This window comes from Numida meleagris, chromosome 1, assembly GCF_002078875.1.
Source record: "Numida meleagris isolate 19003 breed g44 Domestic line chromosome 1, NumMel1.0, whole genome shotgun sequence".
In the NCBI taxonomy this organism is placed as follows: domain Eukaryota; kingdom Metazoa; phylum Chordata; class Aves; order Galliformes; family Numididae; genus Numida; species Numida meleagris.
This window is the reverse complement of record NC_034409.1, coordinates 38,692,808-38,755,899: the sequence shown is the minus strand read 5'-3', so window position 1 is coordinate 38,755,899 and position 63,092 is coordinate 38,692,808. Positions and strand designations below refer to the sequence as shown.

Sequence of the window (63,092 nt, the reverse complement as noted above, 5' to 3'; positions counted from 1 at the left end):
CGGGGCGCGGCGCGCACCTGCCCGAGGCGCTGTCAGCGGGCGCGGGCGGCACTGCGGCTCTGCCCCTCGGGAGACGGCTCCGGGTTCTGCCTCGATGCGGAGTTCAGCGCTCGTCGGGGGCTTCGGCCCCGCTGCCGGCCCCGGGGTGCCGAGCGTCTGCGGGTGTGCCGAGGCAGCGGATCGCGCCGTGCCGCTCGACGTGAGCGGGACCGCCGTTCTCCTCGAGGGCCCCCGGGACGGAGCGCTCAGCGCAGCGGTGCGTCCCTCGGCGCCTCCCGAGCCGGGCCTGGGCCGCTGGCCCCTGCCCGGCCGGCCGGCGCTCCGATGACCGCGTAACGCTCCTTCGCAGACGTGCTTGCTGCTGCGTGCATCCCGGGTTAAACGGGGCGGCCCCTGCGGCCCTCCTGTGCTTTGAACCATCTCTGCTTGGGTCAAGGTGAAGCTCGGCTTTCACCAGCCTGGTTCCTCACCTCAGCGGGCAGTTGTGGCGTTCCAGATGTCAGGGTCTGGGAGGCTGATAGCGGAACGGATGCGTGCATCTCATTTGCGATATCTGCACGAGGACGGACGTTTGAGGTAGGGGAGCCACGGGTTCTCCAGCGGCCTTCACTGCAGTCCCGTTGTCACCAGCCGTGGTGAGCAGAAACATGAGGGGAAAGGGACTTCCTCTGCTGCAGATTAAGTGTTGATTCGCTGCCAGATGGGAACTTGCAAGTTGCCAGCTCTTCCAAGTGCCAGCTCTGTGTGAATATGTATTCCAAGAAGCACTGTCGCCTCTAAATTGACCCCTATTTGTCACAGTTACAGCTGGCTGCTGTTAATTGGAAAAGGAGATACTTATTACCTCGTTTTGGGTTATTCATAGATAGATGTGTGCAGAAATGTTCCATATCAGTGCTCAGGACTCAGCGCATTTGATGGGACAGATTGATCCCCCCAGTGAATGCTGTAGAGCTGCTCCTGGTAAAAACCAGCTGCAGTTGTGCTTTGTGTCTGGACTGGACTTGATGAAATGGTATTTGGAATCACCTGCTTAAATACCTATATTGGCTAGTGATAGCTGAGTTGTTCCTGATAAACAGCGAAACTTGAAAACGTTCTTGGAACCATAGAATCCTTTGAGTTGGAAGAGACATTTAAAGGCCATATAGTTCAATTCCCCTGCAGCGAACAGGGACACCTACAGCAGCATCACATTGCTCAGAGCCCCATTCAGCCTGGCCTTGAGTGTCTCCTCCACGGATGGGATTTCCAGCACCTCTCTGTGCAACCTGTTCAGTGCCTTGCCACCCTTATAGTAAAAATAAAATAAAATAAAAATTATCATATCCAATCTAATTGAGTTTTTGAAACTCAACTCATTTTGATAAAAATTAAATGGTAATGTAGATCTGAAGAAGGCAAATTGCTCTGGCTGTGGCTTTTTTGGAGCTCACAAACACAGCAAACAGCAAGCAGCTGCCATTCTGATTTGTTGTCTAAGAGCAGTTTGCTGTGGTTCCAAGGGCTTTCTTGGAACCACAGCATTTCTCTCCATTCCAGCAAGCTGTCTGGAATCTTTTGGTGATAAGCCATCTGCTTTGCTTTCTTGTGTTCCATTCAAGGTGCGTGCAGTCATTTTAAAGGACTAAATGTAGAAACCAGTGAGCAATATTAGCAACAGCCAAAAAACCCCCACAGTGCCCTGTTTGTAGGAGGCTAAGTAGAATTAAGTGGTAACTGGACTGTCTGAGAGCAGACTGTTGTTCTCTCAGGGCAAAAAGAAGTGCTGTTTCTGGAAGGCCTTCTCTATGCCACCTGATGCATCCCACAAGGACAACAGCGTGTCCTTCTGTCTTCCTCGTTCCTTCAGCCTTCGTGACCTGCTTGCACCCACAGGCTGCAGCGAAACAGTGTCTCCTGTAGCTCAGAAGCTGATCTCTCAGGGCCACTGATGGTTTCTGGAATGAGTTCCTTTAAGCTAGTTGTTGGTCGGCAGTGAGGGTTCTCACAGTAAGGGCAGAGGTAAGAAGTCCAGCCCTCCTATGAGACCTGAAGATGAGAGAAGGTTGGGCTGCAGCTGGGGACTGGAGGGAATTGAGCTTCACTTCATTCAAGGAACGACAAAAATTGGCTTACAGATTAGACTTTTCCTTCTGGCAGCTCCCAGCTGTGGTTGAGGAATGCCGTTGTGGAGTTCTTTGTTGTTCTGAGCAGCGGATAGGGTGGCTGCAAAGCTTGCTCCCCTTGCACGTGAAGTTCATTTCAGTGTGATGTTCCTGACAGCCCAAGCTGCATTCCCAGCATGGCTTTTCATTGGAGACTTCTCAAGCAGGACCCTACATTTTCTTGCCAAGTATAATGTGACCAATGCATTCTTTCAGTCCAGTTTGGTGATTTATGTTCATGGGCAATGCTGTCTTGTAATAACGCTCAGAACTTAAAAGCACAGTAGGCCAAGTTTGATTGTTTGACCTCAGCTTCGGTAGTTTGGGGTACTGTCTCGTACACTGCCTCCGGTACGCTATCACATAGAATATTTCACTGCTTCCAGTGAACGCAGGAGAACTGCACTAAATACAGTGATGAGTGCCAAGGCATGACTCGCTAAGATTACCTTTGTAAGAACAAATGAAATTGATTGTCAAACTGTTTTCTTTCTTGTTTTTCATAGGAAAACATACTTGATCGATCCAGAATGGCCCCAAAGACTCCCATTAAGAATGATCCGGTTGACTTATCAAAGCAGAAGGGCTGCACCCCGGACAGAAACCCAATGACACCTGTTAAACTCATTGACAGACCTCAGGCTGACCCTTGGACCCCCACTGCTAACCTGAAGATGCTCATTAGTGCTGCTAGCCCCGACATGAGGGACAGGGAAAAGAAGAAAGAGCTCTTCAGGCCTATAGAAAACAGTGAGCAGAACGACATACCTGATTCGCTGCAGGTGAGACTTAGAACAGGTTACCTTACGTTCAGTCACAACTCAGACCTTCTTTTAACGGAGCATTAGTTTTCTTCCACCTGGTCCTTGGCTCTCCTATAGGAAACTGCGGTATTTCAAAACATTCCCAAGGTTGTTTGCCAGTGCAGCTCTACTTGACCAGTGTGAATGTCAAAGACTGAAGGTAGTTGTCTCAGCAGTGTCTGACTTGGTACCACTCAAGAGCCTGAAGACGAGTTGATCTGAGAGGACAGTGAAAGAAGTAGAGCTTATGGTGGTGAAACCAGCACATTTAAGTTCTCCTGAAGCTATTTTCCAAACTGTATTAGAAAGAAAGCTGCCAGATCATTTTTAAACAGACGCCCTGCTTGGCCACTGTGCTGCCATTTTCAAAAGCAGATGGACTACGGTGTGTGCATATTTTTTCCCCATGCTTTTGCAGTCTTCTACCTTGTATACCACACCCCCTCAGAGTGATCAGTTAAAACAATTTCCGACCTTGTTACCCCAGCCCCTAACTAACAGATGGTATGGCCAAGTGTCCCGATTTTTACTTGCGGGGACTCAGGCAATGGTGGAGTTGATGCTTTGCTTCAGGAAGTCCATCCATGGACATGGTGGTGTCAGGTCATAATAAGTGGCGTAAGTTTTCTTCCTTCAGACTTGTTTTTTCTCTCCACCCCCACACTGCTTTCCCTCTCCTGCATGATTTGTCACAGAATATCCTTCCGTGGTGATTTCAGAGAGGAAGATAGTTATGGAGGCCTCCTACTGAGAAACGTCATTTGATAGGTACAGGTCATGCTACAAGCGTAGCTTTTACAGCATCTATGGTGACTGGAGAATTCTCCAGTTTAGACAAGTCATAGAGGAGCAAACAGTTCTCTAAAGATATTTCCTAACACAATTTCCAATAAGTAAAGATAGTTGAACCTGCTTTAGCAGAGGGGTTGGACTAGATGACCTCCAGAGGTCCCTTCCAACCCTTATGATCCTGTGTGATTCTGTGATTAATAGTTCATTGTTACCACTCCAAGCCAGTTAGAACTGAAGAGCATGTTGAGGTCATACAGCATTTTTAGAGTGGCTACTTTAAAGAGTTCCCAAATTAGGTAATAGAACCTACAATTAATACATTTATCCACACAAAGTGTTAGCTTAGAAAATATGTGAAATTGTTACTGTGAGAGCGTATAAAGAATATTGCTATTTCCTTACCATATAAAACTCTGCTCTTTTCACTTAGTCATAGTCAGCAAAGGACAACTAAGACCACACAAAAAGGAAATGTTGGCTTCAACAGCTTTCAAATTCTTTTTACTGGAGAGAGATTTTCCATTTTTTTTTTTTTTAAACAGAAGTAAACCTCCAGTATTACCAGTGCAAAAACATCCTCCATCATTCTCATTTTCTGCAACTTGTGTAATAAACATACCTCTTCATACCTTTTTGCCATCACAGTGGTGTTTTTATTTTTCTCCTGCAGGGACTGAAAGACCAAGTTCAGACCAGCATACAAAGTTCCCTTACACTAACAGCTTGACTATTTTTAAGGCTCAGAGCCTGGGTAGTGCCTTTCATAGCCTCTTTGTATCATACTTTGCCTTTCCCCACACCAGCCAGCCCAGTTCCTTAAAGCTGGCCACTGTGAAGGGCAGTAAAATCTCTTGAAAGTGGTTTTGCAGGAGCTCTTTGATGGTTTGTTCATCTTCTGGCTTATTATATCCAGAGGTGTTAGAGGAAATATTCCTCTTCCTCTCTCAAACAGAAGTATTCCTTCCAAGTGAGTTCTTATCCGCTTGTTTAGCGTTTCTTATGTTTTGTTTGTTTGTGCACAACCATTATTCCATGAACTTGCAGATAGGAGTTTTTCATTACAGGTCTTGTGTGTTGGACACTGGATTACAGAGCATCCAAGCAGAAGTGTGTCACACAAGTGCTCTGCTCTTGCAAGAAGCCCATGTTAGAAAGCGTGAATATTGCTGTCATCTGAAATATACCTTTTTTGACTATGCCTTATTTCTAAACACCTTCACTAAAGGCTTAACATTTATGTTTTAACAGTATGATATGGTAGACGACGGCACGGTTGATGAATTTGAAAAGCAAAGGCCCAGCAGAAAACAGAAAAGCTTAGGACTCTTGTGCCAAAAGTTTCTAGCTCGCTATCCAAGTTATCCATTATCAACAGAAAAAACTACCATTTCTTTGGATGAAGTGGCTTCAATTCTTGGTATGTATGCCTGCAAAAATGGGGTAAATGATCACCTGGGGTAACCTTACAGAATGGCCTTGAGAAGGCCATTCTTGGTACTGAATATTCAAAGTCTGCCTTTCCTTGCATCCAGGTACTCTTCTAAACATACTAATCAAGAGCTAGAAATGCCTAATATTTCAAAGAGTCTGTTTTGAAATCTGCTTTCTGGCAGTTCTTCTTACTAAACAGATCAGTCCTCCAGCTGTCTACCAATGCTGTTGCTTTCTTAAATTTTCAATGTGCTGAACATTGAAGCAATTGTGAAAGTCACGAGCCCTTCGTAGGAAGACTAATAAACAACAGTTTATGTCAAAATGGAAACTTTAGGGAAACAATTGCAAACAAGTAGGTGTAGGAAATCAATTGGGAAATCAATACTTCTTCTTGACTAAGTAACGTACCTGACATACCGTCCATTGTTCATCAGAGTTTTCTTAGCTTTAAATATTGTCTTGTGAAGACAGGTTACCAGGAGACCTGCAAAAGTAGAATGAGAAAATGTGTTGTATTGAGATAGTGAGACTGCAGCAAAAGGTCTGTTTTCTGGGTCTTATTTTCAGGTTTGGTATTAGTTAAAAATTAATGAAATTTCTGAGAAAAGCAATAGGACTTGGGAGAGAGGACTCAAGGCACATCAGTAACAAAAGGATCCGGGTCTGTCGGAGAAGTTGTCTCTTAAATAGAAAGGGCTGTAAAAAGTCATCTTTAAATAGATACCTTATCTACATTTAGAGTGTGGCTGTTTAACAGAAAAGAAGTAGCAAGAATGAAATGCGTGTAGCACTCTGCTTATCTGGAGTATCTTTCACTCCAAGACGTCCACACACTTGGAAATACTCATGAATTGCTTAATATCCATTTGAGGCTGAAAGTGTTATCTATATTATGCAGAAGGGTAAACAGGTGCATCAAGGCCTTGCCTTCTGCAGAGAAGTCTTTCAAAACCTTTGCCTTTGGCTAGCACATGTTGTGTTCAGCTGATGGTAACAGTTACGGGATTTCAGGTGCAGCTGCTGCCACTAGCATATTGTGCACTGTGTGGGATGTAACAGCCACGCTTCAAACAGCACTGGAGAGCAGTACCTGGGAGAGCAAGTAGAGCCAGCAGCTGCTTCATATACATTCCCCAGTTTTGCTCGCATCAGTCAGGCTGAACCCTAATTGGTATAACCTGGCCTTCACTGAAGACTTCAGTTTCTGCTGAGGATGTAAGATTTTTATCTTTTATCTACCCTGTGTCAGTGCTGGGCTCAGACCCTTTCCTGCCCTTTCTGACACACGTGCTTTTAGGCAGGTCTATGCCTGAGCTCCAGCGCTCTGCAAAGAAGGGCCAGAGTGCTCTGCAAACCTTAGGACAGTGTCGGTAAGTCTGAGTGAAGCAGAACAATCTGCAGCAAGTTCATCTAAACAGTGCCAATGTTTCAAGATGAAGCTATGGCTGATGCTCAGCTGTATCTGCTGAGCAGACAGAAGGCATCATACCACAGTCATGCATCGGTTTTAATCCTGCAGATTTGGGTGGGTCTAATGTAATATGTTCAGGAGAACAAGTGAAAGATGCTTTGTGAATACTCAGCGTAGAGAACAGCCTGTTCTTTGTTCAGCTTCTGCTGAAGAGCATGTTAAAACTAGGCAAGCGTCAATGTCCCTTTTATTTTCCCCTCTTAAAACAGGAGTCGGCCGGAGACGAATTTATGATATAGTGAATGTGCTGGAGTCGTTGCACTTGGTTAGCCGCGTGGCCAAGAACCAGTACTGTTGGCACGGGCGGCACAACCTAAGTCAGACTCTGAAAACGCTTCAGGAAGCAGGAGAGCTGCAATATGGAGAGCTGGTGACCTCCCAGTACAAGGAACAAGACACGGAGTACAAATCTGGAGAGCAGAAAAAGGAAACAGTGCCAGACTCACAGGACAGACCGTTACTTGACTTTGTAGAACCCGATTGCACATCGGGTAAGATAACTAAGGCGTGTGATGTGAGATACAGATACATGTCTCTTTCTCCTTTTTACTGTGTGGCTTTTTCCTTTGCTATGCTTCTAAATTAAGTGGCAAAAAATTACTCTTTGCAAAAAGGTGGCGAATTCACTGTGTAGGTGACGGAATTCATCCTCCTGTCCTGCCCCTAGCACTGGTGTCAGGACAGATTTCTCTTTTTTCCTCTGGACTGGCAGGAACTTCTACAAGATGTTCCATTCCTTCTTTCGCCACCCATACCTGACAATAAATGCATTGTTTTGACAGAAGGTGCCATATTCCATTTGCCCATCATTTACACGTTCTCCATATAATGCATAGTGTTTAAGTTCTAAAGTCCCTTAAAATGATAATTGCACAAAACTGTGTAACACAGTGGAGAATCGGCTTTGGAATCTGTCTTTCTAAGGGCTATTTCTGTAAGCTTCAATTTTTATTGCCTTTTGAAGAGAGGCTTCTGTCTGCATTACTCGGTTATTTTCTGCCTTTCAAAAGATTTCTGCTTCCCGACAAGAAAATACTTTACTCCTTTTATGTGTGAGAAACCTACTTATTAGTTTTCTGGCTGTGATGGATGACATATGCTAAGAGGCTTGGGTGTTGTTTGTAACACAGCATCTGCAAACAGCAGAAAGGACAAGTCCTTGCGGATTATGAGCCAAAAGTTTGTCATGCTGTTCCTTGTCTCCAAGACCAAGATAGTCACTCTGGACATCGCAGCGAAGATATTGATAGAAGAAAACCAGGATACAGTGGACTACAGCAAGTTTAAAAGTAAGCTGGCTATTGAGAGACAAATCAGGCAGTGAGTAGGGAGAAGAGGGGCACGTTTGGGCTGACACTTGTAGGTAATAGCAAGAGCAGGTCAGGTATCTTATGCCGAAATATGGTTTGGATTTTTTTTTTGCTTGGCAACAGTAGTTTCTCTAAATAGAAAAAAAAAAATTTTTTTTTTTTTTTTTTGATTGGAAACAGTAGTTTCTCTAAATAGACCTTGGGGTGAGAAGCATCAATTTAACAATCATCTTTAAGTTTTAGCTTCAGAATGTAGGAATATTGGGTTTCTGGATTTAATTGTTTATACATTATTTCTTCTTGCTTTCTGAATGACTGAATGTGTTTCAGGACTTACTGAAATGTTTTGTTGAATTTAATAGCATTGGTGTTTTCTCTGCAGAAGTTTGTTACTTCTCCTTTTCACCCTAGAAGTCTTTCACAGCTGGGTAGCATAGTTTCGTTCTCAGTTAGTGGGGTTTGGTTCTTAGATCTGTTGGACCACGTGACAAAAACAGCATTAGCAAATCATTTTGCACTTTTAAAATGAAGTACCACTACTTCAGTCTTAAAATGTTATTCCAGATGCTAGGAGAGATGTAAGAATTTTAGCTGAGCAATGGATATGTGTACCATATCCAGCTCAAAAACGTTGTTTATTGGAGTCACAGGTTTTCTCGGAGCATTTCATTTTTGAGATTGTAAATATGTGATCAACTGTGCACATTGACAAGCTTCTTGCTTCTGTGTGCTTGCTTTTTCCCTTTATGGAGGTTGCCGCCTTTTCTGGTCATCCGATGATGTAGTCACTCCCTAACTCATTTCCATCAAAATGAGGTAGGCGGGATGCTCAGCTAAAATGAAATGAGTGATGACAAGCAGGTGGAAGTGGGAGCTGGCATGGCAGCCCTTATGGGAGGCTGCTAGAGTCCATCCCAATTTGATTTTAACTTGTCTCATCTGTGAAATCTATGATGATGCTCTGGAATGGAACTACTACACAAATATGTACTGTATTCATTGTACATGTGACTGTCTTGACTATTTTTGTTCTTTCCTGTTAGCAAAGGTACGAAGGCTGTATGATATCGCCAATGTTCTTACCAGCCTATGCTTGATAAAGAAAGTTCATGTCACAGAGGAACGAGGCCGCAAGCCAGCTTTCAAATGGATTGGGCCTGTGGAATTCCGTGGAAAGACCGGTAAATTGTGTAGCTCTCTCCTCTTTTCTTTGATGTTTGTTTCCAGATTACATAAGGTTGTTTTCTGCGTGTGAAGAATGTCGTGACATTCACTGTCTATCCTGTGATTATCAACCACTTACCAGCTCAAAATTTGCCCTCACCAAACTTAACTAACGATGATTAATTAGATAAATTGTAGAACAATGGAAGATTACACCTACATCTCCAAATGTGGTTCCGTGGGTCTTTGGGATTACAACACCTCAGTATTTCTGTCATAACTAGACAATGAGTTATTTTCTTGGTAAGGGAACTTATCATGTGCTTCCTCATGGAGAGGTTTGTAAAGGAGAGGATTGACCAGAGCTCTTGTAAGCTGCTGATTCTTGTCTAGAAGCAAATGTGAGGGAAAGTCTTGTGCTACTGTATTTTCTCTGAGTCAGGCCAGTGCTACAACCAAGTAAAAGCAAAGCATACTTGGCTATAAATGTTAATGATATCTTAGTCCCCTTTCTCTTGCTGGGCATACACGCTGGAGTGTAGCTGCTTTCTGCAGCTACCATGAAACTGAAAAGAGGGCAGCCTTTGTCTTGTTGATCCATGCTTACCCAACTACAATCTACTTACTGCTGTGGGGCTTGGGATGGCATAGGGGTTAGCTCTTCTCCTGTGGCCAAGTTTGGTAACATGGCAGAAGTCTAAATAACGAGCTGTGTTCTTTGAATGACTTGTACAAAACTGTATTCCTTCAGATGAGCCGAGAGTGCTCTGCCCAACATCTGGTCCTCCAGCAGAGGCACAAAGAGGAGCCTGTCCCCCATATCAGATCTGTGCTACTGGAAAGCAGAGGTTCACGCGTCATGCTTCATTTAATGGTGCACAGCCCTGCGAAGGTACCAAAAGGAAGGTCAGCTCTGAGCCCAACAGCCCACGTCGAGAGGGACAAGGTAACTACTAAGGAAGTGTGTTTGTTTGTACACCACAGAATCTGCCCAAATGTGCGCCCACTCCTTAAGGCAGTTGACCAAGTGAAACAACCTAATAAAATATATGTGAGTTGCCTTAGGGAGGTGCCAATACTTCCACTGTCCAGATGATGAGACTTGGATTTTGGGTCTTCCAGGCAAGTGACAAAAGTTAAATGAGCTGAATTGGGGCAACGCTGCTTTGAATCAGCAGCTTGTTTTCTGGTAAATGTTTATGTTCTTTGCCAACTGCAACTATAGTATGGTTTCTTCTGTTAAAGTTTGGCATAGATAAAGAAAGATTATTTGGACACAAAAGCTTGCTTTAATTTATGGCTCTTAATATAGTGGAATTTACTGTAACAATCTAACGGATAGCTCTTAAAAATGAGCAAGCAATTACAGGGCCTTTCACAGGTCCCTGGTATAGGAAATGATGATGTCAAACACCTCTCCAGTGGGACTGAGAATTCTGAGTATCTTGCAGGTTCTGGCTCTAGGTGATTAGTGGACATTATAAAAATGTGCCAGGGGAGAAATACTATAGCCATTATTTCATATGTTCAGTATCAAAATATGCTTGGTAAACCTGCCTCTTACTAACTGAATGCTCCTTTGTTCTTTCAGCTTGCATTGTGAATTCAGATGAATATTGCTCAAAAATGATAAATCTAGCAACTGTCTGCAGGCAGAAAATAGAGGAAGATACTAGGTGAGTTGGTCTTAAAAACTCCTGTCTAGTTTCAGCGTGGTGTTTGCCATGTGTAGTTAAAGTCTGGATTCCATTCACAGGACCAGGATAGAAAGTACTGAGTCTCCTTATTACTATTTCAATTCTGGTAGATCTCAGTATTGCTTGTTTGTTTGGTGGTTTTTTTGTTTGTTTCTCGGGAGATTCACTCTAACATGCAGAAAGCTTTAATGTAGAGCCAGTCAAGGATGTAAGCTGATGCACCTCAAACTCCTTTGTTTATTTGTTCCCCCTACTATGCTATCACAATCTAACTTTACTGCTATGTTAATAAAAAGCTTTCTTCTGTTTAACTACTCGAGCTTATTCACAGCAAGTATATATGCACCTATGTTTGTACCACTGTTGTCCTTTTGCTTCAGTAGTTGGTCTTTTTCTCAGGTGTGTTCATACAGGGCTTTACTGCCCCTTTTGCCATTTTATTTAGGCTGAGCAAATCACAATTCCATGGAAAACCTCTCTTGCCATATTAGCGGATCTTCTCTATATCTATCCCAATTTGAATTCATGTCTGGGTGCCAGGCGTAGCTCCCTCGTGGCCTTTTCTACTCCAGTCAAGTGCAGCTGAAAGCACTATTGTTCTGCCAAGCAATTGATAAGCCTGCTTCAGTATAATTTGATATAATAAATAGTGACCCTCATGGTAAACTGTGTAAAATAAGTGGGGCTTTTTGGTGAATTTTCCATGTTTATGCCCAAGAATGGTAGATAATAGCTTGTAAGGATAAAACATGGGTTTGCTTTTGTACTAAATGTTTTTGTGTTTTTTTTTTTCTTTAGGAGCAAAGCTTGTGCCACAGAAACGATACTCAATGCAGCAAGGAACCCAAGTGTAACCTCACCTTTCTCCCTTCTTCCAGTTCTTGGGGACTCTGATTTTTGTGTTAACCCTTTATCTCAGGCAGCTCTCCCTGTGGTCCAGGCAGATGTGCCAAGCCTTTTGCTGCCAAAAGGGGCCAGCAGCCAAGCTCTGCATCCTTCCAGTGCAGCAGCCTCCACGACAGAAAAAGGAAAACCTCCCTTACTCCCCAGCCAGCCCTTCCTGTGTTTCCCCTCATCATCCTTTTTTATGTTGTGCGGTGGCCTTCAGGAGAGCAGGAGCACAGAGGAGAAGGCCTTGCCCCTAGAAGCTCAGGGTGCTGTACCTCCAGCTCATTGCCAGAAACGCAGCTGCCATCAGTGCGCATCGCCCTCTGCTCCCACCGACGATGAAGAACCAGCTGCTAAAAAGCAGACCGTTGAACAGAGTGATGTCCCTATCTCCCTTGTAGTACCCAAGGTAAAGAAATGGATTTCATTATCAGTTAGGCTTCCTGTTGTTGGGGAAAACTTTTTCCCAGTATAGCGTTTTTAGAAACAAAAAAATCACTCTTGTCATGGATACAAATGCTACCTCGAGCATGTTGATATAATTATGTGAGTGCTGTGTCAGGAAGTATAGGCATTAACTAGGAGATGTTTTTGCAGTACCAGTAGAAAATGGACTGTGATTGCTTTGCATAGTGAAGTGATGATCAGCTGTCCTTTGGAATTGGTGTCCTGATCATTGTCTTCAACAGAACAGGCTGCCAGAGGGGAAGAAATCAGTATGACTCCTTATCTTCCACTCCTTGCTTAGGCTTTCTCAGACAGCAGCGGCATTACTTATTCCACTGAGCCACAGAAAATGTGATTTGTACTTTCTCCCTACTCTCCAGCCTGAGTCCCTCTCACACTCAGTATTGCCCACAGCAGGTTGGTGAGAGAGCAGATAATGGTGAAAGTGAAGTGCATATATTTCCCAGTTCTCTTCGCTACTGATAATAGAGGTCAGGCCCCATACTGATGTTTGAATATATACCATTTGAAACAGGTACATGTTTTGTTCTGTAGCTGAGGAAGGTGTTTCAGACATCATACCGTACTTCAATTTGGACTCCTCATTACCTCTCTTGTTTTTGCTTAGAAGCCTGTTGAGTCGCCTAAGGCAGACTCTACCCCAGCAAGTGGCTGTGCATCTGCTGTACATCTAGAAGCTTTTCATCTTGACCTCTCAAGTCCTGTTGCTCCAGAGACTGCAGACAGAAAGTCTACTAAGCCTTTGGATTCTCAGGAGCAAGAAAAATGGTCTCAGAATAAAGACCCTGATGAACCTTCTCCAAGAAAAGATCACATCTCTAAAGAAAATGCCAGTCAGCCTTTTGCGCCACAGTATCTTTATGTTCAGCCTGCTGCTGGTAAGGACAGACATGAGATCTAGAGGCACTCAAAGCTTTCCAGCTGTTCACTGAGCTGTTCAAACAGGGAGACCTGCAGATAGGTCAGGAAGTCTACAGTTGGCACAAGAAGTGTCAGCAGCTCTCTGTAGTAGTTTAATAGCTCTGAATTCCATATGAATTGTTGCTTTGCTGAAAATGGAGGCATTTTGTTTTTAGGTGCTCAAATGTTACTGGGGATAAATAGTGTGGATTTTGCGTGCATGAATTAAATGTAGCAAAATAAGACACCTAGCTGGCATTCAAAACTGGGGGGAACTGGAAGTCTAGATTTGTCAGTAAGGTGCCAGAATAGTGCAACAGCATTCCCCTAAGGGTGAACTTAGTCATGTACACGCTTTGCACTCTCTTGTCTTATGCCTCAGTGGGATCATGCCACACAAACTGAATCACTGGGAGTGTCCGTGGAGAGAGCAGCTGAAAATACAAAAGGATTTCATGCCCTTGTTTGTGACTGTGCTTGCACGGTTCCAAAGACTGTTTTGTGGGAGCAGCACACATGAGGCAGATTTTCGTGACTACTGCTGTAGTATTTGATTCCCTTGTGGCATAGAATGGGGTCTATGAGCTTTCACTGACGTGGAGCAACTTATAGGATAAAGATGCTCGGTTGGAAAATGTTGATCTTGGAATTTTGGAAGGTCAAACAAACTGGGAACCACTTTCTTTCTGAAAATAGTATTTCAGCAGTTCTAAGGTAAATGAGCATGGGTACATCTGGATGTTTTCTATTTGTATTCTTTCTTGCTGAAACACAGTGCGTATACTTTCATATAGCAGAGAATGGGATTCTTGTTAGTGTAAAGAGTCTGTTTAGCCGAGGTGTACAAAGCTTGTAACTCAAGTTAGAAGCAGAAAATAGCAAGGTGTAGTTGGTGCTTAGTATGAATATAGTGAACAGATGCAGAGAGAGTGAACAGGCAGCAGGGGGGGACGTGGGGGTAGGTAGAAAAAAGGAGCTTGGCTTAACAGCCCCAGTTTTGTTTCTTCCTGGACAGCCTCTCTTTTTCCTTCTTTCTTGTCATACCTCTCTCCTGTTCTATATGAAGTTGTGTTAGCTTAATTCCAATTTGTCAACTGTGTTAATGCCTTGCTGTTTCTCCCTTTCGTTTAGGATTAAGCAGTTTTAATTTCCTGTTCTCTGCAAACCAAGCTCCCAGTGCCATCGGCCTGGCTGCAAGCCAGCTACCTTCTCTGAGCGTCCCCTGTGTCATGGTGCCATCAGCAGCCTTGGCTTCCTTTCCTCTCGTCTGTTCGCCTGCAATTCCTAGCCCTCTTTCTTCAGTTCCCGATGGCTCCTCAGCTGCTGCCTCCATGAATATCAGCATGTCTGGCCTGGCATCAACCACGCCTGTTTTCATAGGCACCACAGCAGTGGTTACTCCAAATGCCTCACCTTCACCGTCAGTGGATCCCCAGCAAAGTGCTCACCCTGCTGCGCACCCGAGACCTGTGCTCGCAAGGTCCTGCAGTGCTGTTAAACTGGACTCCCCTGTGTGTGTGGGGCATCCGGTGACCCTTGTGAAACTGCAGCAGGTAAGCACCAAAGGTGACTGAATGACTGTGAAACTGCAGTTCCAACTCAGTGGGACTGAAGGCAGCTTGTGGTGTGTGCTGGTGCCTGTGCGCCAGAGCAGCAAATTGGCAGGCTGGGACGTGGTGTCATCCGTGTAATTCACATGTCCATCTGTCATGGTGGGAGGGCTTGGGATAGTGTTAAACACATGGCCCAGCATAGGATATGTCATGCTGAGTGGTAAAGCGGCAGGTTTCAAATTCTTAGAGGAATTTTAAAGTCTTAGAAGTCTGACATGAATAGAGGAAGAAAAATGAGTTAGTTTTTGGTTGTTTTCCCAGAGATCTGAGTGCTTTTTTTTTTTTTTCTTCTCAGTTTGATCCTAGCATTCTAAGTGTATCATGCAGGAGCTTAGAAACACATTAGGAAGATGGGAGGATTTTCTGTTATCATTAAAGAGTCAAATGGCCAGAACAGAATGTGCTGGGTTACTTCCTCACCCCTATTCTAATCTCTGCTCACCAAGTAAGGGAAGTTTAATGGCAGCATCCGACAGGACTGAGTGAAAACCACTTGTTGTGGGTTCTGTTGATCATCAAGAAAGATCAACAAATATTTCTGAAACTCTACCATAGTAGTAGATTTTTTGAATATATAAATGAGAAATTCAAAAGTGAATCTGAAGTACGACTGATGAGATAAAATAGTCATGTCACACTGTGTTAGCTGGGTCTGCACAACTATTAGCAGTGACATTTTGGCACTGCTTTAGCTTACATTTTTTTAGTCTGTGATGTGTTTTCCTACCATCTAATGCAAAGACAAATTGAACTTTTGGAAGCTTTACGAATGTTATTTTATGTTTATTTTGTTCAAGCTTTACAAAAAGCCTGTAACAGAGTCAATCTGATTACAGATACCACCATTAGAGGTTACAGTAGAGTGGCACTTAAAGCAGTAGAGGCCTGGGTTTAGTAGACTAATTTTAGATCTGTTTTGTTGCTAGCAAATAACAGAAGTGACTAAAACATTAAGGAGGGGAAAGAGCCATTTGAGCTAGATGACAAGACTGGCGTAAGAATAAATATGAACTAGTTGTGAATATACTTAAGTTGAAAATGAGTTAAAGGCTTTCAGCTTCCCAGCAGTGATGTACCGGCAGGCAGCCCACTGCTTTTCATGTGGAGCTCCTGAATGTATTGTGTGACATAGTTCCCTGTACTAGCACAGGATGCAGTGTTTCTTGCAAATAGAAGAGAGCTTGTAGGCATGCTTGCGTGTAGACTTTGATAAAACACTACTGAATTACCTTGGTTCTGTTTCACAAATAGCCTTCGTCAACTCCTGTCACTCCCAAGAGCGTTCGTCCTGCACGTCACGAGGCATTCTTCAAAACTCCTGGAAGTCTTGGAGATCCTGGTGCATGGAAAAGAAGTGAAGGCAACCAGACCAGAAATGCCAGCTCTGTGCAGAGAAGACTAGAAATCTCTAGTACCAGCACTGACTAACTCCAGGCATTGCAAAGGTTGGGCAGATTGTCCTAGGACATGGTATTTGTTACAAGAGAACAAGCTCTTAATCTGACAAGAGGAGCATGTTGACATGTCATCCCTTTTGGTATGCTTCCCCACTATCTATTCACCCCCCAGTTCTGTTAACCTTCTCCACAAATCATACTCGGTAGCAAAAACCTTTTACTTAATTGTTCCTTCAGTACTGATCTGAATTCAGATGCTGTAGTTCACATAACCTTGTGGGCATCAAACTTTATTTGTGGTTTTAATCTGGAAAACTCTTTATTGTTGTGAGGAGATGCAAAGAGATTTCCTTGGAGTCCCCATGGGTTCTTTGCTCATGGTTTTAAGTGAGACATCTAGCACTTATCTGGGGTAAGCAATTTTTTTAACATTGTTGTCTGCTTACCCTGAGTAAATCTGTGGTGAAATTGATGAACTAAAACAATCTGCCAAACCCTGCCTCTGCAGTACAGCCTCTTGCTATTTATTTGGTACATTAGAGTGGGAGCTTCAGAGTAGCAGATTTTCTCAGGGTAGGATTACTTGAATGTCAGTCAATTGTTGTACAATTTGCCCAGCACTTGTGGTTAGGAAAACTAATAACACCGTATGATTGAATGTATACATTTGAAAAATATTAAGACCAAAATAACTGTGAATGTTAACATTTTTATGGTTACGTCAATGAACTGCATTATTCCTTGTGTTTCTTTCTCCTAATCTGAGCAAAAGGTACAAGGTTGATGTGAAGAATACAAAGCCTGATTCTTTAAATAAGTTTGACAAAGTCATTTGAGAGTGTCAAGCCACCAGGAGAGCTGTGCTAAGATTTCATTTCCCATGCAATATATGTTCTAGACTTCATGACGAAGGGACGCTGGTAATTCAGTAACCACGCTATGAGATTCAGTTTAACCTGAGTCTCCTTAAGTGCCTTCTTAGAGGTTTACTTCAATCTGTACCCCTTAAGTAGATCTTAAGTGCCTATCTGTTCACTTCTGGGAATTTTGTAACCAGTTAATAGTGTGTTTGAATGTACTTGGAAGATGAGGGAGATTTTATCTTTTGGCACATATCTGTCTAAACCACAGAAGAGGCTAAGAAAGAATGGGAGTCAGACTTTGGAAGTGGGAGAAAATTGTGTTCCTTATGAGAAGATAAGGAGGAAGAAAAGGGCGTGTATAACACTTAACATTCAGGGTCCTCAAATAATGAGTGGTGCTATTAATAATATAGGACATAATTTTAAGGGTTAATACTCTTATGGTTGGGTATGTTCTTTACTGGTGTAGCAATCTGCCATGAAATTTGTGCAGTTTCCTTTTTAAAAGACAGAAAATATTGCTGTTGACTTCGTGTTACTCTGGATTTTTAGCAAACATAAGGCCAACATCATCAGCTCTTCCCTCATGAGTAGTAACTTTGATTGTAACTGATTGGTACGGATTTTCCAAGGGTAGACTGATGTGCTACTTGGTCAAGGCTAGGATTTTATGTGGGAGGTGGGAATTTGATGAGGATTTTTATTTTTATAATAAAATGTATGATAAAAAAATGAATTTAAGAAAAAAAAATTAGCAAAACTGGGAATTGAGTTAATGCGGCCTTATCTTAGAGTAAACCAGTAACAGCCTTATAAGGAGAGCTGGTTAGCCCTCATTGAGAGGAAATCTCTACAGTGGAATTATCATAGGAAATTTCAGGGATGGTAAGAAGAAATCTTCAGACTGCTAAATTTTAAGTTGTTTTTTTCTTGTTTTTTGTGTTTTTTTTTTAAATCACACTACAATTGTGAAAGTTTACAATTTTTGCTTCTGAATTATTTCTTCTTATACACCCACTTGTATTTATTTCATTTTGAAAAGTTACATGCAGTGGGCACGGTGCTGCCATTGCACTTGTGCTAACCTATAGGTATTGCTGTTCTGGCTGGAAAGAGGCTGCCGTGGTTCTGGTTGACATCACGGATGTCGATTCTCCAAACCTTGTCTTTTCCTCTCCAGCATGGTGCAGCCTTTGAATGAAATGGCAGCTGGCAGCAGAGGGGAGCGCTGGGGTCAAGTATTGACTCTAGCCGGAGCACGATGGTGATGTCTGCCTTGTGTTATAGTCTGTGTCATAGCATACTTGAAAATGCAGGGATTGAAAATGTATCTTCCATTTCCAATTTCTGCTTCTACTTTTGAGTTTCTGTAAATACAGCAGGCCTGGAAATGAGAATCAACTCCCTCACAGTCAAAGCTGTTTGATGGGTTGTGGCTGTAAAAGCAAATTTGGGGCTGGGAGCAGAAGGGGGTTTCCGTCCTGTTCTGGTTTTGTCTGTGCAAAACTATCACTGAAGTAGGTGGAGGGACGGATGGAGCAGCAGCACTGAGGCATTTGGGTGACAATGGGGACAGTGCTGCTTGCAGCTGACTGGCAAGGCAGAGGGGTGGGTAGTCATGAGGGAATGAGTTTGTTTTCTGTCTTTGCCTTCACTGAAAGCAAACAAGTAAATTAAACTACTAACAATTCACCAGCAAAGTAGCTTTGGAAAAGCAGAATTTGTACTCACACTGAGGAAAAGTGCATACCTATGATGTTCTGCAGGGTTTGTAAAACCTTTCTGTTCCAAAACAGTTGTTAGGGAGGGTGAATGTGTAACTTATACTTGAATCTACCTGCCACGTTTACATTTCTGATTATCTTTTGTAAATTGGTGCTATTTCTGTATTTAAAAAGCGGTATTTTTAATGTAAAGCTGCTTCCAGTTTGTATCTTTGCACTGCTAGTTTAATATAGATATTAATTTTATTGCTGCTTATAGCTGTCCTGCTTTTCCTGCTCTCTAGCAATCTTTCTAGCTGTTTGCATATAGCTTTACTCCAATCACACCGTTGGGATGATTTTTTTTTAAATCCTATCTTTTAGCAAAATATTAAACTTTTACAGAATAAAAATGGAACTAAGAACAAGTCTGAGGCTGTGATGTCAGTATGGAGAGCATCCTTTAAAATAAATAACCGTCCACCATGCATTCAAATTAGCACTGTTGAATCTGAACACCAAATAAGTAACAGGATGACAGCTTACTTCAACTGCTTTAGCATGCAGCTATTTTACTGTGCTGTTGCAGCCGCCAGGACCAGTGCGATGTAAACTGGCTAATAAAGTCCTGGAGCTCCCAGGGCCATGCTCCTAGGTCCAGAACCAAGTGAAGTGCCCTCAAGCTCTTCTCCTGTAACATGGGGGAGATGTTCTGGGTCTGGCTTCTGTTGTTCAGAAGCTGTAGCAGGCTGTCTAAATATGTGCCTAGGGCCTGTCACCTTCATGCCACCTGCCATGAAAGGTTCAAGCCTGTGCCCATGTGTAGGAGTTTCCCAGGAGAAGAGAGGCCTGGGTCTGGGCTGTGGGCACTGTCCCCTGGGGCTGTCAGCACCACAGGGGAAATGTCCCACTACCAGGACACCTCAGGGCTCCATTAAAATCAGGAACTGTTTCACTATTGATTTCATCAAGTCCTGTGTTGCTTTCCCCCAGTAATTAAAGAGATGTGAGTTAATGCCACTGAGAACTGGCTGCAAGATGCCTATGAGTTATGACTGGCTGAGCTCCTCAGAAGTCGTTTTTTAAAATGAAAACTCAGCAGCTCGCTCAATATTGTTTGGCTTATTTCTGACCTGTGACTCCACCAATATTAACTTTCCCTTTCCACTGACAGGAAAGATTATAAATTAATAAGATTAAATATGGGATGAGGAATGCTAACAGACCCAGCCCTGCCCCAAGCCCCTCTTGTGAGGCCATGGCTGTAGTTTCCTTGGCAAAGATCAGGGCTGTAGCTTCAAGTAGTTCTCATCCTCGTCAGTGTGCCCTTTTGAAGTAAAAAATAATTAGAGGGGAACATTAAGCACCCTCTGATTTAGTTCTCTCTGTAAAAAGGGAAAATTAAAAGCTGTAGCATTGTGGATGAAAGTCCTAGTGCCCCGTGGCCTGGGCTGCGCAGCCAGGGCCAGCTGGGAGACCAAAATCAGCCCACGGTGCTGAAGGTGTTGCACACTGCCAGCAAGCAAGGCTTTGATCTTGGGCAGCAATCAACCCCTGCCCTAGGGCTCAGCCGCCCCTTGTTTGGGTAAGGTGGAAGAGGCACCCATGTGTCTTTGTGGAGTAGGAAAACCAGCGCAATAAAAGCCACAGGAAAAATCTAACAAAGATGGGTTTGGGGGAAAATTACAGAGGTTACCTGGGGGCTGATTGCCAGCACTGGGGTTAAGCCAGAGATCTCCTGCAAGCACATTTGCTGTGGCATTCAGGGGCGGAAAGCCAAAGGGAAGTCTGCAAAACAGCTGCATGATGAGCTCTGCAGGGATGAGACTGCAGGGCCAAGCATCGCGTGGCATGGGGCAGGCTGGGCACAGAGAGCAGGGCTTCACCCTGCTGTCTGTGATCCTTTGAGAAGATCTCCGTGGCAAGGAACATTAGTGTCCAGGTTCTTTCCAAGTTCATTGGCTGCACCAGCAACGCAACAAGAATTTCAGCTGTTTTTCAAGAGGTTTCCCCAAGACCTCCTCGGTGATGAAATGAAACCCAAGAGTTTCAGTCAGCACTACGTCAAGCTGCAAAATCCTTGGACCTTTCCCTGCTCCACTAGGAACACACAGCAATTCTGCTGGTGAGTAGGCAAAAACCTGCATTTCTGCTTTGCAAGATGCCGTGATGTCCAAGTCTGATACTGCAGGACCTCCCAGGGAAAGGACAGACCAGCATGATCTGCCTCAGTCAGAGCTTGGGAGTCCTCCATTTTCTGAATCAATAAAGACCTCATTTTCACCCTGCAGGAGAATGCGAGCTGCCAGACGTTCTGCCTTTCCTGCATCTCTGAGTCAATGTGACAGCAGTTTCATTTAATAGATGATATTCCGAATTTAGGTGGGAGGGGAGAATGAAACTTATTTCATTTCTCAACAGTTGTTGTCCTATTGCAGAAATGACAGCGGTAAACCAGTAGTTTACAGACTCACCCCCTGAGTGCGGTGTATTAGTAAAGATGCTGTAAGGAAATCAGACAAATCTGCAACAAACTTAAAACACTGCAATTTAATACATGCCTGCAACACCAGCTGAAATAGTTTGGAGGGGGGTTAATATTTCAGGAGGAAAATGGAAACAAAGCCTAGAAAATAAGATGAAAGAAGAAAGAAAGTTTCTGCTCCACAATAGTAAATCATCCAGAAGGAAAGACCTCCCTTCTTTTGCTATTCAAATTGTTAATGCTGATAAAGTTCCTGTATCTCATTGATAGCCAGCAAGTATGTGGCTTAGTAAAACCACACACCTTTAAAATCTTAGTTAACTGGTAACGGTTTGTTTGTGCTGAAAGCATCCTCCTGTACCTGAAATGCACAGGGAATTTAATGGACATAATGGAGAAGATACTGAAACTCTGGTCAGAGTGTGAATGTAAGAGGGGATTAATGAGGCTAATTTTCCTCCATATGTAAATGTAACTTTCCTCCTGTTTCTAGAGGTGTAATGTCACTGAGGCTTGTGACGTTGCACCCACCCTGCACAGCCCTGAGGATGGAGCTGCCAGGGATGGAGATAAACCAGTGGCCCCGAGCTAAGACGTGGGCTCCTGTCATTACTGCAGCTGTGCTGAAACTGGAAAGTTTGGAAGGTGTTGATGAACAACGTCTCTGCAGATACTTCAGGCTCAAGTGTCAAATGCTTCTTTTCCTGTCTTCCTTTATATCAGCATGGTGCCAGCGTCTCCATTGGACTTGCTCTTGATTTAGGTTGGCTTGAAGGGAGGAAGATCTGTCTCCAGGTTCTGGGTTTACTTCTGCTGGTCCTCTACTGCTTGACTTTGAGCAAATCAATCTTTGACTCCTCTAAAACCAGAACAATTACAATCAGTCAGGCCTATCACCTGGCCTCACAAGGCCTAGTGTGTGGAGATAGTGTACAGGGGGAAAGGGAGAAGGAGAGACAGGGCTGGAGAGAGGGCAGGGACAGCTGTGTTGAGCAGACTTTAAGAAACAGGTGGGCAAGCACGTTCACTGTTTTGAAAATAATGTAGGGCTGTTCTACTCATCTGTGGTTGGGTCTTTACATTATTAGAGGCTGTCCCTAAGGACACATCAGAGCCTGCTAGCCCTGTATAGCATCAGAACTGGCCCTTGTGCTACCACAGTACAAGCCCGATGGTCTTAGGCTGACCTTCTCTTACTATCTGACCGTTATGTGACATTGATTTTTAATTTAAGACTCCTGTTCATGTGTCTTGAGGCTGAAATCACATAGATTGGAGCCCATTATGTTACCAGACATTCACAGAAATGCTTCAAAATTCATTAGATAAAAGATTATTTTAAGAGGCTGAAGAAGAAAAAGCTTTTTCAGTCTTCCCAGCACATACAATTAAAGAGGAAAGAACGTTTCAGATGCAATCAGTGAATATATTTTACTATAATCAGATAACTACATGGTGCCCTGCCAGAGTAACTAGGGCTGGGCTCCAGGAGTCTCTGCAGAGAATAAAAGGATTCACTCAGGCGCCAGCCTCCCTCCTCCCCCAGTTCTGAAGTCTCTCCAGACATTTCTTCAAGCTACTACACGCTGCAAAGTCTTGCATGATCCTAATGAGTTGTTATCTCTGGGAGAAACCAGGAGACAGAAAGTAAGTACCAGTCTGTCAGCTCTTTTGTAGCAAAGCCCTTGCCACTTGTTGTGCTAGGTAAACACGACCATAGCCTGCCTTTGCCTTTTGCAGGATGAGGGGAGTTTAATTAAGGAGAGCAAAATCTCAGGTGTTCATAAACATTCTAAGTCTGTTAAAGCCCAGGAAATCTTGATCTGGGTTATAATTCTGCATAGAAAAAATGTTATTTTTGTAGTTCTGTGCAAAAACAGGTCAGACTTTTGTCCCTTTTAATTTTCAAGGAGGAGTTCTTCATGGCAAAATTAAAAGGCAAAACTGAGATGAAGTAAAAAGAAGCAGTTGGTCATTGAGGTATCTCTGCTGTGGAGCTGCACTGAGGACCATTAAAATGCAATGCTGAAGCCAGTCAAGAGTGGGCAGCTGCTTAGCAAGGGTCCTCTTCAACCCCTATGGCAAAATAGGAAAATAAAAAGAAAGAAAGAAAAAATAGAACTATTTTAGCATTTTCAGTAAAAGGACTGAATGGATTAAGGCAGACAGGAAGGCTGGCCCAGCCTCGCTGATGACACATCTGCAATGACTGCAGCAGAGCTGTCATGCAGGATACATACCCCAGTTCTGTTAACATTTTGAGGCACCACTGAGAATGCTTGCGCAGCTCTTGGCCTCACAGCTCTCAAGGTCATCTGAGCAGAATAGACACTAGGATCCATTCTTCAGGAACATGCTATCATTTTATAAGTTGTAGGCAGCTTGGACAGTCCAGCCCAAGTCATGTTTCTCCCACCTGGCATGGTGCATCCTGCCCTCTGCAAACTCTGACTGTACCCAGCATCACTACCTTATCTCAGCACCATCTCCTACCTCTAAAACCCTCTTCTGTCAGGGCAGGGGAAACAGTGCCCTTCTTGGAGGAAATCCTTTCCTAGAGGAGGTCCACATCCCAATTTCTTCTGCCTTTGCTGCTGCTACCTGTAGCTCAGGGTGCCTGCTCCTCCCAGGTGCCTGATAGCATGTCGTTATTCCCCCTTGCTCAGAGCTGCTGGAAAGTCTCTCTGGCTCAAAGCACTCAAGTGCAGCCCTGGCTACTCTCTGGTACCCAGCTGGCACAGCACACAGAGGCTCAGGGCCATCACAGGGTATGCTTGCATCAGAGCATCACAGTACCCCTGACCTTTCTGGCACGTCCAGTCATACCCAGCACTGCTGCCAATTTATAATCTGGTTCTGGTTTCAAGCTGCCGTCAAGAGCAGCTCCTTCTCCTCCATGATGCACACAGGATTCACTCCTCAGTCTGATGTCAAAACCCACAGCAGTGCAAAGCGTGAGCCCATTCACACCACAGAACATAAACCACAACAAAAAAAAAAAAAAAAAAAAACTGCATGAGTCTCTGCTTCGTATCACAACGTTTCTGCTTTGTAATATCAGTTGTGACACCTGGCTCCCTGTGAATTTTTGTGATGTTATGGGTTCCCTCATTACGATTAACATATTATGTCCTTTCCATGATTCCTCTGACCTCTGTTCCCTGTTTGGTCAGCTTCCCTTAGCGTAACTTAGTGCCCACCTTGCCACAGATTTCCTGCCATGTTCACCTCTCTGAGGCTTGGTAAGAGGCTGCCCACTCTGCATCTTCCCCTGGGGCCAGAAATTCAGTAATGGGATCAAAACTTACAGGGAACGAACTGACAAGCAGGAAGGCAGGACTTGCAACAATAAATCTTGATTTGCTGAAATCAAACACAAGGCTAAAGCTCAGAGTTTTGGGCAATTTCAGATTATGACTCTCAGGGTAACCCATTAACCCCTCAGTTTTAACTTGGGTGAAGCTGCTTTCAGACATCTCTCAGAACTGAGCCAAGGAGAGCATCTCGTTATTATCAGACCTAGGTGAGTCCCAGCAGCTTGTGTCAGGGAGCAGATAGCTGCCGGCTGAGCAGGGAGCCAAGTCTGAGAACAGGGCCCTCAGAGGCAGCGGCCTCAGCAACAAGGAGCCAGGACATGGAGGGGCAAGCCAGGGTCAGTACTGGGCCCAGGGACCACAACCAGGATCAGGTGCAGCCACTGATCATCTAGGACAGTGACAAGGCAGGCCTGAGGCCAATCCAGGTCAAAATCAGAGGAATGAGCCCTGGGGCAGCCCTGGCTGCTGCCCTGCTGTGATGTAGCCCAGCTGGGGCCAGAGGTAAAGCCCCAGCTGAAAAACAGCTTCCAGGGGAGAGGAAGGGCTGGCCCTTGCTTTTAGCTTTCTTCTTGCTCTTATCAGCAAATAGCTGGCCTAGGAGTCAGGCAGTTGAGCTCCTCAGCTGAGCCAGCAAAACGCCTAGAGGGGAGGCCTCCTAGGGCCTGGACAGTTTGATTTGCTAAAGAGGAAGGGACAAACTTTAACATGCTATTCAAGTTTAGGTGATGAATAGAAAGGCTAAAATCAACTCTCTGCAGAGCTACATCTAGGCAGATGCTGAAACTCAGTCACATTTTCCAAAGGAAATTGGCTTCTGTTGTGCTAGAATAGATTCCAAGATATAGAGGAAGGTTAAAGTGACTGTTTAATTCAGTTATGTGATAATAAGACAAAGTGATTAATTACACCTCCATAATGAGAAAGAGATTGTGTACAGGCCTGAATCAGCTGTAACATATCACCTTGCAAGCTGACTGCCTGTTCGCATATAGCTTCTGGCATTTCTGTGCTCTGATTACTAGTGTTCCTGTGTTAGACCAAAGGTAAAGCCTGTAATTAGGAGAGAGAGAGATCATTCTTGTCTTGTCTCGGGCCTCTCCTTGGCCAAGGAGAGCCTGGCTGAGATTAGCTAAAACCATATGGGAGTAAAAGGAACATTCTCTTTTCAGTAGTCCTTCACACAGAGAATATTAGAATCAGTAAGCAGCAGCATAGTGAGTTGTATTAAACACCTTCCCAACCAGAGTTGTGCAGTTGCTCTATATGATATACACACAGCACCATTCTCAGCATGCTGGCAGCAGCCGCTTGTGTTCACTGAATGGCAGCCCACAGAAGGCCTTGTGTGCAAGGAGATTTTTTCCTAGTCACATCTGGCTAAAGCTCCTTTCTAGCAAACAGCTTCAGAGTGTATCTAGCATTTGCTAGAATTGATGGGATTTTTGTTTTTTAATATCTTATCAGAAAGAGGCATTACAGGAAGTTTACGTGTGACTTCCAACAGCACAACACCTAACAAGTAGTAGAATTGCCACACTGGAAGTGTGAATACCTGTCTTAGTGCAGCTGAAGATACTCAAGCTCTATTCAGTTGAGGCTTATTTTTAATGTCCTTCCTGCCCTTCTAAGCTGTTTCCTGTCTTCTCACCAGCAATATAGCTTGTTTACAGCAGCTGTAAAATGTATATGAGAGAAAAAAATGACTTTGAAAACACTTTGGAGGACAAGATGCTGATGTTGTGGAGGAGAATAATGAAAGAACTTTAGAAGTCTCTGCAGTAACAACAGCCAGCCAGGAAGTCAACTGCAGCTGAACCAAAATAGAAGCCATTTAAACCAATGAAAGTATGAAGCAACTTTTAAATGATCATGGGTTTGGAAACAATTATGCAAAGAATGAGCAATATCAGCAAATCCAAGCAGTCCATTACTGTATATTGCACTCTGATGTTCTTTCATGACAGCCCCCTGAAACCGTTCACCTGGTGTTCTGTGGGATTGTAATAATGGGTACAACTTTGTCATTCATCGAGCACTCTACAACAGCTGGAGACATTGCTGTTTCTGCCTGTTTATGTTAACTGAGGCTGAAACCCCTCCTGACCAACATCCTGGATTTCCAAAAGACAGTTCATTTTATGAGCTATAGAATCATAGAATATCCTGAGTTGGAAGGGGCCCAAAAGGATCGTCATGCCTAATTTCTGGCTCAGCACCGAACCACCCAAAAATCAAGTGAGGAGTAGAGAATCTTGTCTCCTGTGTTATGTTCACACCCTTCGAGATGAGGATTACAAGAAGCACAGAACTATATTACTGCTACAGGGACAATCCCTGCTTTCTTGTACTGTGTTGGCATTTAGAAATCAACAATACTAAAAAATAGGCAACGCAGAGTGGCTCCTGGAAGGTGAGTTACCCTCATTGCAGCAATTCTTGAAAAAAGCAGTAGAGAATTTATCTGAAAATTAGAGACATTTTCAGTCATGTCCCCTTGGTAAGCAAAGAACTGCCCCACATAGTATTTTCTCCAGAAAAGCATTCTTTTTAAAGAATCCAATGAATCAGCTCAGTCTGCTCTCTGAAATCTGCTTTTCTGTTACATTTTAACTGAGTTCTTGTTGCAGCATGGCAGAGCTTCCACAAATAAAGGGCAAGAATCTTTCTCTTTTTTTTTTCTTTTTCTCCTTTCATTATTATGTCACTGATTTTACTGGAATTTCAAAATTCAATTTTTGCTAGTTTGGCTGAACTCATAAGGTCTCTCAGCAGAAATTCATTGATCAATCACATTTGCAATTTCTGTTTGAGGAGTTAAATCTTTTTTTGTGCTTGCTCTCAAGACATTAAGGGCTACAGTATGAGAAAAATATCTACGTATATCTGTACATGTAACAGTGGAGGTCATTTTTTAGCTCTCCATTTAATAGGTTTACCATTCAGCCTTACCACAATCACTTCCTACTTTAAGAGCCTTTTTCTCAACAGTACGATTTTGGTTTGTTGTACAGGGACAGATTTTTTCAGTGAATATCCTGTTGTGTAATACTGCAATTCAAAGAGATTTTAGGGATGAGTGAGTCACTCATATGGGACATCCATCACACCATATGCAGAGAAAAAAAATCCCACCTGGATTAAATCTCACTTAAAAGACATCAGAATATGTATTATGACATAATACAAGAAGATAATTTGTTACACATAGAGCAAAGCTATAAATTGAGCTTCCTTTGACCTTTGCTTTCTGAGGCTTTCAATTTTGTGAGGTTATCACTCATACCACTGGGGGCATTCAAGTATCTGTGAGTGCTTAAGTCACTTAGTTGCATCAGGAGTCGATATGGTGCAGTTCCCTTAAGAAGTGAGCTAAAAGGGATTTGACTTTGTACTTCTGGAGAAAAAGTAGCATGAAAGAGGAGAAAAGGAGTCACTTCTATAAGCAGATTCAGAACAATGGATCTATCTGAAAATGCTCAGAAAATTAATGCCTAAGAAAAGTATCTTGGTAACATACTAGTTAAGCTAAGGTTTCTCATTTCAAGATATTTTTGAATGCCTGCGGCTAGGTTTTATCACATTGTATTCTTTTCACTTCATTTATCTCGGTGAAATTCTGTCCTAACAATGGTTTGGTTCTGGAGCCAAGTATAACTTGAGGTATCTGTATGTTCATACCCTCTGAATATAAACTATCAGAATGCACACCTGGAAAGGGAGCCATACACACAGAAAATATTTCAGGTGATATGAAACTAAGCAGCATATTTGCTTAACAACAAATTGCTGTGAACCTATCTCTGCCATGCCCAAATCCTCATCTACTACAACCAGGAAAATCACATTAGTATTCATACCAAAGACATTGTATTGAAGAGCTGAGAAAAGTGCTAAATGGACTTTCTAGCTGTAACAGACAGGCAAATTCCACTACCTTATGAAACTACTATTTGACTACATAGGGGTTGATATTTTATAGAGGAAAAGAAGTAGGTGGAGGTGGAAATGGTACAGTCTCCAGCAGCACAGCTAGTAGTGTTCCTCATCATCCATTCAACGCTATTCTGTCACGGTTCTTAATGCACTTCTTCTTAAGACAAAACATTAAAAAAGGTTTATTTTCACTATAAGAAACCTCAGTGAGTACAGCTTCCATAATGGGAATCTCAGGGGACAGACAAGGGGGAGTTACCTTCAATCAAGAAGTACTGACTTAAGTTCTGCAGAGCTTTCTCCACATGAATATCTTGCTGATTTGTAACTAAATACTAATTGCAAGGCTTAACACAAAACCTTTTTTGCTCCGTTTCAGCCATCCACTCAGTTTTGTATAAAACACAAGAAAAAATCTCATGGGATGACCTCTGTTTGATGGTAGCCTTTGATTTTGAAATCTATCATGGTGCGCTTTAGACCCAAACATGCTTATGACTCAAATTTCCTTCGAACAAAATGGATTTTTTTACGTGTGTTTTGAGGTTCAGCCCCGTGTGAAAGGTGTGTAGAAGGACCCCCAGAAAATCACTGCATTGGCCTGGGCTTCTGGAAAGCGTCACCACTGACCCGTGCAGTGTCTGCTCCCAGAAACACAGCGCTGCTGATATTAGCTCAGCTGTAAGAATGGAACAGGCCTCTGGGTCCAGCCAATCTGCCAGTGCCTGCCCTCATTTTCCCCCATTATAGCCAGGTACATGTATCTCTTCAGGCTTTAGTCTATGATGCGGCGTATCGCCTGAGCACTGGGCATTTATTTTACTGGATGGTGTGGACTCTGCTGCTGCCTTGTGAAAAGCTAACAACTACTAACCTGATACAGTCTTTGGTATCAGAAGCCATCAAAGATACTGGCCGTGCCAAGGATAGTGGCAGTCTGCCATGAAGGACCCCAGCATTACAGGGCTAGTGAGCAATCCTGGGTTGCTGTCTGAGAAACCGTATCTATGCATGATAAAAGCACAGTTTTTTTTACAGTATCTGCATGATCAGCTTAAATAACGTAGGTGACCTGTCTTGGCATGTTGTTCAGATTTCCTTATGTTTATTTTGGTTCTACATAAATAGTAGTTTTCCAAGCAGCCACAAATTGTCTGAGAGCGGAGATATCTCAAGAGCAGGGGAACGCAAGCAATCATTTCTCTTTGTTCTCTCGGCTTCCATCTTGGAGAGAAATATGCTATTCCTCATGTTTTCTGTAAAATTTAAATATCCTTTTTTATGTTTTTACAAAGTTTTCAGCTTTTGGGAATTTCAAGTGAGCATATTCCTTAATAGATGTTGACATTTTTTTTCCACAAAGCTATCAGCCTCCATGTGGCAGGCTAAATAGTGTCAGTGTGGGGAACATCATGCTTAAAAACTGCAGTTCCTGTAGCATGGTTCCATGAATATGCCTAGCTGACATCTGCTGAACCTGTAAATCACTGCTGGAAGCAAAACTGTCCGTTCAGTTATTTGCACAGAAAGAACTGGTGGTGTGAGTGAGAAAATGAAAATCTTGCAAAGAGAACATAAAAAATCCAACTTTTCCTCCTCTGTTAAAAACAGACATCATGTTAAAAGGAATGAATAAAACATACTGAACAGTGAATGAATGCTATTAATGTATGCTAGAATATAAGTAAACATTTATAACAGAGATGCTGGTGGTCTGGGTAGCTTTGCTATTTCCTGCTTTTGGTCACTTATCAGTAGGGCATAAATCCGTCACCCAATATTGGATTTTATTAAATCTGTATTAACTAAATCTGTGTTGGTTGGACAAACTGTCCTTTCCTGGGCAATACCATATGCTCTTCTCAAAAATAAAGACACAACTCTGGTCCCCCTTTACTTAACTGTATTTACTGCTTGCGTAAAAATCATCCTGGGACCTTCTACTGACACATATCTAAGAACACATTTCCTGACCTGAAAGTGTAATTCAAGTTACAGTGTACTCAGAGGATTACCAGTGATATTCTACAGTTAAAAAGATTGTGCTGGCATAGATGTGCTCAATTCTAATCTAGACCAACTGTAAATTATCACAGAAAGTGCTTATAGGGCACGGATTGATTTAATATAGCAAGAAGCAGTAAGTCAAAATAATAAAAAGAGCAGGCACATAACTCTACCTTCTTTGAATCTGGATAGCAAGTATGACCCCACCACTGCAAAAATATTCCTAATTCAACCAGTCTTGATGTGATGAGCATAAAACTGGAACATTAACCAGAATTCCTAAGAGTTCCCAGTCCATAAAGAACGCATGCACTGGGGAAGACTTTAGAAAGACTGCAAGAATTATGAATGTACAAGGAGGTTGATGCAAAGAAAAAAAACATTTATACTAATCTGCGTTTCAATCATAATCGTACTGCCACAGTAGTGTTGTCTGGATGGCATAACTGCATGTTTCTGCAGCATGAGACATTCTTATTTTTACAAACTAAATTCTATTTGTTTAAAATTTACTGGACTTAAGATGATTATTCGGGTGATAATGACAACACATTTGAAAGCTGTTTTATTTCAAAATTTAAATTATTCTCATACCCTCTCTCATGGTTATGGTCATTTATTTATAAGCATACACAAATGTTTCCTTTCTTAATTATGTGCAGAGGCTGACCATCTGCTAGGATGGAGCAGGATGTCACAGCCCAACAAAGAAGAGAACCATAGGTAGGGTGTGAATTAGTGGTACAGATAGGGCGCATAAAATCTGGAGTCAAAGCACAAATGCTTTTGTAATATCCAGCAGTTACTGAGGAATATAAATCCTACTAGCCAGAATCCCTTATTTTTTGCCCTTTGGTGGAAGTACATCTTTAGGCCACTAAACGTAAGACAAAAGGCAGCTGTGTCACCATGCCACAAACACCATATGAGCTTCAGAGAGCCCTTCAGGGCAGGTCACTGGTACGCATCTGAGTGGAGAAAATATTTGTCTCTGATTCACTGGGCTTGATGAAAAATAAATAGTTGAAGAAGGTTTGTGCGATAAAATCACATTTTAATAATGGTCTTAATTAAAGGAGGAATAACAGGAGGGGTGGTGAGTTCCTTCCCATGAACCCAGTATCTCCAGTGTCCCATGGCACAAGGAGCTTCCTCCCAGGAGCCTCCACCCATCTTGGTGGGCCATGATGATGTTTTGGACACCTGCACTCTGCAGCTCCCTCCCTCCAGCCCATCACCCTGCCAGTCTGAGGGTGGGTGCTCATGCGGTGATGTGGAGTCCACCCAAGCAAGTGTTCTTGATCAATGACATCCTGATAAACTGTACTCTGACATGAGTCATGGCTCTGGATGTTCCGAAGGTGTGGCCCAGAGCTCTCTTCTTGAGAGATAATTTAGAGATCTACAGTGTTGAAGTTGCTGAATTCATGAGGCCTAGGAAAAAGCAAGAGCCCAGAAACTTAGCTGAGTATGGGGCTCATTGCTTCTGATATTCTCCTTAGACAAATGACCTTCACCAAACTGTGGCATCGAAGAGAAAAAAAAAAGGCATTATATATAATTCCACTATATATTTAAAACAAACAAACAACTTCAGTCTAACATGATCTAGCAGAAGAGACAACTTATTTTTGATCATGTATTGAGCACAATCAAACACCACTTCTTGGTAGACTTACATTTTTCTGGGTGATCTGTCTGTGTATTCCTGTGTCTTAACTTAACTCAGTTTCTTTTAAAGCTTAGCATTCAGTCTTTAGTTTGAGCACAACTACAGCATCCTCATAAAGAATTTTAGCCTTACAGGCACATTTCAATAACCTCAACTCATGTTTAGCAGGTTTTTCCCTTCCCTTGAGAATATATGTGAGCTCAGTTGCACCTGTACACGAAGTATTTATCTTTCTGTGAATTTCTAGCCTATGTTATGTTAGCAATTGAACTTTCCATCAGCAACAAAACCATAATAAATGTTCAGCTTCCAACAAACAAAAGGAAAGTCAGAGTAGAGTCTGCTCAGCTTCCTTTACCTATGAACTAATGAACAGAGACCATAAATGACTGTCCGTGAGATCTAGTTATCTATCTCTGTGAAAGGAACATACACTGCAGGAGAAAATGAGATTGCAAGCAAGTGGAAAGCTAGAGGATTAATGATTGCAGGAAGGAAAACTCATTTAGAAGCCTAACATGATCATTATATAACTAAGCTTTGTTCATGACCGTTCAGATAATAAAGTGGTATAAACTGAGACTCAACTAATGAACTGTTTTGAATGCTTTAGAAGGTAACGTTTGTATAAACTCTGACCAAACCAAAACCAAGATGACTATTATTATTATCTATATATTACATTTACATGTGTTCTATACACATGAGGAGTGCTTTCCTTTCTCCAGAAATCCAGGTCTTAGCACTAAAAAGTCTAATGGACTTGAATATTTCCTCAGAGAGGCACCTGCACCAGGAGGGAAGTTGTAGGAGTACTGGCTCAAAGAAGGACTCTGGTATTTTAGTACCTATCATCAAATTCAGAGCAGGGATGTACAAATGCATTTGCTATCTCACTGCACCTCAGAAGACTACCAAGAATCATCCTTAGGTAACACGAATGATTGGCCAGGGCCATCAGCAACCAAACTTCCATAGCGCAGCTCTGTCATGGCTACCCATGAGGACCATAACTGGAGTGATAATGGTATGTGCTGGGAAGAAGAGCTGGGGCTCTTTCTTGCTTCGAGATTTTGTCTTTAAAGGGTATATTTGAATTCTTTTCTGTCTCTTATCTGTGTCCACACATTTCTATCAGCTTAACTGGACTGTCATGGCAGCAGCAACCTGGCTCACGTCTTCAGTAATGTGAATGACTGTCGGCTTGAGGTAGGCTTTGCATCTTAAGGAAAGTTATCACAAGCAGCTTACTGACCGCTCTTCCAAAACCAAGCATCTTTTATCACCTAGCAAAACTCAGAGGCCACATTATTCCCCACCTATCAAGGAAATCTGCTATGCTTCTCTGTTCCCGTGAGTGGGTGGTTGTCAGACTGTCTGTCTTCTGCTAGATGGCAGCAAAACCAAAAGACCTGTCTCTTCAGAGTTGGTCTTGCAACCAATGAATGGTTTTCCTTGTCTTTCATTCTGATAATTCATCCCGGTGAAGGCAAGTAGCCATATCTGGTTCTTCTTTTCCCATTTCATGCTATGTCAGACACCTAGCAGTTGTTCCCCACGTTCATGCTGGAAATTAACTCATCCAACTTAAATATAAACAAACAAACAAACAAACAAAACAGAAGAACATAGTGAAATGGAGGCACGGGCAAATTTGCATAGGGACTGTACATCAAGATATAAATCAAAGCAATGTTGAACAACTCTAAGAGTTAGGACAAGTCGTATTTCCTACAACGCCTAATTTCCATGGTTCTGCAGTTCCTTTTGCTAGAAAGGCAAAAAAACAAACAAAAGTTACCAGTCACCTTGAGACAGTCTGATTTTATTTTCCTAGGTGGAAATCTGAGGTTCAGTAGTATGTAGGATTTCCATGAGCATTCACTGTTTTTCCATGGCTTGAGACTTCTGTTGCTCCTCCGTGCTAGAGAGATCTCCTCTAGCATATTAAACTATAGCATAAGAAATGGAGGTACATCAGTAGGGTATATTAGTCTGGAAGCACAAAAGAAAAAAAAAGAAGAAAAAAAAAACAAAAATAGCTGTCAGTGTCTTCTGAAGCTTAGGCATAAAATAAACTTATAAAAATCTTTTAAATGCTGTTTTAGTGGTGCTCCCAGGTCTAAATAGGATTCTGCTGTTTGTCTGAGAAATGATGAATTTCCAATTGTATGAATCAATCAGAACTGAAAAAAATCACTCTGTAGCTGCTTGGAGGGACAAATACTAGTCCATACAAAGAAATGTTTTTATCCAGTGTAAAATTTTTGTAAAAAGGAACATAACTTATTTTTTAATTGCCATAAAAAATTAGCCACTCATGGACAGCAAACAGCCAGTGATCATGTAGATTTATAAAGAAATTTAGTAGTGAATAGCAGCTTGTGTAAAGATTGATGTGAATGATGCATTTATTTGTGAAATGGCTACTGCTGTCCCCGATGGGTGAGTAGGATGTGAAGAATAAGATGCCCTCTTAACATCATGAAGTTCAGAGTCATCAAAGTAATAGCAGTATTTGTGTCTTCAAAACACTTCATAAACATTAGCTACTGAATCCTTATGACGTCTCTGTGAGAAAGACACTTTATAAATGGGGATACTTACAAAGAGATGCAGTAATCTACCCGAAGTCACAAGTACAGCCAATATTAATAGAAATTAGTACACAGTGTTCATTAGTTTCTCAAATATTTAATTAAAAATATATTGCACACCACTGTCATCCAAAGCAGAACAGTTCTGCGGTTGTGACAAATGCTTTGTCCAGAAACAAAATGACCTTGTGCAGAATCACACGTTAAGTATGGCAGTCTGCTTGGTTTGATTTCCATAGCATCTAAACCTGCAGAGAAATTATAGTATAGTACTATTACCTACACAACCTTCCACAACTTACTATTAATAAGCACTTTATATGCTAAATAAGAGAATTACTTGAGAAAACCTACTCTCGAAGGTCTGTCTGTTTATTCATGTGCCATAGCTAACTGTCCTAACGCAGTTCTAACTGAAGGAGCTGGTAAAAACATTAAAGTTATATGCATGCTCTTCAAATTCATGATTGGAACCAGCTGTAACAGGGTGATAAATTCACTGGGCCAAATTCACGGGAGGACCTGATACCAAGGACAAATAGAATGTGCCAGTCAAAGAGATGACTGCTGTCAGCTTACTGCCAACCACTTGTCACCACTCTCCCCTGCTTGAGTATTTCCTCAGTCACTTCTGTTTGTCTAAACAATCCCATTTGTAGGTATTTACTCATCTCACTTGGACTGATACAAGGATGAAATGCTCATGAGTAGCCCAACTAACAGATCTGAGCAAACAGAAACTTATGGCTGCCCAGCAGGAAAAAAAAAATAAAGAGAGAGAGAGATTGCAGGCAATAGTCTCTTAATACTCTCTGCCACTGCTTTGTAGTCCTATGTATGTAGATTAAGGAACAAGTTGCTGGAGTGCATTCTTGCAGAAAGGGGTCTGGGGCTCTTGGTTGAAGGTCAACTCCATGTGAAATCCTTAGCAGCCAAGAAGTCCGGTGGTATCATGCAGTTGTTATTTGCATGCTGAGGCAACACATCAATGCCACTTACACCTTCAGTCATCAGGTACAAGGGATGCTTCAGTCCCACTACTACTTCACCTTCATGATAGCATCAATCCCACTGTACCTGTAATCCCTCATCGGCTTTACAAAAGGGTCAAATGACAGAGGGAAAGCAAGAAATGCTACACAGGTTGGCATTTCAGAACACTGCAGTCACGAACATCACTCCCATCTTCCAATTACTTCATCTTAAATCTAAGTCCAGCTCCTTTGAACATTTTACTCCAGCTTCAACTCCCTGATGATTACAGCTTGGGTAGAAGACAACAGCAATCTAGAGCTGACATGTGGGAGTTTAACCTGCACCTCTTCACTGATCTGCAGACTTACAGCACTGCTCAGCTTTTATTTCCATCATTCAGCATCTTCATCTAATTACTGACTTTGCATCTGTCAGTGTTTCGTGTATCTCATTGCACCTTGCATTGTTAATTCCCTTACTCCTGAAGGAAAATAAAGATAATTTCCTTCCTTTGTTGCTTCTTCATTTCACTTTTTGAAAAATTTCCTTCTTCTTCTCTCGTAGAAACTGATTTTGTTCCATATTTGATTTTCTTCTCTCACTTCTGCTGCACGCTAAGCTGTAACCTGTTTTCCTCCAACTGTAGTTTAGATATATACAGTCTCAAAGGGAGAAATGAGTTTGAGCATTGGTAAAATAGTACAGAGATGTCTCTGAAAAAGAGCCATCTATATACCCACTGGAAACATCTGTAAATCATTAACATAGTTATAATAACTCTCCTTCATCCTCCCAAACTATGTTCCAACCTGTTCACTTTTTTGTGTGTTCATCTAATCATAACAGAAATAAAACTGGAAATTTGATGCCTTTTCATAGTAAAGCAACATGAGCTCATTTCTTACTAGACCAGACGTCCTTTCTTTCTATTAACTTCTGCATGCTCTGCCTCAGGTGTATGATTAATAAAGGGCCAAAGTTGGATCCGTTTATTTATCCAAATAATCCTATTAAGAACAGTGGGAATTCCAGCTGCTGGTAAGGAAAATAACCCACCTGTTGAAATGTTTGGACCAAGTAAGAGAAAATGAGTCCCATCTGGTTTTTCTATATTCTTAGGATAAAATGAGTCGCTATGCAGGCAAATACATTTCTGGTGTGTTTTAAAATTGTTACAGTACAGTTAGAGACCATATTCAGACAGAGAAAAAAATATCTGGAAATGAGTACTATTCCAGCTGCTGAGATTGTAACAGCAGGGCACAGGGGTTTGGTTTGAGAGAACCATCACTGAGCCACCACCAGTGTCCTACATTTGGAAAAACTGAATTCTGTTTTTCAGTGCCATTTTTAAACACCTCCATTACTATAGATACCACCAGCATGGCAGATTGCATCTCCTAAATGTGATTAATTATATATAATAATGTTTAATCTCAGACATTACATGCTGGAAGAGAGCTGCCAGACCTGGGGAAGGGAGAGCAAGGTGGAACCAAGACATATTTGTAATTCTGGAATTACTTCAGAATGAGGCCAGTATCTAATTGATTAGGATTTTTTTGTCCAATTTCTGATTGATTACATAAAATAGAATGTTTTTTCCAATATATGTATTTCTACTAAGAAAAAAAAGTGGGGTGGGGGGGGGAAATGCCAGAACGGGAAAAAACAGAATTGCCAAACCACACATCTGAACAACTGAAGCATTATAGATCCTATTACAGTTTTCAGCAACTGGGATTAGAAATGCTACAGAATACCCTCCTGCCATCCTTTTACTGACACAACTCTCCAAGGCAGTGACTCCAGATTAGGTCCATAGTTCTGATTTCCAAGGAGACACTTGTTAAGACCCAGTCTTGACAGGTGGGATTCAAAATCCCTATTGTCTTGAATAGGTTCACTGGCACTGTAAGAATTTTGGATCAGCATCATCGTCTAATGGATAAGGAGGGCAAGAGAACCTGTTTCTTTTTAAATTCTTGTTTACTGCAGCCTAAGCTCCTGTAAGTTTCCAAACCGCATTTCAGAAACAGCTTGAACTGCTGGCATCATAACAGTGGTTTTGTGTTCCATCTTTCTGGGTTCTTTCTATTTTTCAAGCTGATAGCCTCTGAGTGATTCACCTGCTCCACCTTTCCAGCAGCTATAAAGTGACTATGTACCTTCTCCCACAGAATATTGCCTACTAATGCTGTTAGCAGATAACAACAAGGAGGAATTGATCCTCCACTGTCTCACAGATGCCCTGGTTGTGCCAACATCTGGGGGATTGAAGACACTGGGAATGAACAGAGGTTCTGGATCCACTGTTCATGCTGTGTGATGTGGTGGTGCCTCATGATGTGTGGGTCACAAAGAGCATCACAGAGAGTCTGGGTGCCACTCAAATGGAGTGTTGATGCCTTCCAGGTCCCGCCACGTCCCCTGGCACAGATCTGATCTCCAGACAGGCTGCAGGCCAACATTCAGGTGCAGTGCGGGTGTGGCTATCACTCCTCCAGTTAATACTCTCTGGCATCTCATGTCCAACAAGCAACAAGTAAAACAACTGTAAGATTCCGGAAATACTTCTGAGTGTCAGGACTTGAGCACACTACTTACTTTCAATAAAACACTTGAGTGGCCTGCAATAAGTTCCCACAAAGCAGCACAGAACAAAAGTTCCCAGCCACTTCTGCTCACCTCCACAGATGTTTCCTTCCTGCACACAGCCACATGGGTGTCCTTGGGAAGAGAATCCATGCTCTGTTCTTCTTCAGGGAAACAAGATAGCTATCTATTTATAAAAATGAATAAATACACTTCAAAGTCATGCAGAAACTCTTGACTCTGCAATCCTTGTTGTTGCTGTAACTGTATGAAACAGAATCCCCTATGCTTGCAAGGTTCAGCTCAGCCCTGCGCTAGCTGCTGGGGGCAGAACTACTCAGGATTCCTTGTGTTGTATGGCTGAAAGGTGGGATGCTGCTGCAGGCAGCTCTACCTGGGGAAATATTGCCTTCCTGATCACTCCACAACCTGGCTAGCTACCCCAGTGTCTTGAGAGTCTGTGCTCTGCAGAACAGTTCTTCTGAGTGCTGGAATAGTTAACTATTTATATACAACTTGTTTCTGTCTACACAAATTAAAAATTTGTGTTTTTTTTTTTCTTTTTTGTATGTCTGTTTAACAATGTCCATCTTTCAGATGATTTCCCGGGAGCTGGAACCCACTCCCTCTGTGGCCAGGCTTACAGAGCAGTACCAGACATCACTGATCAGTGCAATGCCTGGAGTTCCTCAGGGAGTTTGGATACCTCAGGGACATGCAGAAAGTTTTGGAAGTTTTACACTTTGCAAAATGAAATCAAAACAAATTCTGGAAAGTTAAAAAATGAGTTAATTCGGTGAAGCACTTGTTCTTTTCTACTTCTATAAAATGATGTTTGTGTTTACACAAATGGATGGCATGTCCAGTAGACAGACAATGAGAGGAAGAAGGCTTTCCTACACTTAAAGATACTTTTATACAGGAATGTGGTATACGCTCTGAAAAGAAGGAAACTAACACTCAGCATGTGCTCTCAACTTCAAACAAGTGGGTTACTGCATGAAACAAAAGCTGAATATGTATTTTGATGTCTGAACAGGAAAGCCAACATCTTTTATGCGTACAAACTCCTTTATTTCATAGGAACAACTCTTGAGGCTCGGGATGTGTTTTCCAGCCTCACAGCAGGAAAGAGGACTTCCAGGATGCAGACAATCTTTAGCACCTCAGGAATCACAGCCAAGGGAAGATGGACAATAGAGAAAGATGGGCACTTTCTGGAGGTATCTGAAGTAAGCTGAAAAACAACTGCCTCCTGGAGGCAGCTGTACTGGTTAGGCTCTTTGGTACCTTGCTTAAGTGTCTGACGTAAAGAGGCAGGAATCCAGGCCACAGTTCTGAAAACCTGTCATGATGTCACAGCTGAGACTTGTCTTTGTGGTGCCCCTTCCTATTTCCATCCATAAGCCAGCAATAGACATTTGCTTAAAGTACAGAACTAGCATGTACAGAAAACGAGGAAGAAACAAAAATGGTGAGAATGGTAAACAGAAGGGAAGACATCACTGCATGCTTTAGAGTGGGAGAAGGCAGAAGAAAAGGTTGTGCCATCTTTCAGAAGAAATATTTGCATGTGTCTTTCCCAGTGCTGAGAAATAACATGATTGAACCAGATTTTCTCAAACACTGCAGCTGAGGTCCAGAAGGATCCCAGATAAATGCCTACTATGGAAATATGTAACAGGAGGTGATCCAAAAGCACCATGAAAAAGCTAAATACTTCCCACAACACATCTAACTTACAGCAGCATTTATATGCAAAGTGATGCACTGAAGGATGCCATACCTCTTCTGCAAGTGCTCAGTTGATGGGAGTTTTAGACTCAGGGAACTCAGGGAATCAGGGAACCATCAGCTCACACTTACCTCCCTCTCCATGGGATGGGATCTTCCAAGGAGAATGGAAGCAGGCATAGGTGAAAAAGAGAGGTGGGAAGACGGGAACACCAATGAAGTGTTTTCAGATCTCAGTGGTCAGGCCTCTTCCACCTAGATTTACATTCCTGATTGTCAACCAGACAGCAACAGAGTCAGAGTTGCATATTCTGTTCAAGGAAGCTCACGGAAATCTTGGATGTATGCTTGCTCTGTATGTACAGACCAACACGACAAATTATACTGTTCTCACTGCAGCCCTGATGCATCCAAGAGCAAAAGAGAACCCATTTTGACAGTATCTAGCTGCTGTGATGGCTCACTTGCCAAAAAGAAAAAAAAGGCCTTTGTGAAACCATTTTTCAAGCTTAAACTTTACTCTTATCTTACTTCTCGTCTATCCACAGTGGAGTCACTTAGGTTAATGGCTCTTTTGTTTTGTCTGTAGTGTCCTCCAGACTGTTTGGGCACTGTGTGTCAGCAATGTGTCAGGCCAGAGCTGACGCATCCCAGTGAAGCAGTCAGCCAGCAGAATTAATCACAGCTTGTAAGCTCTACATAGCAAAAAAAATAAATCCTGACTTCTGCACTTCTGCACTGATAAACAAACAAATCAAAACAAAAATGCTTGAAGTGCCTACATTTGTCACCCGAAGCTTCCTTGAAGTCCAGAGATAGACAGGCACCCTGAGAAAGTGATTTAGATCATAGGAGAGCTAAATTGCATTCTGGAATTTCTTGTCTACAAGAATCAGAGAGCTTAAGACAATGAAACTCTTAATTTAGGTGCCTCACTGAGCGCCTAAAATGAGCTGGGATGAATTTGGGCAAAAGTGTTCATGGCAATGTAACACCAGAATCCAGTGAGGGCTGTTGCTGTGTTTCTACTTGGAAAAAAGCTAACTCATCATTTTCCCACGAGCCTTTGATCTCATCCCAGTGGCTCTGCTGAAGTCACTAATCCCCAAAAGCCCAAAGCATTCCATTTTCTTTTCAGTTTAGAAGGAGAGTGGGTGGATAGATGAATGCACCAAAAGAGTTCGGGGAAACCAGAGGAAGATGGAGAATATAATTTCAAAACCTTGTCTTCAGCAAGGGATGTACTTCTTTCTTCTCTTACATCTTTCAGGAGAGAGCATCAGCCTTTCTGTTATTGTTCTAAAGGCTGAGTATTTAAACAGACATACTGTCCTCTTGCCTGAGGACAGCTGCAATGCACAAGGCACATTTTAAGAAGTCATCACTTTCATTAACTGCAATTATACAGAGCAGTAATGAAAACAAGAAAGGATTATTACACAGTCCCTCCCACCAATCAAGATTCATAACAATAAGCATCACTTTACTGAGGTACAAAGAAAAATGTTTAGGCCAGCCAGAAATAGCCAGGGTAGGAGTATAACTGACCCAACTCCCAGCTTTCACACACTGCATTCCTGACCTTCAGCCCACCTGATGATTTCGTGGCAAGTGCTCTTGTCTGGGGTGGGAGGTGACTGTATGAAAATGTAAAGAATTGTCTCGCTTTCATGCTGACGTATACCTTTCATCCATATTTTCAGGGAGAAACAAAGCAAAACACAACAACAACAACAAATATTAAGTTATTCAGAGACTAATCTGCTGTTGAGATTGAAGCCATAGGAATACAAAAATCTAGGTTGGAAGCCATAAGTAACTGGAAATATAGATTGGAAGGCAAAAGAAAATGGAAATGTAGGTTGGAAGCCATTGGAATGTGGAAGTATAGGTCATCTACTCCCACTCCCCACTCAAAGCAGAACTGTTGCTATCCCGAGGATGGAGATTTGAGAGTGTTTCTCAGCAGTCTGCTCCAGCACTGCACTACCCTCCTTGTGAAGTTCTTCCCAATGTCCAGCTCTAGGAATCTCCTGGACCTATTTGTGTCAGCTCTGCAGTACTTCCAGTCTGGCAAGTTGCAGTCACCCATAAGGACAAGGGTGGCTGATTGAGAGGTATCTCTTAGTTCTTCAGTCCTGTGGCAATGTTCCTTGTAATACAGCCCAATGTGTTGGTTGCCGTCTTTGCAGGGAAAGTGTCCTGTCAGCATCATCCACAATAGACAACCAGGGCTTTCTTAGCATGGCTGCTGCTGGCACAGGCACAAAACTTTGCATTTCTCCTTCTTAAACTTTTAAAGCTGTTTAAGTTGCCCTAGTCCTCACGTATAGCAAAGACTGAAGCTCTGCCTCTCATCTTGTCAGCCACTTACGCTAATTAATTTTTTTTAGAAATTTGCTGATGGTTTATTTCATTACCAAGCAGGTTGTTAATGAAGGCATTAAACAACTCCTTTCGTTGCTCCTCATAAATGGCCACCAACCAGATGGGAACCACACTTTGAGCCCAGAGTTCAGCTGCTTTTCAGTCCACCTATTTTTCTCTCCAGCCTTGTTTCTTCAACTTCCCAATGACAGTGCTGTGAGTGATGGCGTCAAAGTCATTAACAAAGTCAAGGAGTATTACTTGAGCGGGTCTCACCTTTCTCACACAGTGAGTCACAATGCTGTGGAGGGCAATCCATGATGACTGTTTCTCATAACCTTCTCACCTGTTGTGCCTGTGAACAGATCTGCCTCTGCTTCTATCTACACAAATGGTAACTTGTTCAGTAAGAATAAACTCCTTTTCTCCTGCTTGTTTCCTGCATCTCAGGTCAGGGAAATCAGAATCCTTTTACCCCGAGAAGCAGAGTCTCCTGGAGCCTTATCTTTTTTTGGGATCCTCTTCCCATTTCTTCAGTCACACTGTGTGACTTAAACAGAGCTGTGTTTGTTGGCCTCCTTCCTTATCTTACACATACACAGAGTTTCTGTACCTCCTTTCAAATGGACTTTTGAGGTTTTCTCCGGCACTTTGGGTATCAAGTTATCCATTAACACTCTGCTGTTTGAGGTCCAAGCACCCGGTGGTTATACTTAGCACCGGCTTTCCAGTCTCTCTTGCTAACCAGGATGTTTATTTTCTGTAAGACTCTTATGAGTTTAATCTCCTCAATGGAATTTGTATTTGTCTCGTGAACGTAAATTCCCTCCCCCTGGCACCTGGTGGCCTCTGACAAAGTAAGCTGTTGTTACAGGGCATCTGGTTCCCAAGCAAAGCCAAAATCTCATCTTCCAGAGACCCCCTTGGCTTTCGCACTGCGCTGGCCCCAGGAACGTGTCGGTGCGGTGTACTTTGCAGTGCCTTGAGGGTGCTCAGCTTGAAGAAACTGTCAGTACCATTTAGCCACGTCTGCCTGAGACAGCTGGTCGTGAATTTTGCCAAGTGGCATTTTAGTGAGATTTACTGCTCTTAGCGGGATTTTTATAAGGACTTATCAATAATGGGGATTAGCCCTGATTTGAGTGCTCAGAGACCAAGCTCCAGTTCAGACATTCTGGTGCACACAGGGAGCCAGCTTCTTGCGCACCCCTTTGGGTGATCCTCATTTGAAAGCACAGTGTGTTCCACCAGTGAAAGCTGCTGATTTCTGCAGCTGCTCAGACTTCAGCCTCCTCTGGCAGGTGTGTTATACCTTGCCCAGAGCCACAGCGCAGCCACTGAGCCTTCTGCTCCTCAGCTTGCACAGGAATGGCAGATGCTTCTGGTTCGATCCACACGTAGATGCCAAGAGCTGGAAAGAGATTCTCTGTTGCCGTTGTACCTCGTATATGCTGTGCTGGCAGAGCACTTTCTGTTAGCACTACTGCATCTCTGCTCCGGCTTTTGCTGGCACAGATGTTCCATGCTAAAACACACGCCTGTCCCACAGCCAACATTCTTGTTGCTGCCAGCACTTCCAGCACAAGCCTGGCTGGAGCTCGGCGGGCAGTGGCTGCACACAGCCGTCTGCACGCTGCTGGGTGAACGCTCTCCTGGAGCACGGTGTTCCAGAGAGGTCTTTTCAGCAATGCTTACCCAGGAATGGAAATGTTTCCAAATGCATTTTGTCTTTCAGTCTAAAGAAGCTATCTTAGAGGAGTGGTAGATTTACAGCTATTCCATGATCACCATTCCCATGATTCTTGCCTCACCAGTAATTTTTCTGGAACCTAGCACAGAACTCCAGAAAGCTTGGAGGACAGCTGTTTTTAAAGCAAAGCCACTCCAGAATACCCATCTTCAGCCAAACAATAGAGGTTTGGCAGCATCCATCGCAGTCTAGCCAGCTTCCAGCTCCCTGTGAGCATGCTCACCAGAAAGTCACGCTGACACGGCTGCTGCCACATCCAGTGAGGAAAATGAAACACAGGGAGAAGCCCTGCCTCCCACCCCCCGCTGCTTCCCCCACAGTAAATTCTGCTGGAAAATTATTTAAGGTTCTTTGTGTCTCAAATCCTATATTTGGCAATAATTCTTCATGCTTACATGTTTTATAACATGTTTTATATTCCCCCACAGGGGAAAAAAATGTTATTAATTGTTACACTTTTTGTTGCAGTAAAGCTTTCCTCCCAAGGCAAAAAATAAATAAATGCGCACGCTTGAACTTAATCAGGTTATATCCTAGGGCTTGCCTTAACTGAAACCCATCCTCAACAGAAAGAAGCAGAAACAGTAATGGACAGAAACCTGAGCAAGCCAAAAGGAAATGCTTCCAGGAAGTATGCAATGTTACCTCAGTCTGTTCCTTGGGGTGCTCCTGTTTGGGCAGGCTGCTGGCCCCCCCAGGCACCACGCACTGCTCACTCCACCCTGGGCTGGGGCCTGCCCACGGCCAGGCAGCTCACCTGCTGGCTCTGCCTGCCCTGCAGCGTGCTCCCCTGCCCTTAAGCTTTTATTGCACTGGTTTTAAAGCTCCCACCTCACTTTGTGTTACACTAGCTTGCTTGCTACACAGTTGAAGAGCAATTCATGTTTTTTCCTTTTATTTGCTCAAACATGGCCCAGCTCATCAGCACAGACATCTGCTGTGTTCTTCCTCCCTGTGGGTACAGGTAACACTAGTGGTTCAGGCTCAGCTTTTCCTCTGCTCCATGTCAGAGTGGCACCTTGCATTTTCCCCGTGTCAGTCCTGCATTTTGCAGGTATTTCTTTTGCATCTACCACACATAGCTTGTCCTGCCCTCCCTGGCAGCACTCCCAGGCCCTAAGTCCTGATGCAGACATCTGGGTCTTGCCCAGCAGCCACCAGCACCTTGACCCTCCTTGTCCAGGAAAACTATGTGCCATGGTCCCAACAGGTTTGTACTGGGCACAGACGGCAAGGTTTGGTACCTGTGGCTGCCAGGAGGTGGCCACCAGTTGGTACCAGCCATGTTCCCAGCCAACTCGCTTAGAGCCTTGGGTGGTTAATGAAAGGGGCAGGAGTCACAGGAGGAGGCACAGGGGTGGCAGGTAGCTGAGAGGAGACAGACAATCCTGGGGACACACCTGGAGCCACTCTCTTGGGAGGAGCGCTCTGTGCCAGGGTCGAAAAACAAGTCACCACCAAGGGACGTCTCTGCTGGAACCTTCCACTTGCTCATTTCCCATGTCCCCTCCTCCCATGCCCCCAGAGCAAGGGAAGCACAGCCCAGCGCACTGAGCAGTGAGGTATTTTCATGTGTACAAAGAGCAACATCTCCATGCACAGCTCTACCTCGCTTTCTGGAGAATGTGGGGAAACAGTTGTGCAAACCCACTGTGCATGTGGAAACCATCATTCCAAGGCCTTGGCTAGCTTCGCTGGAACACCAGAAGGCCCATTGCCTCTCCAAGGGCGATTTTCCTATAGAGTTTCACTCTTTCCTTACCCCCACCCATTTCGACACCAGAGCTGTTCAAAACAATCTGTTGCTTTTCTCTCCCTCCTCCCTCCATTTTTTTTTCCTTCAGATGAAGGGAGAATATTTTCCCCGTCTGCAAGAGCCTTGTTACTTGCACATTTAAATGAAATTAATTCCCGGGAAAAAAAACTTCATCTCAGAGGCTGAAAGTTTCAGCAGGTAACTTGCACCTGAAAATACAACCGCCAAACAGGAATGGCGTGGCTGTGATGATCCAGCTCTGGGTCTCCATGAAGAACCCAGGGCCACCACTCTTTCCCAGCTGTAGACTCACACCCCACACAAAATCTGGCATTAGCCCCTCAAACCTCCTGCTTTGTCCCCATGAACCCTGAGAACAGTGGAAAGAATTGCCCTTCAGAGAAGGATTTCTTTTTCCCTCACACTTTTACAATAGTATGAATGTCTTAAGCTATCACAGTTAGTCCTAATGGCAGTAGATTTGCAGAGACTTAGTTCAGGTGTATTGGAGCTGAGCCCTCCACAAATCTTCTTGAAACTCCGCAGATTTATTGCTAATGGTGGCTCCAGAGAATCAAACCTTCAACCTCCAAAGCATAAAAATGTCTTTTTTGTTAGAGGATTTAACTACTACTTAGATTCATTAGCAAAGGTAATTTTGGCCTAATTAGTCTTCTAATTTCTATGTTATCCCTTCTAGAAATATGCCCTCAGAAATTAGTAAAATGGTTTCTAATATATGCTAATCACCATAATCTGATTCGTCTTTAATTATACATGTAATAGGAAAACTAATTGAAAGATGAAGGGTATTCTGAAGGGCCAAAATATGTAAATGAGGAAAAGAACATAATATTGTCATTAAACAATGAAAAAAACATGGAAGAATACTAAGTACCTACAGCGGGAATATCAGATTGCGTTATTTCTTTTGGAGCTCCTTGTTGTAGGAAAACTGAGTCTTAAATGTAATGACAACCGATGTTTTGGTCTTACAACACCTGCCGGGGCTGAAACAGAATCATAGAATCATAGAATGGCCTGGGTTGAAAAGGACCTCAAAGATCATCTACTCTCAATGCCCTGCTGAGTGCAGGGTCGCCAACCACTAGACCAGGCTGCCCAGAGCCACGTCCAGTCTGGCCTTGAACACCTCCAGGGTCAGGGCATCCACAACCTCCTTGGGCACAACCTCCTGTTCCAGTGCATCACCACCCTCTGAGTGAAAAACGTCCTCCTAATATCTAACCTACATCTCCCCGTCTCAGTTTAAAACCTTTCCCCCTTGTCCTATTGCTATCCACCTATCCATTGCAGAATATTTAATATTGGGACAAAATTACGAGAAGGTTGTGTGCAGAATAGAAGGCAAAGTATAAATAAAGCTGTGAATTATAACAGTGGTTTCCAAATGAAGTCTCCAAATGAAATTTTCTGCTTGCAGGAATCACATCACCATTTGAAAAGCCATTTGGACTGTTGGGTCATTAAGCAACTTTTTGGTGAATTTGTTCAATTTCCATGGATTTAATTGGCAGTGGCAGAAAAAAAATAGCAATTTCCTGAGCATTTACTGTTTCTGCTCTTGAAAAGTACACTTTGTAGAAGCACTGTCAAGTTCTATCCATGCTTGATCACATTGTTAGGCAGGCTCTCTTTGAGAAAATGACATTGGTATCTGACTATATTCAGCATTTCAGATCAGAGCAAGTTTACATTATGACAAAGAGACTCAAACACTCAAAATTTCCCCTTTGTACCTTCAGTCTGTGGCAGTGCTGGACACAGTGGCGGCCACACAGGGCTGTGAGGCAGAGTGCACATTCAATCCGAGCACAGAATAGAAATCTTACCTGGCTTGTTAGCAAGTACGATGTCAGGTGCAAAGACTTTCATTTGAGTTGTCCTTTGGTGCTTAAACAGAAAGAGATAATACCCTGTTTGTTTGCTTTTATTATGATATAAGAAGGCTTGTACTGAAGGCTTTTCCAGATTGTCAGTTAGTTTCATTTATACCATTTCTTTCTGTGGTTTACGTCAGCAGAGTGTTCAGCCTAATGAATATCACGCACTGACATTTCCTCATTTAGGCAGCATAAAATACCAACACTTATATTTTGTAATGCCTTGTGCGTACATGAGGGAAGATCTCAGCCCAGCAGCTGAGATCCCAGCACAGCGAGGACAGCGATGCCATCGCATCCACTCATCTTCTTAGGAAACAAGCAGAGCGGTGGGATGTGCCTTCAAGCTTGTTCTTAATTTTTAATATATTTTATTAAATGGGGAACTTGGGAATCAGAGAACATTCATAAATTTGCCGTTTCCTTCGTCAACAGGACGAAACCAGGCCAGCTACGCAGGATAAATTAAACATGAGACAGTTGAAAAATTAATTTAAAATAATACTCTATATAGACATAGATCTTTCATGACGACAAAACATTCAAAAGATTTTCTAATTGTCTGTGAATTTGCAATATTTGCTGAATAATTTGAACAAATAACTTTCCCATGAGGTATTACAAATTGTTTGTTTCAACTATCTGCCAAGTCTTCTTGTTTGGCTGCTAACTTGAGTCATCTGGTATTGATTACAGCTTTTGGAACATGAAGCAGCAGCAAATTTAAGCAAAAAAAACCTGCCCCTTTTACAAGTGCTCACAGTAATTAAATGCCATTGTTACAGTGGGGAAGCCTTCAGAATACCGTCACCTTTCTGAACATTTACAACCATTAAAACACATGAGCAGCTGAGCCAAGCTCACAAGGGTGATTTTTTCAATAAGCAAAGTGCGTTGTTTAGCATATTCATAAAGAATCTAACTCAGACATCTCAGGAGTCACTGGAGGTGGCACCCAGCACAGTGCAGGACCTGCCGAGGCTCTGGGAGCTGCCCTGCCCACCTGCAGTCCACAAGGCCAGGGCTCAGCCCTGGTCTTGCCATCCCCAGCACCCATTGAGGAAGCTGAGCACACACACTCTGCTGCAGATGATGCCACGAACCATCATCACGCAGCTCATGGTGTGATCCAAACGCTGTCACTGCTGGTGATGTTCTCCTTTCAAGAAAATCCTTGCTGCGTGCATTTAAACCTTTCCATGTAAAGGGTTTTGTGAGATGCAGTCTGTCTGCAGATGAAGCTACAAGCTCTAAGGAAAAGCCAAGTGGGGAAGGTAATCACCCCTCTCTGGTGGGCTTCGTTTGAACTTCATCTCATTTTTTTCCCCACACGTATCACTGAGCGAGCCCACGTGTGGCCACACACCATCGATTATGAACACACACACACAAAAGATGCAGCACAGTGAAGAACTGTTAGAACAAATCTGGATGACATTTAACATAGCAGTTAATGGTCATACTGTTCTTGCGTTTTATTGAAAATTGCCAGGCGGGCTCTGGAAAATATGTGCTGTTGGGAATCTGTTCAGAGCTTTTATCAAAGCTTCTTTGCAATTAGTGGCAAATTACCGTTCATTCCTCTGGAATTCTTTGAAATAAGATCACCCTGATTTCAGCCCGATGCTATTCACGGCCCCGCAGTGCGCGGCTCTGTGGGAAACGAGCTTTAATAACACACGTAACAGCAAGCATTAGCAAGCGGCAGCGATAAAATGCTAGTGCCGTTCTTGGCGTTCTCCCCCTCGGGAGACTTGGCGCACCTTAATCCACATGGCTCCCTGTGCGGTGAGCCGTGAGCAGCTTATCTCTCCGGGTAAGCACCCACAGCACAGCTAATCCAGGGCGGGCAGGCCAGGCCTGATAAGCTCCAGCGCAGCAGCAGGAGGTGGAGGCCAGGCAGGCCCACGGCGGAAGAAGGAGCACAGGCACCCGGCTGGCCCTCTTCAGATGTCCACCTGCTTGCTCTCCCCGGGCTGCGTCACTTGTCTTCACGCTGCAGCGTGGTAGGAAGTGAGAATTAAATGTTCCTCTGTTGGGCATCCACACAAAACCTTAATGCAGCGATGTCTACACCGTTTACAAATGCAGTGCTGGTGGGCCAACGGGCACAGAAAGAGTAGATGATTATTAGATAGGGCACTGAGAAAAAGAGAGCATTACAAGTATTATTGGTAGCTGGTTCAGTGCTATGAGGCAAAGAAGATTAACCACGATGGAAAGCTCTGTCAGTACGTTCATGGTTGTTCCTTGCGGTATAATTGCCAGTAGCATGAACAATGGGAAAGCATTGTTAATTTAAACTGCAAAATATTTGCAAGTAATTTATGCAGCAAAAAAGCCCCTGACTTTTCCAACAGCCTGAGTGAAGGCACGTAATGATTTTAAAGGGAAAGATAATACTAAGAGTTCCTTTGAATTGATGAGATGCTTAGTTTCTTTTCCTCGAATAACAAAAAATGTTACTAATTTGATTAATGGTGAATCTTCAGAGATTAAAAATGAAGCATGGAAATCTTGATTAGCAATCACTGCTACCCAAAGTTAATGATTGTTAATGATTAATTAACAATTGCTCAAATGAGTTCCTGCAGCAATTGGATGAAATTATATCGGAAATTACTGTGCCATGGTACGCTAGACAAATGATTCCCCTAGCGTATATTTATAGAAGTAAATTGCACAAAGAAATCAGGAGAGCAATTATCCAAATGAATTACTTCTAGAACTTGGGATCTTGTTTACCTTTTATCTGGGGCTGTTAAATGGACAGCTAATACCCACAAAAAACAGTATCATCAGTGGCAGAACAGCATCTGGTAGTGGATACCGACTCAGACTACCAGCCTTTCAACAGCAACATATGCTTTTCATGCTCCCTCTTAACCTTCTAGTTTTAAAGGAAAACATACAAAATTACAGGGACTCCGTATTCTTCAGTGATCAGCATAAGGGATTTGAAATGACAACTTCATTTCTCTTTTGGGGCCTTACTCAGCAGAGAAATGCCGACTGGCAGCTTTATGGGTCGATGTATGATGGCTGGTTTGAAGGAAGCAATGCAGATCTATTTGCATTCATCTCACTTCAGGGTCAGTTCTTGGCCATTTATTTTACTTAGGTGTGCTCGCAGCAAAGCAAGGGTGGAAACTGCTTGATATTATCTTGGAAAGGAAATGAGGAGAATAAGGAGGAAAAATTATGCAGTCATCAGAAAATGACTTGAAACAGCAATAAATTTTTAATAGTCTAATGTAAAAGAAAAGTGGAACACAGAACTGCAAATCTTGTCACGTGGCTGCATTTTTTTAATAAAGGAATTTATTTTTTAAGTGAATGGATGATTCACATGGAAAAATATGTTCTAAATGTTCATCATCTGTGGGAGAGTATTGTTACAACATGCATAATGTGGTTTCAGAGAGAACAGTTTGGCTGTGTATTAAATATGTGGGCTTTACTGGTAAGAAAAGTCTACGTTACTTTAAAAATCAGCCAACGTTCTACAAATAAAACTTTATTAAATGGAAAAATATAGCATCGTTATTCCCAACCTGTTATTATGGTTTGGTGTCATCATGCAGAGAAATCCACAGTTGGTTATCCATGCTACTGAACCATTTGATAGCCTCCTTGAAAGACACCATCCTATCCGCATTATAACTTGGCAGTAACACAACCACGGTGTAATTATCTCTCCTTTCCGAATAAATGAGGGTCATAACGCTGCAGTGGGCAGAAATGTCCATATCCTTTCATCACTCCTTCTGGGCTATAAACCCCTCTGCTGTTGTGCTTACTTTCCCTTTCTTCTTGCATTAATTTACTCAACATGGAAATCTACCACCAAATGTGCTTCTTATTTAAGTTTTTGAAGCCCAAAGCTTGCTTCATGGATGGAAGGGAAAGCACAGGTTCATTGTTTCCTCCAAACCCAGTTCTGCCAGTGATTGCATCTGATGGGAAAAGCTGGACTGGCATTTGGTGACCACAGCATGCTCATACACAGTGCCTGGGGAAGGTGCACTTGCTCCTGGGCACTGGACAAGAGAAAATAACTTGTTCAGTTCATTTAGAAACAAAGCAAAAATTAAGCATCATTCCTGCTCTTTGATTGTAGTTTCCAGAGACATAACGTTTGTATCCAGCACAAAAATGAAAACTTCCATATACCTCTAATTGAATCTGAAAAACGTAATACTTCTCATTCCCTCACAAAAATAAGATGATAGGAAATCTTCCAGCAGGAGACTACAGCCATTAACAGGTACTACAGGACAGTAGCTACATCCTTTCATCATTACTTTCCTGTTACAATGTACAGAGAACGTAGACTTGCACTTTGGCATGACTTCGACCCAGGTTCTATCTTTCTTCCATAAACATCACTGACCACACCAAATGTATGTATGTACAGCCATAAAGGCAATCCTTTTAATGTGTATTTTTTAAGTAGTATTTAGAGATGAAATAGGAAAGTAAAGAATTCCAGACCACTTGCAGCCACACTAAAGGAGAAAAATGAACCTTTTAACAATATTTATATTAGTAACTTGTACCAGCCTCAGCAACCCTGATATAGACTGAAGTAACATTTCGGCAGCCAGCTCTCATACATGCTGCAGTCTGGAAAGATCGATATTTTGACACCTTTCTTTTGGTTAAACCTTAAATTAAGACCCAAGTCCTGTGTGTTACTGAACGTCCCCATGTGGGACACTGCTTGCCCCCTGCTCCCAGTAACTCAAAGTCATCTTTGTGCAGAAGTCTGTGAAGATCTACTTAAGATAAGAGGAACACAGGTTCCAGTTTCCTTGTGGGTCTCCCCAAAGGCTGGGACGGCTGCACAGGATTTGTTGTGTCACTGGAGCACACAACGGAACCCTGTCCCTAATGATGAAGCTAAAGGAAATGGCCTTAATTGGTCTCTTTGGAAATGATGAAGAATTAAATAAAATTGGTGAGTCGACAATGAACAAGGAAACAAGCCAGTACAGCTACGGAGCCAACAAACAAGCAAACAAACGAGCTGCCCAAAACTCTGAACTAAAAAGCAGCTGTGTCTTTCAACACCCTTGTACCCGCAATGCTCTAGCTACAGGGCAAGAGGGCTGCTTCCTGCCCACCCCTCATATCCTTTTGGCCTTCAGATTGCTTTTTAAAGCATATTCTTTTGTAAAACTCTAGTATTCCCTTCCCCACCACAAGGCATCTAATGCTGCTGCTCTCATTGTGTGTATGCCTCCGCTTGATATAGACAGCCTCTCTGATGTTAACAGCCCATTTGAGCAAATAATAGAGTGAGCACTTCAAGATGTGGCCAGGAATAGTGTGCACATGTGCTTTTCAGACCCTCATGGGTATGCTGCTCGCCAGCCCACCCACACAAGCTGACTGCTGTGCTCTTTGTATGACCACCCTTATTCCCACGTTGAGTGGAATGTACCAGCACTCCTTGTATTGCCACTTTCCCTGAACTATAAATAAACCAAAAGACATCTCAGAAATTCCAAAGTCTTGATTCCAGAATCAAGGAGCTATGTACAAGGAGGGTGGAGCACATTCTCCCTCTCAAGTTCCCCAAAGGGGTGATGTGGGCCAGCAGCCCTTGCCTGCGGAGAATAGGCACCTGTAGGCCTGTAGGCACTCATGCTGCAGTTCTACCTGCATCAGCTCATTCAGCTAACTGGTCAGGAGGCCCAGGTGCCCAAGCCCCAAGCAACAGCTGAATCAGGGCTACATAGCACAGCCCTACATCTTAAGCAACTCTGCAAGCTGATATTTATCTGTCTTGCTCCAAACAGACTGCCAGATGTTACCTTTTGCTGAAACATCATTGCTTTCACAGGAAACCTGGAGCTCTGTCTCTCTCATCCCTCTAAAAATCAATTAAACACTTGTTACCAGAGCACCTGCTGCACAGGGCTCTGCAACACCCGCTGACTGCTCACCTGCAGGCTGAGGGACGTCCCTGTGCTGCTGAGGTGACACTTCCCTACAAACACACTCAGGATGTCATCGGGATTTTCAGCATCAGTTGTCTGCGTTCAGGCTCTTCAAACACATGTTAATCCAGGAGGGATTGTACTCAGCGTGGCTCTCCTGGGCCTTAAGGTAAATGTGTGGGTTTGTGTTTGCTGAGCTGGGCCTTTTGCAGCATAATGTGGCACTCAAGATGAATGAGAAGCCATCTCCTGGGAAACTGGAGTCCTGGAGACATTTTCATTGATTGGTGCTTAAAATACACCCTTTGAGAAAATACGGAAGAGCTTTGGTTCCAAAGGGTGAGGACTGCAGGGTGTTTTATAAGCCTCAGATGCATGAAAACTCCAAGTCTGCCCCCCCTGCCGAGCTGCCCGGAACACATGGGAGGGCAGGAGCCCAGAAAGGGAGCATAGCGCAGTTTCTGTGCTAGACATCCAGACTGGGGATCATCTCCCCCATGGAGAACCAAAGCCTAAGCCCCTTGTTCAGCTCCAAGGCCTGACCATGGTGTGGTAGCTCCAGCTCTTCGTCCCACCAACTCCTGTGCCTAAGCAGAGAGCAAAATCAGGTCCCATGGCCATGGCCTGCTGCTGCAGAGCAACTAGGGGATACTCAGGGTCCTACTTAAGCTTCATTCGGGATCATGGAATCATTGAATATCCCAAGTTGGAAGGGACCCATAAAGATCATTGAGTACAACTTCTGATTCCCCACAGGACTACTCAAAACTCAGACCATATGTCCTAGAACATCATCCAGCTTGGTGCCATGACCACTCTCCTAGGGAGCCCCTGAATGAAGGGACGTAAGGTATGTCCTAACAAGTGCATTTTGCCAGGCACCTTACTTCAGCCCTGAATGGCTGAAAAATACCCATAGTCCAAAGAACTGCAATAGCCTGGGCATGAGGAGGAGCAGAGCAGGCAGCACCTTTTGCAGGACAGGGGGCTCTCCCCACCTGCTGCCCTGGCAGCCCCAGGCTGGCAGCCCGGTGAGGAGGGCAGGCTCATCCCATCCTCCTGGGAAGAGAATGAAATCTGCCTTTCCCAGACTCTTGTCCGCTGCCCTAATTGCAAGGTTATCCTGCACAGAGCTGCCCCCAGGGCAGCTGGCAATAGCACTTCTGTGAGAACAATCCCGCCTGTGTACAAAGCCCAGTGATGGAGGTGGGGCAGGAACATTTTGCACAGGATCCCAGCTGGCCTTGGGCATCTTCCACACCCCAGGGTGGCATCTGTGCCAGGAACAGGGCAGCTCTGGGTCCCCTATTCCTGCAGGTCCAGCAAGGGCAAACCTTAAAATCAGGAAATTGAGGAGCTTTGTAACCAGGTATTAACACTCTCCACCTCTAACTGTCCAAGTTCTCTGCTGGATTTGACTCCAAGTTTTTTTATCTATAGACTACACACACTGAGGAAAAAAAAAACAAACATGAAGCACTCCAGGTGCTATGGTATTATATAAATCTTATCTGACATCTACTGAACAACAGCAGCAGTGAGAGCTGCTGGTCTTAGACAAAGCCATGAGCACTGACACCACAATGCACAAGTACAGTGTTGTACATTATCTGCAAGAGTCCCCCTCCCGCTCAACACAAATTAAACCTTCTGGGAAGACATCCAAGAAAGAGTACACCTAATACGCAGGCCCAGGTCCCCCGTGACAAAACTCTATAGAATGGAGCAGAATTGAGAGCAACAGAAAACCCAAAGCGAAACAAAGAAACCCATTTTTAAGAGCTACACTGAGTGCCAGAAGGCTAAACGAAGACTTTATCTGCTCCCAAAATAACAAATTGGTCCAGTGCCACGAGGAGTCTAGCAGCTCTGGAAAGCGTATCACTCAATGCCAACAATAATAGACACCTTCAGTCGAATGCGACCCCTTTACAGAGATTTACCATATATGACTAGTTCAGACAGACTGTAGTACATTAGATGTCTGTTCCTTATTTGTATATTGAATAATTTATAGCACAATTAAATTGTAACATTAATATATTGCCTAACGGTTTTATTTCATATTTACTTTATTTTCCAGGATTTCTTCCCTGAAGTATAGTTGAGCAAGGAAAAAGAATCAAACTATAAAATACCTCATAAATTCAATGGTAAACGTGCTGCTAAGACAAACTAACATAATTTGATATGAGTTATTTGTAAGCCCAAGACAATAGATGTGTGCTCCCTAGTGAAAAAGAAGCACTCAGAACTGTGGAAATGATGGAAAGATGTGCTGCCAGTGGAATGGAGCGTGTGCCTACTGCAAGAAGGAAATGGCATGAGCTAAAGCAGAGAGCAACTCCACCATGAGAATAATTTTGTTGCATGCAGAATATATCAACACATTGCCGAAAGAATGGAAAGTGGTGGAGTCATTGTCCCTGGAGGCGTTCAAGAAACGTGGAGATGTGGCACTGAGGGACATGGTTAGTGGGCATGGCAGTGATGGGTTGATGGTTGGGCTAGATGATCTTAGAGGTCTTTTCCAGCCTTAATGATTCTGTCATTCTGTGATTCAGTGTGCCAGCAGTGCCAACAGGCACGGTTTAGAAAATGCAGATGGGCATGCAGGCTTTGGGGTGGAGGCGGCAAAAAGACTGCCAGGCAAAGGGGAGAATGAAGGATGGAGCAACATGATGCGTCCTGCATTTTCCATGCAGAAAGAGCAAGAGCAGATGAGGCAATGACAACAGAATGAATAGCAGGAAGTGTTTGCATAAGCAAGCGAGTAACCCCTAGAAACTACCTCCATACGCATTATGGAGGCAATTAGCTTAGAAAACATCAGGAAAGGATTACGTTTATACAGGTCTGAACATCGCATGAAGTCACGGTAGCTAAAATAAATACTTCCCAGGAGCTCTGACTTTCCTCACTGGAGAAGGATTCTGCTTGGCAGTGCCGGCTGCAACGGCAAGAGCAGTGCACAGTGTCGGCAAGACCATGAGCAATCGCATTGCCAGGCTGGTGCAGAGCCCTGAGACCTCCCCTCAAAGGTGCCCAGGTGCCTGCAGCTAATGGGATGCAGTGCTGCACCTGATTTCACATCTAGTTGGTCTGCCTGTCACCTCTCAGATTGAGAGCTGCACTCCTGGATCACAACAGCGCTCAAAAACCTTTTCCTGAATCATGAAATGGGCGAGAGCAGCCTGAGCACACCCAGGGAGCTGCTGCAGGAAGTGGAGTTGTTCCATTGCCTTCTCTTCATTTTAGACCACAGAAGGGACCATCAAACAGTAAAAATCGCACAAACCTGAAAAATAATTTTATTTTGCCTTGTACCCTTTACAATAGAAAAAGTCTACTCTTACGTTTTGCATAAGATGGCTGCTTTTTGGAAGAGCTGATTGCCATTGGTTTCTGTTAACCTTTCTGCTAGGAACACAATGCTGCACTGAGAACGGGATCTGGTCGCATGAAAACGATTACACGGAAATAAAAGTTGTAGCTGTGAATTTCAGCCCCGTGTAATTATCCGTGGGACGTTACAAGCTCGTTTCAGAAAAACATGAGCCATGCCAAGGAGCATTCTTGAGGTCTGATTCCCACCAAACAACCACAGGCTGCAAACAAAGCTCTTTTTTAGTAAGCAAACACAAAGGTTAGATTTTGGAATGCAAAATTAATATGAAGGCTCTTTCATACTGCAGCATCTCACATGTTGGAAGCATGCGGTGCTTGTTGCTCCTTTGTCCTGCTGTTCCTGCAGGGAGCTGAGCATTATCTGTGAAACATGGGTGCTGTGGCAGCTGCAGGCACCAGGCCAGAAGCCCACACGGTGCGGGCAGGAGGCTGCTAGCTACATGGCCAGTGCCATAGCGGGAACAGGTGCCACTGCATCTTCAAGCTGGTGTCACCAGCTGTGATCACAGTACAGACTAAAGTTCACTTCTCCCACCCTGCTGTCCCAGTGGTAGTTACTGCTATTCCCACTGTATGGGTGGGGAAAGAGCCAAAAGAAAGGGCTGAAAGCCTGTTCGGGCCTCACTGAACTCCACCAGCCTCTTGTAGGCATTATTAGCAGGTTCTTGACTCAGCCCTGCCTGGACTGGGAGCATCTCAGCAGCACCACTGGAGACCCACCGGCCCCACACCATGGCCACGGCTGTCTCAGGGCTCCGTGAGCCGTACGGCAGCCACAAGACCCTTCTGGGGCTCTGCGTCCCACTGTTAGCCATGGCCACGTCACCCAGGGCAGGGCATCCACCAGCTCTCTGGGCAACCTGCTCCAGTGCCTCACCACCCTTATGATAAAAGACTTTTTCCTTATATCCAACCTAATCTGCTCTCTTTTAGTTTGAAATGATTTCCCATTGTCCTATCACCACAAACCCTGCTAAAGAGGCTGTCCCCTTCCTTTCTTGTAGCTTGCCTTTTGATATTTACATATACATACATACATGTCACTATATACATTTCTGACTTGAAATTTGTTAACTGAAAAAAGCACAAATTATTTTGAATTTGAGGAATAAGCTTTTTGGTGGTAAGGAAAAAAAGCAAACCAACATTAACTCGTAAAATGTCAGGTGATTGTTTATTAAAGCAATTGAACACCAGGAATAGAGCACTCACGTTCTGCTACCGGGAAAAAAAGTCTTTGGACGGACTAGCACAACCAGTGCCATGGCTTTCAAGGAATGCAGAAAATAAATATATTTCTGCCTCTAGAAGGCAGGCCAGAGTTAACACACTTCTGAATTGAGGGATAAGAGCATGACCTCTGTCCACAAACCTTGTTCAGTGTTCATGTCTCAGACATTAGATGTTGGCTCTTTGCCCTCATCCACTGGGGACACTGTATGTTATCTTCCCTGTTATCCCTGCTCCAGTTTCCCTTTTTCCTACTCATCTTTTTTTTCCATTTGCACATTTCCTTCTTTGCTCTCTTTTTCACCCCAGGCTTAGTGCTTCCTGTGCTGCTCATCGTGCTCTCCCCAACTGTGCCTATGTGCAATCTCCAGAAGCCTTTTTTCAAGATTCCTCTTTAGTGCCTAACTTTCAGACAATGATTCTCTTCAGCTTCTGCTTGTATGTCTTCTCCCACTTTAACTTCTATGTTAAGCAAGTTCTCTTTCTGACCTGCATGCATGCATGCTATCTCTTGTTGGGCATGATGGATCTTTTAATTAATGGAAGAATCTACATCCCAAGAAGGCTGGAAATGACCTTGTGATACACAATGACAATTTGCAGCTTTGAAGTTAGTGCAGATAACCATCTCATCTGTGCTAGAAAAGACAACAACAACAACAAGAAGAGTTTGTTGTTGACCAAAATCTAGAAAGATAAACTGGCTTTGAACACAAAGTGGAATCAATAAGAAACATAACAGCCTTGTTTCATTGTTGCTCAGTGAAGGGCGAAAAACAAACTGACAGCACAAGGAGAAAAGAATAATTGATTTTTAAGTGTGTTCCAAAAGTGACATTAGTAATCCACTTAAGGAAAATATTGTAACTTGTTTGGGCTTTGTCCTGACCATAGAATTTCCCTTTTGTTACAGCTGGTCTTCTTTTCCAAGTGATAAAAGATCTGTAGAAATCTGCTAGGCTTTTTCATTGCCTTTTTACACCAGCAGTGTGATCTGTATTTTAATGGTGCCGCACCACGTTGAAGAATCCTTTGTGCGCTGTTACAGGATGAGCATTACGTGACCATGGCCTTTCTAATGTGAATGCCGTGTTAAAGATAATTAATAAGCCAAGTGCTGAAAGCTGACCATCAGCACCATCCAGAAGAGGCTCTGACACCCTGTAGCTTCCTAGCGCTTGTGTTTATGCCAAGAAAAAAGGACGGTTGCCAAGACTGCATGATGTGCAAGAGCTGGCCAACATGATCTCTTTAAGCACAGCTTGTTTTCACTCACTCTTTGTGGAAGGAGGTCGTAAATTGTTATCCAAAGAAACCACAGAAGAGCAGAGTGCCTTGCAGTGATTTGTTGCTGAGGATGTAGCTGTACGACCGGCCGGAGCCAGCCCTGCCGCTATATGTGATTTCTGCACAGTCGGCAAGAGCTGAGATCCATTGCACACCCCGATCAGTGCTCCAGACACCAAGAGGGACAGGGCATGGCCGGTGGTGGGCACAGGGAGCAGCAGCAGGACCAAGGGACCCAGCAGCACCCCAGTGTCAGTACAACCACACCACATCTCCAAGCACTCGCTCTTGGCATCCTGTTGGAGCCCCTGTGCATAGAAAGCACTAGCTGGAGGCAAGACTGGGACAGATGCTGGGCGTGGGATACATGTTCTCTGCTGTCCTACCATCGGGCAAAGGACACCTCACAGCACACTCATCCACTCTGCAGTGACATCTGTTTGTCATTCAGTCATTGCAGTCAGCCACAAAGCAGGAGTCTGGTGCTCATCTCTGTTTAAACGAGAACTGGAACAATACGCGATCCCGCGGAGCTCCTCCACAGGCAGGCGGTGCCATTAAACCGCTCAGTAACGCGAAAAGACCTGCCAGAAGCTGCACACCAACTACACGCAATTGCTCATTCCCCTCAAGGCTGGGCAGGTTTCCTGCCAACGTTTCTTCCCCTCCCTCTCCCCAGACCCGACATCCCCAGCCTGGGAAATGTGAGGCATATCCCAGGTTGCGCTCCAGGGGAGGGGCACCAAAGATCTATTTTGTAGCACCAGTGGGGTCATGCTGGCTTCCAGCAGGCACCAGCATACCACCCAGTCTGTGCTCTGACCAACCTCTGGCTGCTTTTGGGGAAACCGAGGGGCTTACTCTTTGGTGTAAGGATGCAGGAAGTTCCAGAGTAAGAGTGGGATGCTTGGAGAAGCACCCACCCCCTTTCTCCTCTCAGCATCTGGCAGAGCTGGGGGTGGGCACGGCACAACTGCCCCTGGTGCTCTGGCAGGCAGGGAACAGAGCGTCACCATCCCGCCTGCAGACTTGCCTTTGCAGTTCCCCACGTTAGGACACGATGTGACACGCAGCAGTACTGGGCAGCTGGAGAAGGGTGTTGGGCCCCAACCTGCCCACGGGAAGGGGCTGATGGGGAACATCTCCTGGGTTCTTGTTCCAGCCCAGCCACTGCCTGTTTTTGTTACGGACTGTGTGGCTGCCATCCGCTATCTGGGTAACATCATCCCAGAGAATCCCTCAGCAGCCCAGTGGGGCTGAGGAGCTTTCCAACAGCAGCAAACCAGACTGTCTCACCTTGCTATCCCCTCTGTGCCTGCTGTCTAGCACTGACCACATTTTGCTGCCCTCGTGGCATTATTGGAACGAGTCACATGGGTCCTCATGTTCTGTCCTGCACTAATGAAATTGTCAGTCAGCAGCAGAGCTTGTACATCCCGGGGATTACCAAAGCCCTCGTCTGCAGGTTTTCCCCTGGCAAGATGTGAGGGATAATCCAGCTGTGTGAGCGTACTGTGAATAAATCAAGCTTTATTAAAGAAATCGATACTTTCAACCTAGATTATGCCTCCTGCCAGGAAGGTGACATCATTACTGGTGCAGGTATTAGCGTTCTGCTGAGCTGGCAACTGGAATGGAGCCTGTGCTTTGCTAGGCTTCTCAGGAACCGCCATCCGAAACCTCAGCACCCAGACTTGGTAACTGTAGTTCATAAAACAGCGCTAGGTTGGATCGTGTTGTTTGTTGGATGACCAAACTGCTGTTTCTTATAACTTCTAGGCAAACAAGGCCAATGATAAGGAAAGCAATGAGCTTTGACAGCACAGCCTTCTCATGCTGGATGTCTGTGAGGTCTCTATTTGGGATTTAAACATCTGATTCAAAAAGGCTCGGTTCTGGCAAACTCTAGAATTGCCTGCTACATTTTTACTGCTTTGTGCAAACTTCATCAGATAATCATTGTTGTGCTTACAATAGGAAAAAAATGTATGGCAGTACTGAGATACAGGAATATTTAAACAGAGAAATTAATTAAATAGGCATGTCCTTCTAGAACAGGGCTGTGGGTAACTGAGCAGGAATTTGCTTTTTGCTATCTGATGTTGCACAGAGCTCATTTCAAAATCCCTTTTAACTAAGGGCACGCGTGGGTGAGAAATTAGCCAAGGTAAAGCTCTATCTGTGGCATGAGCATTTTGTTAAAATGATGTCTCGAAAAAAAAATGTAACAGAATATGACTAAAGCCCCCCGCAAAGTAAAATTGGAACCACCTAAAATAAATGCATGTAACACAACAGCAAGGATAAGCAAGGGAGCACTGAGGGAGCGAGCAGATCACCTGAGCTGTAAACAGACTTGTGGGACCACACCAACAAGATCAAACAAGGATAAGATAATCCCAGGTGAGTGGAAGGTGTTTAGCGGATGGAAAGGCCTGGGGCCAGTGATGTGTGACAGTGCAGTAAATAGGCCAGACAGTCTGCTCATCCACTCAGTCCCCAAAACAAGGGGAGCAACTTTCACATAAGATTACAGAACAGAGGGCTGAAACAGAGGACGTTGTTTTGAGGTGAAGGCAGTGGGTAAACACGCTTTGGGTCACTTGCACAGGGGAAGGGAGGACAGGTTTTCGCACAGCTGCAGGCTCGCCCGTGGCCTCCAAACAGAAGCAAGCAGAAGCGTGGCCCCTGCTCACAGGCCCCGCATGCCAGAGCTGTCCAACCGATAGGAGAAGCGAGCGGGAGTTGTTGATACACCTCAGTGCCGCTTCTCAGAGCAAACTGACCTAATTACAGACTTCTAAGCTCAAAGCAGCACAAGTCAGAGAGAAGCTGGCAGGCACCAGGAGCCCAGCTGAGTGCGGGCACCCGGCGTGGGGCTGGGGGTGAGGAGGATCAGCGCCCGGCGTTTGGGACAAGTGAGTTGGAAAAAGGAGCTCACAGTGGGCGTAGGCATTGTGCTGGGGGCTGGGGGTGGGCAGGGGGCAGCAGGGCTGACAGGGACCAGGAGGAGGCTCAGGGTAACAGGGTGAAGGGGAGGAATGCAGCAGGGTCAGATGCATGCGTTATCTTTAAGTGGTTCTGAACCACGGCCTCGGGAAGGACAGAGACCGAGAAGAGATCTCTGAGGAGATAGAGTATGTGTGTATACACAGACAGATCTTTGCATACTTGTAATATATAGACATATAAATAAGCACAGATTCAGACATAATATTTATGCATATTTTTATATATCTATAAAGTGTGCTGCAAGAAATAGTCATTTTCAATAGAAATAAAACATGTGGTGAAAATTTCCCCTCTTGTTTTTGGTTTCCTCCGTTCCAAGGGGGGATCCCTGAGCGCTGCAGCAGTGGATTCCTTAACACAGTTCCCACAGCAGTGGGCACACCAATGCGCTTGTGTCTCTCCTAGCTGCTCCGACTGACTACTGGACGTGACAAAAGTACTCCTTGGATGTGGCAGCACTGAAGAGTT

The 63,092-nt window shown here is 43.7% G+C and overlaps 1 protein-coding gene across 1 annotated transcript; it reads left to right on the top strand.

Annotated features, from left to right (window-relative positions):
- Positions 2,658-19,078, top strand: E2F7 (E2F transcription factor 7). The gene is made up of 11 exons (XM_021385226.1): positions 2,658-2,929; positions 4,991-5,159; positions 6,857-7,138; positions 7,778-7,936; positions 9,001-9,138; positions 9,873-10,067; positions 10,713-10,797; positions 11,617-12,115; positions 12,782-13,052; positions 14,206-14,627; positions 15,939-19,078. Exons 1-11 carry the CDS (start codon positions 2,678-2,680, stop codon positions 16,113-16,115), a joined length of 2,649 nt encoding a protein of 882 aa, XP_021240901.1. The 5' UTR covers positions 2,658-2,677; the 3' UTR covers positions 16,116-19,078.

Coding starts and splice junctions, on each gene's coding strand:
- E2F7 (XM_021385226.1), top strand. CDS start 2,678: ATGGCCCCAAAGACTCCCATTAAGAATGATCCGGTTGACTTATCAAAG. Junction 5,160..6,856: donor TGAAGTGGCTTCAATTCTTG/GTATGTATGCCT, acceptor CTCTTAAAACAG/GAGTCGGCCGGAGACGAATT. Junction 7,139..7,777: donor AGAACCCGATTGCACATCGG/GTAAGATAACTA, acceptor TTTGTAACACAG/CATCTGCAAACAGCAGAAAG.